The sequence below is a fragment of the Leptodactylus fuscus genome, chromosome 5 (genome assembly GCF_031893055.1).
Source record: "Leptodactylus fuscus isolate aLepFus1 chromosome 5, aLepFus1.hap2, whole genome shotgun sequence".
NCBI lineage: Eukaryota > Metazoa > Chordata > Amphibia > Anura > Leptodactylidae > Leptodactylus > Leptodactylus fuscus.
In genome coordinates, this window is record NC_134269.1 from 169,078,067 (window position 1) to 169,150,155 (window position 72,089).

Below are 72,089 nucleotides of genomic sequence, written 5' to 3' on the forward strand. Positions count from 1 at the left end.
CAGCAGAGGGCGCTCTTAGCTGATAAAAGAGCTGAACATGAGGACACTGTATTATTCAATATTGTTCAGGAGAATTTCTGCAAATTATCAAATTTCAATTTTAAATAATAAGTTAGTGAAATAGGCAACACTGCATCTATTTTATATAAAAAGGAAAGATATGTAACTATATATATATATATATATATATCTATGTATACCATGTATACCATAGTAAAGAGCTCTATGATAATTCTACAGTCAAACTGATCTGACCTGTTCATGCCACAGAAGATGAAACTGTCCTATGTATTTCAATTATTTTTGCAGTGAGTGAGAGTCCATTGTCTTGGTGAAAGAGGGAACTGCCATAAGGGAATATTGTTGCCATAGAGGGGTACATTGTTCTGCAATAGTGTTTAGGTGAGCTACTTGTGTTAAAGTTTCCCATACTGCTACACTGCCATTAGCAACTGGTCTTCTTATAGCGCATGGACACGTTGACCAGTCTTTGGCTAGGCAGCCTCAAATGCAGCAAGCTGTGATGTATCATGTATATATACAGTATATATACAGTATATATATATATATATATATATATATATATATATATATATATCATTGGTCATGCTGTACCTGTTCCTGGTTGTTCTTCCTTAGACCACTTTTGGAAATTACTATTCAATGCACATGAGGATACATTCCACGAGATGTGCAATTTTTGGAGATGCCCCGATTCCCTATATAAGGCAGTTTGAAGCACTAGAGCCACCCTCGCCGCCCTGGACTGCTCATTGGTATATTGTGAAATTAATCTGAGTAAGACTTCCCATACCCAAAGCAATGACAAGTAAGTAGAAAAGAGTAAGTGTGTGGACACAACAATAGTAGGATATATGGAGAGGAATTGTACATTGTATTTTTACTCCTGACCTAGTAAGAGAAGCTCAAGGAGGATTAGTTTTGGTGCCATCAATTGTCTCCATTAATGGTGATCACAAGGGTGACCCTGTCATAATGTGATGGCAGAAGTGTTAGCAGTATGTAACAGTAACACAACTTTGACCTCGGCTTCTTACTTATTTATGTCAATATCCACTCCCGAATACAAGTACTGAAACACAGAAAAGTGCGATGCAGTTATAGGCCGTGTCTCATCCTCCTGACAGTCAATGAAGCAATGGCAGTAGAGTGAAAGGAAAGATCAAAGGCTAGGTCACATCAAAGTCTGACGCACTAATAAAGTCAATTATTTTAATGAAATGATTATGCAAACAATTAAAGCTGCCTAAAGAGAGGACAGCGCAGCCCATGGTAATTGCAGGCAAGGATTTGCTTGACACCAGTCATGTTTAATTACATTGGTACGTCTATATATTGCATGTAATTCATTACACAACATGTATGTTCTTTCATGTGTTCATGTTTAGACGTCATAAAATATCAGAAGGAACAAACCGAATGTCCCTCTGCTACATAAGCAGTGACACCCCGGAGCTTCAAGTTATGTTCTTGTACCTGAGTTCTGTACCTGATATCCATGCCTTTACTTGCCACCAAATCTATTGATCCAACACTATTTACTTATATTCTACATGCGACTTTGTATTAATTTTGGCATAGTGACACGGTGTGACGTTGTCCATTAATTGTTACGCTTATAAACCTGATTTATTGCGTTTATTTCAGATATGGTTTAAAAACAAAAATATTTTATTAGTTAACTATAGCGGGTGCAAAGGTAGAAATAAATATGGGCCCTGGAGCCTAAAAGGGCCCAAAGATCTCTCTACAATACAAGACAACACCAGTATTATAGATAGCACTTAGTAAGTGGGGGCCCCAATACAGATTTTACATTGGAGCCTAGGTGCTTCATGCTATATCTCTAGGTCGCTTCCCTTGTGCTCTACATGAATTTTCAAGATGCTGTTCGAATAGTTTCTTACGGATATTTTACGGATTTGATTATATTATTAGTACACATTTTTTACCTATCTTCATTCTTACAACAAAGTGTAAAAAAAACCTCACAATTATTTTATAAAGTGAATCCCTCAAGAAAGAAAATATGAGAATAATGTATATCAACTTGCAAGTGAAATTTATATACATATATATATATATATATATATATATATATATATATGTGTGTGCCTAGTATGCACAGGATTTACATTTTTTACACAAATATATATATATATATATATATATATATATATATATATATATATATATGCATTTGTGTATAATGTGTATGAAATCCTGTACATACCAGGCGTTAAGTTTAAAGAGTTTAATTGCAAGGTTAAAAGAAAAGTTAAAAAAGCTGATTTTGCTACTCGTAAGTTGTCGTTAGAGAGGTGCTAGGAGGCAGCCTGACTGTCTGCACCAAATAGTGATCAAAGCCCTGACAGGCATCTGGTTTGTCTCTTGTTTTCTGTACAGTCCCTTTCTCTGCTTCCTTTACAAAGCTACATAACAAAATTAAATAGTTAAAAGGTAATTTATTATTCAACTGTACGGATTCAGTAGGAATAATTGCTGACTTCTGAGAAGATCTTCGGATTTTCAATATCTTCAAATTTTATTTCATTTATTTAATGTTTTCAAATAAAGTGTATGAATAGATGGCATAAAAGCAAAATAAATGATGTAATTAAACAATAAAAAATACTCTATACTTTTCATATTTATTAATATTATTATATAACATATTTGCGAGAATATCTTAATTTTGTTTACTATATTTTGTACATTTTTTTAGGGACAAAATAGAAAAAAAAGTTACTATATATTCCTTCTTTCTGGTAAAAATTGGTATGATTATGTATTCAATGTTTTCTATAGATTATACTAAGTACCTGTGATATAATTAATTTAGTCTAATCTTGTTTTGCTACCTGCTATGAAATACATATTTTACATGCATTGCAGTTAGAGATGAGTGAGTACTATTCAATCGAATACCTCTCTTTGCATAGGTATTGGTGTACTTGGTCGAATACCACACAGTAAACATTCGATTCCCCTCCCATCTTCCCTGGTGCTTTTTTTCACACCAAAAACTATGCAGGGGAGGTATTAGATCGAATATACTCGCTCATCTCTAATTACAATAAATTATTATACTCTGGGTTCACTCAGACCATAAAAAGTGGAGGTCCAAGGGAGGTGAAAGAAAAAATTATACTCACCGTCCCTCACGTTTTTTGGACCTCTTTGTGGTGCCTTCACTCTCCTGTGATGTCATGCGTCTGGGGTCACCTCTGAGGATATACAGGTCACATGGGCATATGGAGCATCATGACGTCATGAAAATCAGTATGCCCATGTGACCACTGAGGCCCAATCACAGACCTTGTGGTGACTCTGGACACACGACTTTATCAAGGAGACTAAGAGAGAGTGCTGGATGCCACGAGGAGTCCCAAAAGAGGTGAAGTAGGGGAAGTTTTTTTGTTTAGTTTTTAAACTTCTATTGGGCCTCCACATATTATACTCTGGAGTGAGAAGAGACCCGAGAATATAATAATTTCGCTTCCGGTTCTATGCGACCCCAAGGCAAATCATTGACCCAAAATGAAAAGAATGGTGGCTCAGTGGTTAGCACTGCAGCTTTGCAGCACTGGAGTCCTAGGTTCAAATCCTGCCAAGGGCAACATCTGCAAGGAGTTTGTGTTCTCCCCGTGTTTATGTGGGTTTCCTCCGGTTTCCATAAGTAAGCAAAATAAATAATAAAATAAAAATCTTGGGTTCACCCATGAACCAGAAAGCAGCAGTATTGACTTTGTTTCAATTACTCATCGTTTGTTATTCAGAAACTGTTCATACTGTACAGTGGTCATATGGTGAAAGGTGTTATTTTGAAGTGGTCATATGCATTGGAAAATCATCTGATCACTACCTATGCTGGGCCCCCTTTGACCATCCGAAATATGCAGGTAACTTAGTAGCATGTTTTCATTTTATGTATATTAAGGGTGCATTCACACTGAGTAAACGCTAGCTTATTCTGAACGTAAAACACGTTCAGAATAAGTGGCGTCTAAAGCAGCTCCATTCATTTCTATGGGAGCGGGGATACGAGCGCTCCCCATAGAAATGAATGGGCTGCTTCTTTCACTCCGTGCAGTCCCATTGAAGTGAATGGGGAGTGCCGGCGTATACGGCAAGCTCTGCTCATGCTGAGCCGTACACGCCGGCACTCCCCATTCACTTCAATGGGACTGCACAGAGTGAAAGAAGCAGCCCATTCATTTCTATGGGGAGCGCTCGTATCCCCGCTCCCATAGAAATGAATGGAGCTGCTTTAGACGCCGCTTATTCTGAACGTGTTTTACGTTCAGAATAAGCTAGCGTTTACTCAGTGTGAATTCACCCTAAAAGGGGCTCATGACTTTGTTCTATACTGATGACTTATCCTGATAATAGCTGATCAGTATCACATCAGTGGGGGTCTGATACCTGGAACCTGCATAGATCAGTTGACCCAGAATGCCTCTGCCACCGATCTGATGACCTATACGCAGAAAAAAAATGGCCTCAGCTTGGAAAACTTAATGTGCTATTATTTATTGTATATAAAGCATGGACCTTTGCCCTACTGTTGTTGTTCGGAATACTAGATAAGGTACTTGAGCAAAGAACGCTCCTCTTTTATTTGAAAATTTACTTCTCAGGGTATTTGAACAACTGGACAAACCCTTTAAGACAATCTAGATGTTAGGTACTTGTAGAATAACATACAGGAGAGCAGTTCATACAGCTTTTGAAGTTACATTTCTTTTTTGATGAATATGGTCGAAATCTTTGCAAGAACGTGTATTGTCAAGTTTCATGTGACTCAAAAAGGGCTGAACCTGACATTACTAAATACTCAGTTTATGAGAAGTTATTGACTTAATGATACGCTAAGGAACGCACATAGCATTTCTTTGTACTTATATACATGTTAATGAGGCAAGTAAAAGAACATAAAGTGAAAATTATAAAGGTCCATGTAATTATAGGATATTGTCAATACTTGTCCATATGACCAACTTTCCTCAACTTCATAGTTATTTGCATTAGCAAGGATAACAGTATATTATTCTCTGTATACACTGTATTATGAATATGCTACAATATTGAAGAGGTTTCCAAAATGACTTCATATATGGTCAGAAATTTTTTAAAAAAAAAGAAAAAAAAAGCTTAATACATTTTAAAATAATTTAGATGATTTTTATTTATACACAATAACCTTTATTAATTTTTGGAGGATTTTTTTTTTTTTTCTAAATGTAGATTGTGAGCCCCACATAGAGCTCACAATGTACATTTTTCCCTATCAGTATGTCTTTGGAATATGGGATGGAAATCCATGCAAACACGGGGAGAACATACAAACTCCTTGCAGATGGTTTTCTGCCCTTGGTGGGATTTGAACACCAGGGCTCCAGCGCTGCAAGGCTGCAGTGCTAACCACTGAGCCACCGTGTGGCCCCTAATTTTTGGAGGATTTTTTTGTGCCAATTTTTTAATTAGGAAAATGTCCAAAAACAATACCACGTCCTACACAACATTGTACGTATCTATTAGTATATGTATCGGCTAACAGGGATGCAACTGTAGGGGGTAGAGAGGTAGCCATTGCTGCTGGACCCTGAAGCCTGTGGAACCCAAAGACCTATTTAGGCCGACGCCCCACATTGTGGAAACGCAACTTTATTTGTTGCATATTTTGTTGCGGTTTTTTGAGCCAAAGCCAAGAATGGCTACAAATGGACTTGGAAATATATAGAAAGTAGAGATGAGCGAGTACTGTTCGGGTCAGCCGATCCAAACAGCACGCTCGCATAGAAATGAATGGACGTAGCCGGCACGCGGGGGGTTAAGCGGCCGGCCGACGTCAAAGCGGAATTACCAGGTGCATCCATTTATTTTTATGGAGTGTGCTGTTCGGATCGGCTGATCCGAACAGTACTCGCTCATCTCTAATAGAAAGCTCTTAAGCTGAGTTCACACAGAGTTTTTTGGCAGCAGGTTTTGAAGCAGAATCCGCATCAAAATCTGCTGCCAAAACCGCTTGCTTTTTTTCCCCCGCTAGTTAGTAGTGGAAAAAAACAGGCAACATGACCCTTCTAGCCACGGACTCTGTGGCTGAATCAGCCGTGGCATCCGCAACACGAGGCTCCCTCCTGATTAGGCCCATTCACTTGGGCCTAATCCAGAGCGTAATGCCGTCACAGGATGCCAGTGCGCTGCACATTATGTGCTAGCCGCACATAATGTTCATATGCAGAATACAAATTCAAACGTGTGAACTTACCCTTATAACTCTCCCTTCTACTCAATCTATTCCTGGCTTTGGCTGAAAAAAACGCAACAAAATCTGCATTAAAAAAAAGCTCCATTTACGCAACGTGGGGCCTTAACCTTATAAAGTAAGAAGACACCAGAATTGCAGAAAGCACATGGCAAGTGCAGGAACTAGTACAAAATTTCCACTGGGGTGTAGTGGTTTCAACTTACTGGGTTTGTCCTATTGTTGAATCTAATTCTCACTGCAATTAATGGATGTACTTTGCCTTAGCGTTAATAAATAAATCTTCCTAGAGTCTTATAAAATATGGAAAATTGTATTATTTTCATTATGTGTTGCCTGCAAAAAGTTAGAGGTCATAGCAAGATTGCATAACAAGTGGTGCATGGAAATCCACATGGATTATAATACCAGTCGTACACCAAATATTTTGAAGAAATGCATAATGTAAGTGGTAAAAAAAGGGAAAAAAAAGAAATGTCTTGATTCTAAAAACCTGCGAAAACATTTCCCCAAATATAATTCCATTCTTTAGAAAATGTGGATAGAAAAGCATTCTTATAATCATGGAATCCTCATCATTGGAAACTGTATCCTTCTAGGTGAACTAGAATTTCGTAGACTACAGGCATAGTTCCATGACATTCATTAGAAGAAATTGAAACATGCAGTTAACTAATTTAATTCTACATTTTTCAACTTATCTTGGGTTTTCTTTGTTGCAGACAAAGGTCACCAAATTGATATTAAACCTGATTAAGATTCATTGGAAGGAAGGAACACGAGCAGCCTTTACAAGGCCAGCAGATCTCAAATTAAATTAAATCAAATATATTCCGCAGAATTCTCATACAGCACCATCAGAAACACTGTCTACATCTTAACCTGCCGTGTCACGTCTCTCGTGTAACACCTTTCGCCATCTTGATGTTGTCTTGGTTGGGGACATTTCATCATGCCTTGTCATCATGGATGCTGGAGCACAATTTTCAAAAATATCCTTTTCTTCGGTAGAATGCAGACGTCTTTCCATTATATAAAAAACGGTTTAGCTCAAGTCCTATTCCTCGTTAAATTGAGCATAGTTTAACTCCTTCGTGCCCCACAATTCAGATGTCTACATATGTCTCTCATTCCATTACACAGATAAGCAATGTTAACATAGCGACTAGATTCAATGTTGCCCTAACGTTCAGAAATTGACTCTTTTTCTTTGCCGTATCACAGGGGGGCACAGTCAAACGAAAACAAATTGAAAGTAGAGCTATACAAGAACAGTACTCTGCTACTTTGTCTCCTGACAGCTCCACTTTGCTTTTTCCATTATAGTGGGCTGGCCATGTAGCATTTAGGGGGAGACAGATGTAGCCAACAGGAAACAAAGTAGCAAAACATTTTCCTGGCACTGCTGCCACTTCATACTAGGAATCGATGGGGGTCATATGTACTAATACACTAATACAAGGACAGGCTTTCGAGCACCCTGGTTAACTGCTTTTGTGCAGTTGCTGCACTCCATGTTGTGATCCTATGCATTTGAGTCTAGCTAGACAGGATGACTTCTACCTGTATACTACTATATATGCCTGCAGCTACGTATGCAGTAGTATCAATTCACAAAGAGAATAAAGTACAGCTCATGCACCTTAAAAGACGTACTTAACCATGTCCTAGGTAAAAACAAGCAGACACATCTAGGTAGTGCATGTAAGAAATATGGCCTTTTTCAAAAATATCATGGGGGATTCATAATAGCAATAACCATTACACCATTATTTGTGATGAGCGAACACTAAAATGTTCGGGGTTCTAAATCCGATTCGAACAGCCGCTCACTGTTCGACTGTTCGAACGGGTTTCGAGCCCCATTATAGTCTATGGGGGGAAATGCTCATTTCAGGGGTACGCAACATTCGATCAAATTCTACTTACCAAGTCCATGAGTGAGGGTTGGGCTGGATTCTTCTCCCTGCGCAGCGTCTCCGCGTCCTCTTTTGGCATTGAATTCACTCTGCTAGGCATCGGGCCTAGGCAGAGCCGACTGCGCATGCCTGCACTACAAGCGGACATGCGCAATTGGCTCTGCCCAGGCCCGATACCTGGCAGATTGAATTCAGAGCCGGAAGACGCTGCGGTGAAGCTGCACGGAGAAGACTTCTAAAGGTAAGAGAAGAACCAGCGTTAATTGGCCGACTGTATAGCATTCTGCCAATCAACGCTGGTTCTGCATTGAATCTTAACTTCGAACAGTGAGTGGTACTCGATCGAGTACGAGTATTTCGAATACTGTAGTATTCAATCGAATACCTACTCGATCGAGTACTACTCGCTCATCTCTAACCATTATTCTGGCATAATATAGTTACAAATCGTTGATTTATGGCTGTTTAATACCATGTGTTACTAAAAAAGTTGTCAGTTTCATTTTTGCGCTGGCCTTGTAAAGCACCGTGTTCCGTGTTCATCAACTTTTACGCTACAAAAGGAGTGTAAATGATGGTAAAATCTTTGCTAACAAGAGGCTGATGTAGATTCGCATCTAGATGAGCAAATGCAGGGGGATGCTATCAGGAACATCACTATGTATAATATTCCAGCCTTGATGAATCCCCCCTGTGAGTTTCTAAAATTATTTTTGGGTCAATGTCATAATATTGATATCCAAGATGACAATGCAATGGTGAAGCCCAAGCTTAGTACTGCTGCACTTCAGTACTTAGACCATTGGCTATAGCCTGAAGGAATTCTGCTGATCTTATTACCACTGCGTCTCAGCCATAACATCATTAAAACCTATATTATTTGTCAAAAAAGACTGTATGGAAAGTTTAGGCACATCATCAGATTTACAGCATTTAAAGGGGTTGTCCCATTATGGACACTTATCTTCGATCGACAGGATCGGAGATAAGAGTCCGATCACTGGGGTCTCAATTGGCAGGTCCCCTAGTGATCAGGAGAACTGGGGACTGTAAGTTCCCCAAAGGCCTCCTTGTGTATGGAGCGACAGTGTGCTTCAGTGACAGGCTCTCCATTCACTTCTATATGGTGCTATGACTTACAGTCCTGGCAGCCCCTATAGAAGTGAGTGTACATGCAAAACTATCTCCTGTCCTGTGGAAAGAGCATAAGAGTCCATAACAGAACAAACCCATTAAGTTAATTTTTCAATAGTATTAAATTATATCTTGGATGCAAAATAGTGATTATCCTAATAATAATAATAATAATAATAATAATTAGAGAGAGAGAGAGAGAGAGAGAGAGAGAGTGTGTTTTTGTCTGAGAATTACGTCATTCCTTTGTTTCCTCATCAACCACTGCTATCAGGTTCATATATAGATACAGTGTTGGCCAAAAGTATTGCCACCCCTGCAATTCTGTCAGATAATACTCATTTTCTTCCAGAAAATGATTGCAAGCACAAACTCTTTGGTATTAATATCTTCATTTAATTTGTCTTCAATGGAAAACCACAAAAAGAATTGTCGAAAATCCAAATTGGATATAATTCGACAGCAAACATAAAAAAGGAGATGGACAAAAGTATTGGCACTGTTTGAAAAATCATGTGATGCTTCTCTAATTTGTGTAATTAACAGCACCTTTTACTTACCTGAGGCACCTAACAGGTGGTGGCAATAACTGAATCACACTTGCAGGAAGTTGAAATGGATTAAAGTTGACTCAACCTCTGTCCTGTGTCCTTGTGTGTACCACATTGAGCATGGAGAAAAGAAAGAAGACCAAAGAACTGTCTGAGGACTTGAGAAGCAAAATTGTGAGCAAGCATGAGCAATCTCAAGGCTACAAGTCCATCTCCAGAGACCTGAATGTTCCTGTGTCTACTGTGCGCAGTGTCATCAAGAAGTTTAAAGCCCATGGCACTGTGGCTAACCTCCCTAGATGTGGACAGAAAAGAAAAATTGACGAGAGATTTCAACACAAGATTGTGCGGATGGTGGATAAAGAACCTCGACTAACATCCAAACAAGTTCAAGCTGCCCTGCAGTCCGAGGGTACAACAGTGTCAACCCGTACTATCCGTCGGCGTCTGAATGAAAAGGGACTGTATGGTAGGATACCCAGGAAGACCCCACTTCTTACCCAGAGACATAAAAAAGCCAGACTGGAGTTTGCCAAAACTTACCTGAGAAAGCCAAAAATGTTTTGGAAGAATGTTCTCTGGTCAGATTAGACAAAAGTAGAGCTTTTTGGGAAAAGGCATCAACATAGAGTTTACAGGGAAAAAAGAGGCCTTCAAAGAAAAAAACACGGTCCCTACAGTCAAACATGGCAGAGGTTCCCTGATGTTTTGGGTTTGCTTTGCTGCCTCTGGCACTGGACTGCTTGACCATGTGCATGGCATTATGAAGTCTGAAGACTACCAACACATTTTTCAGCATAATGTAGGGCCCAGTGTGAGAAAACTGGGTCTCCCTCAGAGGTCATTGGTCTTCCAGCAGGACAATGACCCAAAACACACTTCAAAAAGCACTAGAAAATGGTTTGAGAGAAAGCACTGGAGACTTCTAAAGTGGCCAGCAATGAGTGCAGACCTGAATCCCATAGAACACCTGTGGAGAGATCTCTTGATGGCAGTTTGGAGAAGGCCCCCTTCACATCTCAGGGACCTGGAGCAGTTTGCCAAAGAGGAATGGTCTAAAATTCCAGCAGAGCATTGTAAGAAACTCACTGATGGTTACCGGAAGCGGTTGTTCACAGTTATTTTGTCTAAAGGTTGTGCTACCAAGTATTAGGCTGAGGGTACCAATACTTTTGTTCGGCCCATTTTTGGAGTTTTGCATAAAATGATCAATGATTTGACTTTTTTTTTCATTCTCTTTTGTGTTTTTTCATTGCAAGCAAAATAAATGAAGATATTAATACCAAAGAGTTTGTGCTTGCAATCATTTTATGGAAGAAACGGAGTATTATCTGACAGAATTGCAGGGGGGCCAATACTTTTGGCCAACACTGTATATATAAATGTATATATTGCCCCTGTGGAAACAGAATTACTTCATCCTGCACTTGATGGGGCCAGTTTATAAGTGAAAAACCACCTGGTAGGTTCCGTTAAATTGTGCAGTGTTAGACTGAAAAACCGCAGCGTCTTACAGTTACTGCAAAAATGGATGGAATTCTAGCAAACCCCATCCACATATTGCAGAAAAAATACACACAGCGGAAATGTTGAAATTTCCATAACTACTGTGGCTTTGGAAATCGCAGCATGTGAATTATACCTACAGAAATGCTGGCGGTTTCCCTATGGGCAACAAAGCAGAAAGTCTGCAGAGGAAACCTTGTGTGGACTTTCTGTGAAAGTGTTGTTGGATAAAACGCTATATGTTTCCACCTCAGTTTTTCCTGTAGTGATTTTCGCAACGGCCCACTAAAAAAGCGGTTACCTGGAAAACCCACAGCCCCCATAGACTATAATGGGGTCCCCGTGATTTCCGTTCAGTTTCCGCATGAAACATGCGGAGAGAAAAGTGATGCTTGCAAGACTTTTTCTCTCTGCATGTTTAGAGCAGAAACCGAGCAGATCCCACACGGAACCCATTATAGTCTATGGGGGCTGCAGGTTTTCCAGGTAACTGCTTTTTTTTTTATCCATATAGGTTTCCATTTGGGGGATCCCCAAGTGGACTCCCCGAACGGAAACCCAAACACAGATGTGAATAGGGCCTTAGTTTTGTGCCTGACAATAGTAAGATATCAAGTAGGCAGTCTCCAAAACCCAGCATCAATGAAATTTCACCTGCCAGTAGGCAGTCCTCAAGTATCAGGCACCAAAACTGATAGAATTGATAGTGGGAGAACAGGAAAATCTAGAAAAAAAAAAGAAAAAAAGAAAAATGTGATGTTCGGTTGCCGTTCTTCAAGGACGTGACAGATCCTCTTTAACATAGAGAAACATCTTCTATACTGTATCTTCTTGACAAGTTCTTTTTAAGAATGAGTTTTGATGTGTTTGGTTGTGTTCCTAAACCTGTATTTTTACATTTACATACCATCAATCCTTCAGATATGCAGGTATAACTAATATCCATGATGTAAGTTCTTTATTAAAGTTTCTTGGGTGTGGTGACAACAGCAGTCATAGATGAATAAAACTCCTTTTAGTCTGAAGATCCACGCTGTGAAAACGTACTATAGAAGAGTGGAGAAGGGACCTGGGAGAAGGATAAGAAGTCACGCGGACCCTATAAGAGCAGGTTCCAGGCACTGAAGTCGTCACAAGATACAGGCTGTCCTATACAGTTCAATAGTGCAGGAGATGTGGTACAGAAGGTATATGGGGGAGGGTTAGTATCGCAAGTTTTCCCCTTCATGTGGGGGTAGCTGTTACCTGGAGGCTCTAGTACCTATGTCGGAGGAGACTGTTATCTGGGTGGCACTATTACAGTAACAGTATCCCCCCCTACAGGTATTGGCTCCACACACGCAGGTAACATTCCTCCCCCACGTATATGTGATTAAATAATAATATTACTCATGTGAGGGCAATATTACAGTAATAGTGACCCCCACATGTAATGATCCTTTTACCTTTCACTCCTGTGCCAACCGCCTCCTCCGCTGCTCTATTTGTATACAGCGGCTATAATGGTGATATCAGGTCAACAGGACCAGTGCAGCCAATCTGTACATTATACAGCTGAGAGCAGTGAATAGCTGCAGCGAACTAGAACAGCGGAAGAAAAAAACCGACCTAGCGCAGGAACAGAGGGGAGGACTTATTAGTAATCTAAAGATGCACACAGGGGGCTATTATTAATTTCCAGGAGAGTTTTATAATATATATTTTACAATTGAGGTAGCGGCAGAATGGGGCTTTGTGGAGGTGAAGACAATGTAGGTCAGGTGTCTGGAAAAATGAGGTGGACTATTAGCAGCAGTGTGCAGAGCACCACTGAGAGGAGCGGCGGCCATCAGAATGGAAGAAGGAAGAGACGTCCTATAGGAAAATGCCTAGAAGGTAAGTATGATGGAGTGAATGGGAGGGGGAGTAGTAGTGATGATCTGTTACCGGAAACGGGGAAATAGATTATTAGAAGATAATTAGAAGATATATGGGTAACTATACGTGTTTGAACAATCATGTCATTTAGAAAGTAATTATCCTGGGCGTATATACAGTAAATGTATATATATATATATATATATATATATATATATATATATATATATATATATATATTAGAGATGAGCGAACAGTGTTCTATCGAACTCATGTTCGATCGGATATTAGGCTGTTCGGCATGTTCGAATCGAATCGAACACCGCGTGGTAAAGTGCGCCATTACTCGATTCCCCTCCCACCTTCCCTGGCGCCTTTTTTGCTCCAATAACAGCGCTGGGTAGGTGGGACAGGAACTACGACACCGGTGACGTTGAAAAAAGTAGGCAAAACCCATTGGCTGCCGAAAACATGTGACCTCTAATTTAAAAGAACAGCGACGCCCAGCTTCGCGTCATTCTGAGCTTGCAATTCACCGAGGACGGAGGTTTCCGTCCAGCTAGCTAGGGCTTAGATTCTGGGTAGGCAGGGACAGGCTAGGATAGGAAGGAGAAGACAACCAACAGCTCTTGTAAGAGCTAAATTCCAGGGAGAAGCTTGTCAGTGTAACGTGGCACTGACGGGCTCAATCGCCGCAACCCAGCTTTCCCAGGATCCTGAATGGAATACACTGTCAGTGTATTCCCGTATACCCGATATATACCCCGATACCCGTTCCAACGGTGTGCCCCCCCACCTTCACCCCAGAAATACCCTGCAAGTCCCCTAGCAATAGAATTGGGGCTATATACACCCACAATTTTTACTACTGGTATACAGTGCCATTGTCTGACTGGGAATTCAAAGAATATATTGGGAATACAAATACCCTCATTTCTTGCTACTGCCATATAGTGCCAGTTTCTGACTGGTAATTCAAAGAATATATTGGGGTTACGTGCACCCACAATTTTTACTACTGGTATACAGTGCCATTGTCTGACTGGGAATTCAAAGAATATATTGGGAATACAAATACCCTCATTTCTTGCTACTGCCATATAGTGCCAGTGTCTGACTGGGAATTCAAAGAATATATTGGGGTTACGTGCACCCACAATTTTTACTACTGGTATACAGTGCCATTGTCTGACTGGGAATTCAAAGAGTATATTGGGAATACAAATACCCTCATTTCTTGCTACTGCCATATAGTGCCAGTTTCTGACTGGGAATTCAAAGAATATATTGGGGTTACGTGCACCCACAATTTTTACTACTGGTATACAGTGCCATTGTCTGACTGGGAATTCAAAGAATATATTGGGGTTATAAATACCCTCATTTCTTGCTACTGCCATATAGTGCCAGTTTCTGACTGGTAATTCAAAGAATATATTGGGGTTACGTGCACCCACAATTTTTACTACTGGTATACAGTGCCATTGTCTGACTGGGAATTCAAAGAATATATTGGGGTTATAAATACCCTCATTTCTTGCTACTGCCATATAGTGCCAGTTTCTGACTGGTAATTCAAAGAATATATTGGGGTTACGTGCACCCACAATTTTTACTACTGGTATACAGTGCCATTGTCTGACTGGGAATTCAAAGAGTATATTGGGAATACAAATACCCTCATTTCTTGCTACTGCCATATAGTGCCAGTTTCTGACTGGGAATTCAAAGAATATATTGGGGTTACGTGCACCCACAATTTTTACTACTGGTATACAGTGCCATTGTCTGACTGGGAATTCAAAGAGTATATTGGGAATACAAATACCCTCATTTCTTGCTACTGCCATATAGTGCCAGTTTCTGACTGGGAATTCAAAGAATATATTGGGGTTACGTGCACCCACAATTTTTACTACTGGTATACAGTGCCATTGTCTGACTGGGAATTCAAAGAATATATTGGGGTTATAAATACCCTCATTTCTTGCTACTGCCATATAGTGCCAGTTTCTGACTGGGAATTCAAAGAATATATTGGGGTTACGTGCACCCACAACTTTTACTACTGGTATACAGTGCCATTGTCTGACTGGGAATTCAAAGAATATATTGGGGTTATAAATACCCTCATTTCTTGCTACTGCCATATAGTGCCAGTTTCTGACTGGGAATTCAAAGAATATATTGGGGTTACGTGCACCCACAATTTTTACTACTGGTATACAGTGCCATTGTCTGACTGGGAATTCAAAGAATATATTGGGGTTATAAATACCCTCATTTCTTGCTACTGCCATATAGTGCCAGTTTCTGACTGGTAATTCAAAGAATATATTGGGGTTACGTGCACCCACAATTTTTACTACTGGTATACAGTGCCATTGTCTGACTGGGAATTCAAAGAATATATTGGGGTTATAAATACCCTCATTTCTTGCTACTGCCATATAGTGCCAGTTTCTGACTGATAATTCAAAGAATATATTGGGGTTACGTGCACCCACAATTTTTACTACTGGTATACAGTGCCATTGTCTGACTGGGAATTCAAAGAATATATTGGGGTTATAAATACCCTCATTTCTTGCTACTGCCATATAGTGCCAGTTTCTGACTGGTAATTCAAAGAATATATTGGGGTTACGTGCACCCACAATTTTTACTACTGGTATACAGTGCCATTGTCTGACTGGGAATTCAAAGAATATATTGGGAATACAAATACCCTCATTTCTTGCTACTGCCATATAGTGCCAGTGTCTGACTGGGAATTCAAAGAATATATTGGGGTTACGTGCACCCACAATTTTTACTACTGGTATACAGTGCCATTGTCTGACTGGGAATTCAAAGAGTATATTGGGAATACAAATACCCTCATTTCTTGCTACTGCCATATAGTGCCAGTTTCTGACTGGGAATTCAAAGAATATATTGGGGTTACGTGCACCCACAATTTTTACTACTGGTATACAGTGCCATTGTCTGACTGGGAATTCAAAGAATATATTGGGGTTATAAATACCCTCATTTCTTGCTACTGCCATATAGTGCCAGTTTCTGACTGGTAATTCAAAGAATATATTGGGGTTACGTGCACCCACAATTTTTACTACTGGTATACAGTGCCATTGTCTGACTGGGAATTCAAAGAGTATATTGGGAATACAAATACCCTCATTTCTTGCTACTGCCATATAGTGCCAGTTTCTGACTGGGAATTCAAAGAATATATTGGGGTTACGTGCACCCACAATTTTTACTACTGGTATACAGTGCCATTGTCTGACTGGGAATTCAAAGAGTATATTGGGAATACAAATACCCTCATTTCTTGCTACTGCCATATAGTGCCAGTTTCTGACTGGGAATTCAAAGAATATATTGGGGTTACGTGCACCCACAATTTTTACTACTGGTATACAGTGCCAATTTCTAACTAGGAATTCAAAATGCGCAAGGCTCCCGGAAAGGGACGTGGACGAGGCCGTGGGCGAGGTCGGGGGAATGGTTCTGGGGAGCAAGGTAGCAGTGAAGCCACAGGGCGTCCCGTGCCTACTCCTGTGGGGCAGCAAGCATTGCGCCACTCCACAGTGCCAGGGTTGCTTGCCACATTAACTAAACTGCAGGGTACAAACCTTAGTAGGCCCGAGAACCAGGAACAGGTCTTGCAATGGCTGTCAGAGAACGCTTACAGCACATTGTCCAGCAGCCAGTCAGACTCTGCCTCCTCTCCTCCTATTACCCAACAGTCTTGTCTTCCTTCCTCCCAAAATTCCGAAGCTTTACAGAACAATAACCCAAACTGTCCCTGCTCCCCAGAGCTGTTCTCCGCTCCTTTCATTGTCCCTCAACCTGCCTCTCCACGTCACGATTCCACGAACCTAACAGAGGAGCATCTGTATCCAGATGCTCAAACACTAGAGTCTCCTCCATCTCCGTTCGATTTGGTGGTGGATGACCAGCAACCCACCCTCATCGATGATGATGTGACGCAGTTGCCGTCAGGGCATCCAGTTGACCGGCGCATTGTGCGGGAGGAGGAGATGAGACAGGAGTTGGAAGAGGAAGTGGTGGATGATGAGGACACTGACCCGACCTGGACAGGGGGGATGTCAAGCGGGGAAAGTAGTGTGGATGTTGAGGCAGGTGCAGCACCAAAAAGGGTAGCTAGAGGCAGAGGCAGAGGTCAGCAGCTTAGGCGAAGCCAGGCCACACCCGGAATCTCCCAAGATGTTCCAGTTCGTACCCAGCCCCGAAAAACTCCCACCTCGAGGGCACGTTTCTCGAAGGTGTGGAGTTTTTTCAAGGAATGCGCCGAGGACAGATATAGTGTTGTCTGCACAATTTGCCTCTCGAAATTGATTAGGGGCTCTGAGAAGAGCAACCTGTCCACCACTTCAATGCGCCGTCATTTGGAATCCAAGCACTGGAATCAGTGGCAGGCAGCAACGGCAGGACAAAGGCCGACTGCCGTTCACGCCACTGCCACTGCCTCTGCCTCTGCCTCTGCCACTGCCACTGCTGACTGTGCTGGCGATGCACTCCAGAGGACGAGCCAGGACACCACTTCATCTGCCTCCGCCACTTTGTTGACTTCTACCTCATCCTCCCCTGGTCCTGTCTTATCTCCTTCTCCTGCACCATCAAAGGCACCATCAGGCGTTTCTTTACAACAACCCACCATCTCTCAGACATTGGAGCGGCGGCAGAAATACACTGCTAACCACCCACACGCGCAAGCCTTGAACGCCAACATCGCTAAACTGCTGGCCCAGGAGATGTTGGCGTTCCGGCTTGTTGAAACTCCCGCCTTCCTGGACCTGATGGCAACTGCGGCACCTCGCTATGCCGTCCCTAGCCGTCACTACTTCTCCCGGTGTGCCGTCCCCGCCTTGCACCAGCACGTGTCACTCAACATCAGGCGGGCCCTTAGTTCCGCGCTTTGCACAAAGGTCCACTTGACCACCGACGCGTGGACAAGTGCATGCGGACAGGGACGCTACATTTCACTGACGGCACACTGGGTGAATGTAGTTGAGGCTGGGACTGCTTCCCAAACTGGCCCGGTGTACCTCGTCTCCCCGCCTAACATTCCTGGCAGGGACACGAGAAGAACACCCCCCTCCTCCTCCTCCTCTACCGCCTCCTCCTCCGCCACCGCCTCCTCCTCCGCCACCGCCTCCTCCTCCGCTGTTAGATTGACCCCAGCTACGAGTTGGAAACGTTGCAGCACTGGCGTTGGTAGACGTCAGCAGGCTGTGCTGAAGCTGATCAGCTTGGGGGACAGACAGCACACTGCCTCCGAGGTGAGGGATGCCCTCCTCGATGAGACGGCAATATGGTTTGAGCCGCTGCACCTGGGCCCAGGCATGGTCGTTTGTGATAACGGCCGGAACCTGGTAGCAGCTCTGGAGCTTGCCGGACTCCAACATGTTCCATGCCTGGCCCACGTCTTCAACCTAGTGGTGCAACGTTTCCTAAAGAGCTACCCCAATGTTCCAGAGCTACTGGTGAAAGTGCGGCGCATGTGCGCCCACTTTCGCAAGTCGACAGTAGCCGCTGCTAGCTTAAAATCTCTCCAGCAACGCCTGCATGTGCCACAACACCGGCTTTTGTGCGACGTCCCCACACGCTGGAACTCAACGTTTCAGATGTTGAATAGAGTGGTTGAGCAGCAGAGACCTTTGATGGAATACCAGCTACAAAACCCTAGGGTGCCACAAAGTCAGCTGCCTCAGTTTCACATCCATGAGTGGCCATGGATGAGAGACCTTTGTGACATCCTACGGGTCTTTGAGGAGTCCACAAGGAGGGTGAGCTCTGAGGATGCGATGGTGAGCCTTACAATCCCGCTCTTGTGTGTTCTGAGAGAATCCCTGATTGACATCAGGGATAACTCAGATCACACAGAGGAGTTAGGGATAGCATCCGATCCGTCACAGCTGGAGAGTAGGTCCACACATCTGTCCGCTTCACTGCGTTTAATGGAGGAGGAGGAGGAGGAGGAGGAGGAAGAAGAGTTGTCCGATGATGTGATGGTGATACAGGAGGCTTCCGGGCAACTTCGAATCGTCCCATTGTTGCAGCGCGGATGGGTAGACATGGAGGATGAGGAGGAAATGGAGATTGAACTTTCCGGTGGGGCCAGAGGAGTCATGCCAACTAACACTGTGGCAGACATGGCTGAGTTCATGTTGGGGTGCTTTACAACCGACAAGCGTATTGTCAAAATCATGGAGGACAACCAGTACTGGATCTTTGCTATCCTTGACCCCCGGTATAAAAACAACATCTCGTCTTTTATTCCGGTAGAGGGGAGGGCCAATCGCATCAATGCTTGCCACAGGCAATTGGTGCAGAATATGATGGAGATGTTTCCAGCATGTGACAGTGGCGGCAGGGAGGGCAGTTCCTCCAGTAGGCAACCAAGTTCTCACCGGTCCACACAAACGAGGGGCACACTGTCTAAGGTCTGGGACACCTTGATGGCACCCCCTCGCCAAAGTGCCGCCACGGAGGGTCCTAGTGTCACCAGGCGTGAGAAGTATAGGCGCATGTTGCGGGAATACCTTTCCGACCACAGCCCTGTCCTCTCCGACCCCTCTGCGCCCTACACGTATTGGGTGTCGAAGTTGGACCTGTGGCTTGAACTTGCCCTATATGCCTTGGAGGTGCTGTCCTGTCCTGCCGCCAGCGTCCTATCTGAGAGGGTGTTCAGTGCAGCCGGTGGCATCATCACTGACAAGCGCACCCGTCTGTCAGCTGAGAGTGCCGACCGGCTCACTTTGATAAAAATGAACCACCACTGGGTAGAGCCGTCATTTTTGTGCCCACCTGTGTAAAGCACCCCAACATGAAACTCCATGTCTGTACTCAACCTCTCCAATTCCTCCGCATCCTCATACTCATCCACCATAAGCGTTGCACAATTCTGCTAATACTAGGCTCCCTCCACCCTGATTTCCCCCAACTCTGCTGGTTAGAGGCTCCCTCCACCCTGATTTCCACCAACTCTGCTGGTTAGAGGCTCCCTCCACCATGAATTTGCCCAAACTGGGCTGTTTAGAGGCTCCCTCCACCATGAATTGGTCCAAACTGGGGTGGTTAGAGGCTCCCTCCACCATGAATTGGTCCAAACTGGGGTGGTTAGAGGCTCCCTCCACCATTAATTGGTCCAAACTGGGCTGGTTAGAGGCTCCCTCCACAATTAATTGGTCCAAACTGGGCTAATTAGAGGCTCCCTCCACCATGAATTGGTCCAAACTGGGTTTTTTAGAGGCTCCCTCCACCATTAATTGGTCCAAACTGGGCTGGTTAGAGGCTCCCTCCACAATTAATTGGTCCAAACTGGGCTAATTAGAGGCTCCCTCCACCATGAATTGGTCCAAACTGGGTTTTTTAGAGGCTCCCTCCACCATGAATTTGCCCAAACTGGGCTGTTTAGAGGCTCCCTCCACCATGAATTGGTCCAAACTGGGCTGGTTAGAGGCTCCCTCCACCATGAATTTCCCAAAACTTGGCTGTTTAGAGGCTCCCTCCACCATGAATTTGCCCAAACTGGGCTGTTTAGAGGCTCCCTCCACCATTAATTGGTCCAAACTGGGCTGGTTAGAGGCTCCCTCCACCATGAATTTGCCCAAACTGGGGTGGTTAGAGGCTCCCTCCACCATTAATTGGTCCAAACTGGGCTGGTTAGAGGCTCCCTCCACCATGAATTTCCCAAAACTTGGCTGTTTAGAGGCTCCCTCCACCATTAATTGGTCCAAACTGGGCTGGTTAGAGGCTCCCTCCACCATGAATTTGCCCAAACTGGGCTGTTTAGAGGCTCCCTCCACCATTAATTGGTCCAAACTGGGCTGGTTAGAGGCTCCCTCCACCATGAATTTGCCCAAACTGGGCTGTTTAGAGGCTCCCTCCACCATGAATTGGTCCAAACTGGGGTGGTTAGAGGCTCCCTCCACCATGAATTGGTCCAAACTGGGGTGGTTAGAGGCTCCCTCCACCATTAATTGGTCCAAACTGGGCTGGTTAGAGGCTCCCTCCACAATTAATTGGTCCAAACTGGGCTAATTAGAGGCTCCCTCCACCATGAATTGGTCCAAACTGGGTTTTTTAGAGGCTCCCTCCACCATTAATTGGTCCAAACTGGGCTGGTTAGAGGCTCCCTCCACAATTAATTGGTCCAAACTGGGCTAATTAGAGGCTCCCTCCACCATGAATTGGTCCAAACTGGGTTTTTTAGAGGCTCCCTCCACCATGAATTTGCCCAAACTGGGCTGTTTAGAGGCTCCCTCCACCATGAATTGGTCCAAACTGGGCTGGTTAGAGGCTCCCTCCACCATGAATTTCCCAAAACTTGGCTGTTTAGAGGCTCCCTCCACCATTAATTGGTCCAAACTGGGCTGGTTAGAGGCTCCCTCCACCATTAATTGGTCCAAACTGGGCTGGTTAGAGGCTCCCTCCACCATTAATTGGTCCAAACTGGGCTGGTTAGAGGCTCCCTCCACCATGAATTTCCCAAAACTTGGCTGTTTAGAGGCTCCCTCCACCATTAATTGGTCCAAACTGGGCTGGTTAGAGGCTCCCTCCACCATGAATTTGCCCAAACTGGGCTGTTTAGAGGCTCCCTCCACCATGAATTTGCCCAAACTGGGCTGTTTAGAGGCTCCCTCCACCATGAATTGGTCCAAACTGGGCTGGTTAGAGGCTCCCTCCACCATGAATTTCCCAAAACTTGGCTGTTTAGAGGCTCCCTCCACCATTAATTGGTCCAAACTGGGCTGGTTAGAGGCTCCCTCCACCATGAATTTGCCCAAACTGGGGTGGTTAGAGGCTCCCTCCACCATTAATTGGTCCAAACTGGGCTGGTTAGAGGCTCCCTCCACAATTAATTGGTCCAAACTGGGCTAATTAGAGGCTCCCTCCACCATGAATTGGTCCAAACTGGGTTTTTTAGAGGCTCCCTCCACCATGAATTTCCCAAAACTTGGCTGTTTAGAGGCTCCCTCCACCATGAATTGGTCCAAACTGGGCTGGTTAGAGGCTCCCTCCACCATGAATTTCCCAAAACTTGGCTGTTTAGAGGCTCCCTCCACCATTAATTGGTCCAAACTGGGCTGGTTAGAGGCTCCCTCCACCATGAATTTGCCCAAACTGGGCTGTTTAGAGGCTCCCTCCACCATGAATTGGTCCAAACTGGGCTGGTTAGAGGCTCCCTCCACCATGAATTTCCCAAAACTTGGCTGTTTAGAGGCTCCCTCCACCATTAATTGGTCCAAACTGGGCTGGTTAGAGGCTCCCTCCACCATGAATTGGTCCAAACTGGGGTGGTTAGAGGCTCCCTCCACCATTAATTGGTCCAAACTGGGCTGGTTAGAGGCTCCCTCCACAATTAATTGGTCCAAACTGGGCTAATTAGAGGCTCCCTCCACCATGAATTGGTCCAAACTGGGTTTTTTAGAGGCTCCCTCCACCATGAATTTGCCCAAACTGGGCTGTTTAGAGGCTCCCTCCACCATGAATTGGTCCAAACTGGGCTGGTTAGAGGCTCCCTCCACCATGAATTTCCCAAAACTTGGCTGTTTAGAGGCTCCCTCCACCATTAATTGGTCCAAACTGGGCTGGTTAGAGGCTCCCTCCACCATTAATTGGTCCAAACTGGGCTGGTTAGAGGCTCCCTCCACCATGAATTTGCCCAAACTGGGCTGGTTAGAGGCTCCCTCCACCATGAATTTCCCAAAACTTGGCTGTTTAGAGGCTCCCTCCACCATTAATTGGTCCAAACTGGGCTGGTTAGAGGCTCCCTCCACCATGAATTTGCCCAAACTGGGGTGGTTAGAGGCTCCCTCCACCATTAATTGGTCCAAACTGGGCTGGTTAGAGGCTCCCTCCACAATTAATTGGTCCAAACTGGGCTAATTAGAGGCTCCCTCCACCATGAATTGGTCCAAACTGGGTTTTTTAGAGGCTCCCTCCACCATGAATTTGCCCAAACTGGGCTGTTTAGAGGCTCCCTCCACCATGAATTGGTCCAAACTGGGCTGGTTAGAGGCTCCCTCCACCATGAATTTCCCAAAACTTGGCTGTTTAGAGGCTCCCTCCACCATTAATTGGTCCAAACTGGGCTGGTTAGAGGCTCCCTCCACCATTAATTGGTCCAAACTGGGCTGGTTAGAGGCTCCCTCCACCATTAATTGGTCCAAACTGGGCTGGTTAGAGGCTCCCTCCACCATTAATTGGTCCAAACTGGGCTGTTTAGAGGCTCCCTCCACCATTAATTGGTCCAAACTGGGCTGGTTAGAGGCTCCCTCCACCATGAATTTGCCCAAACTGGGCTGTTTAGAGGCTCCCTCCACCATGAATTGGTCCAAACTGGGCTGGTTAGAGGCTCCCTCCACCATGAATTTCCCAAAACTTGGCTGTTTAGAGGCTCCCTCCACCATTAATTGGTCCAAACTGGGCTGGTTAGAGGCTCCCTCCACCATGAATTGGTCCAAACTGGGGTTTTTAGAGGCTCCCTCCACCATGAATTGGTCCAAACTGGGGTTTTTAGAGTCTCCCTCCACCATGAATTGGTCCAAACTGGGGTTTTTAGAGTCTCCCTCCACCATGAATTGGTCCAAACTGGGGTTTTTAGAGGCTCCCTCCACCATGAATTTGCCCAAACTCTGCTGGTTAGAGGCTCAATCCACCCTGATTTTCAAAACAAATGTTGGTGCCAACCTCAACTTACTACAAGGGCCAAATTCACTGCTGGTGACAAGCTCTCCTCACTGCAAGTGCCAAATACACATGTTTCAAGGTGTTTTCCTACTGTCAGAGAGGTGGTATTGAGTGTGTAAAGTGTGTAGTTGTTAGGCTGTGATGTTGGGGTAATAGAGGGTCTTTGGTGTGTTAGATGCCCCCAGACATGCTTCCCCTGCTGTCCCAGTGTCATTCCAGAGGTGTTGGCATCATTTCCTGGGGTGTCATAGTGGACTTGGTGACCCTCCAGACACGGATTTGGGTTTCCCCCTTAACGAGTATCTGTTCCCCATAGACTATAATGGGGTTCGAAACCCGTTCGAACACACGAACATTGAGCGGCTGTTCGAATCGAATTTCGAACCTCGAACATTTTAGTGTTCGCTCATCTCTAATATATATATATATATATATTCAATTACAGTTATCATATATACAAATCTACTTATATCTACACTATTAAAGGGGGTTTCTACCAGCTTATCTATTTTCCTAACTCTCAAGTCCATCCTTCCATTCCGCCATTTGGAGTCGTCGCACTGATATGTGGATATGCTATAAATATATTTAGCGGGAAAATGTCTTTGATCGTCCTATTACACCATTATACAAAACTCCAAAAGAAGTTAAATATAGACTAAATAAACAGTAAGCCTTGCATATCCAGTGACCTATTTTATTAGGATATCCGTCTACCTTAAGAGAGATCCGTTAAATAACTATTTCCCCATTAGCTGCAATGATTTTAAGTTCGTAAAGCTATATTATCCAATGCCCTCTTCCAGCATAATCTGACTGGTCTCTTTTAACTGCAATGTTTGACAGGACATAGGTCTTAAATGTTTTCTCTCCCCCAAGTGAAAGCTTAAAAGTGAAACAGAGTGCCTTTAGAGGCTGCGGAGTGCAGAGGAAAAGTCTCTTTTCTAGTGATTGCTATAAAGCAGGCCAAAGATATGTCAAGTCCAATTACCATCAATAAGGAACATCTGTATTTGGGCACCCAAGTTACTTAATGCAAACATTTCATAATTATATAGTATAGCACACATACTGCATTATGAGATGTGGTATTCCAAAGTGAATGATATTCACATTTTTCAGATCAGTCAGCAGTCTTGCTCTGTACTTGGCTCAGCTTGCTGTCTCGCCATCACAACCTTTCTTTATAATATTGAATTAAGTACAATCCACATTTTTTCTCTTATCTGTGAAATCTTGTGGTTGTGGCTCAATTTTTTAATGAAAGATTCAAGTGCACACATCAAGATTTTTCCTTCGTCTTCCAGTCTGATTTCTATTTTTTCAGTCGGCTCCCTTTAAAGCAAGCATTTGTCAGAGAGAGCGATGGCCTAAAAAAGTTATCTTTGGATTCCTGGTAATAATATCAAACGATAGAACCCTATGGAAATGATTAAAGACAATTCTGTTGAGATAATTTGCAGTATTGGGTATTAACCTTGCAATCCAGCAATTCCTTCAATCCAGAATTGGGAAAACCTGGTCGCTAAAAGGTTATATCCATGATTATTTTATACATAATTGCAACATTTTAATATCTTTTCTTAAGTTTTGGTTTTGCCATGATTATAGCAAAGTAACAAAAATATAAAAAACCCCAAAACATGCACATCAAGGAAAATGATTCTTGAGAAAGATAGTACAAATTTAATATTCCAAAAAATACACTTTTTTTTTTGACTGGTTTAGGAAACTCATTCTGATCCGATTGATATTTGTCTCTGACTTTGGCTTGTTCCTAGCCTTCACTCCATGACAAATCGCTTGACCTTTTCTAACCTTAGTCCTATACATGAGTATACTATTGCCTGTCCCTTTGCTGCTACACGTTGGTCTCCCCACTGGTCACTGGTCAGCCATCACCTATACTGGGACCACTCTGCTGTGGGAGAGCTTCTTGGTTGTTACCTCTCAAAGACAAAACTCAGGTATGGGGATTAAAGGGGTTGTCCCATCACAAGGATCCTATCTATACTGCTTGTTAATGTGGATGTAAGACTTTTTCTAAATACACTGCTTCAGCAAAACTGCTTTGTTTGTCCACTATCTTACTTTATTCAATTCATTGTTGACACAGCCCTTGACTTATCTGCTCAAAAGTCAAGTGATGTATCTGCCTGCTCTCAGGGGGGAGGGAGGAGGGGCTAAGTGCACAGGAGCCAGCCTGTGCTTCTAGCTATTCCTGTGTCTGAGCCACATGACCTAGCTTCCTGCTATCAGATAGAGGAGAGGAGCTGCTTTCATTTCTGAACTGGTCTTCTGTTCTCCCAGTTATCAGGCTAGCTAATTCAATTGTGTTCATTATGGCAGAGACAGGCAGTCTCTGTATGTAACTCAGAATTGAGTTGCTCCTGCCTGTACTTCATAGTCCAATGTTGTGCATATAGTGTTTAAGGACCTTTGATGACATCACAGGCCCTTCAGCCGCCCCATAGAGTCACGCTATGCGGTGGGCGGAGCTACACGGTAATTTATGGACAGAGCTAAATGGCAGGTTGCATGTGAAACCCCACCCACCAAATGATGCAAGAAACCAGGAAGATTTTACAGCAGTGAAGACTGGTGAGTATGCGACAGGGGACTACCCCTTTAAAGAGCAACGTTAGGTAGGTTATTTAGATGAACACCTTGGGTGTGTTCCCACCCTGTTCTATGAGAGTTATGGAAACACCATAGCATACAGCTTAAATAGCGTCATCTGCATTTATTGAATTTCTTGGACTCCAAAGTCCTTGGACTTTGTATAAGGGGTCTGACTATTGACTTGGCCTGGTTAGCTGGCCTCTAGTCTTCACCAAACAGCTGTAAATCTTATTACATCTTGTCTTAAACTCCTTCCACTTTCTTATTCCTTTCCTGTTCCTTTTGTAGCCTTCAAGTCATCTGGCTTCTTCTTTCTGCAGGTTCTGAAGATGTATTCTGTGGTTACTAGAGATGGATGGTCCAAAAGCTACAGGTTAGAAAAATAAAGCCTTTCAATAACAATTGTCCTGAAGTTAAAAAAATAATAGTAATAAAAAAAACTCAGGATTTTATATCAAATACAGTATTTTAGCAGAAATAGCCCTTATGAAAAGAAAAAGACTGGAAAGGAATTGTAACAAAGAACTCATGTTTTTTATGTAATAATTTACCACTAGATCTAATGCTCTACTGGAAGACAGATATTGTACTGACAGACACTGCAAATAGAATTAAGAAAGGTTTGGATCACCTCCATAAACATGTTGACCTGACATTAATAAGAACATTATAATGTGATGATTCAGGAAATGTTGTAACAGTAGGATTCTTTCCTTCTTAGGATAAAGTTTGTATGAAAAAAGAAATAATGGAACACAGATCTATGGGCAGAGCATCATACACACAGGCTTGGTTGGAAGCAATAGTTCAGCTTAGTGTATTCTAGAAAATAATAAAGTTGAAAAAAATTCAGTGGATAAATTTATGTGTCATAATATCATATAGACAGTAACTTTGGGGTATTTATGTGAGACTATATGGCTAAATGACAGTCTAACTTATGTCAGGGTCTGGGGTTGCTAGGTGGGGTGGCATAGACACACAAGTCCAGTTTCTTTAGTCCAAAACAAAGGTAGAGTTTATTTTCACTCAAAAAGGTAGTGCAGCAACAAAAGGAAACAATACAAAAATAAATCCCTGCCCGGCTAGGCTCTAACTAAACATAGAATAGGTTACCTCACCTAGAATAACAGAAATCAAAAGCCAGTAGAATCATTCAGGACACAGCTCCAAAAATATGACCTCTCTGTCAGCTCTCCAGCCAAACTCTGCTCAAATTCTTGCTGCTGGAGCTGACCTTTTAAACCTCACTGATGAGGAAAATTCACAGCAGCTGACATGCTGCAGAAACATCCACAATGTGTGGACTGGAGGGGGTGGAATGACAGGTCCCACTACCAACCTACCTGCCATTCCTAAAAATCCAGCCCAATAGAGACAACTTGAAATAACGCCCAGCAGACAAAAGTTATCTGCTGAGAACCAGTCTTTCTGGAGTTTTTTCATCTCACCCACCTTAGTAGTCTGTGTGAGATGTACACCCCCTCCATTATCTGACCAGCCATCAGCTTACACTTATTAAAAGTATACATTAGAAATATTTACCCAGCATGCTTTATACTTTACTTAGAAGGTTTGCTTGTAACAAGGATAAACTGATAGTCGATTTTAAGGATAGGTCATCCATGTTAAATCGGTAGTGATCAGATTTTTAGAACTCCATCTGATCTTTAGTTTGCACAAGTCATTCAATTTGAATAGACAAAGCCGCAACGCGATACACAACCAATATAAAAAGTATGATAGGTGGTGCATATTGGAGACAACAAAGAGGGTGCACAATTCGCATCTGCAACACTTTTCTATTGCCAGGTATGCCAAGAGTACAAGGAAGGTCAACAGTTTAAAAAAATTTTAATAACCCCTTTGTATGTGTCTTAAGAATATAGTATTAAATAGAGTACTAGGTGCTGAGCCCAACTCCCAAGTCTGGGGACAAGATATTTATTTATAAAAAATACATATTTTTATGTACATTGCCTATAAACAATAAATGGGGGGGATCAGCTTTATTACAATAGCTAGAAAGAGTAATAAAACAAAAGACTTTGGGGACAAATTATTATCTCATTTGCACTAGCGTTTCGGCGCATGTTTTCCTATTTTGCAACTTTTTGGACCTAATGTGTCTTTTCAAAGATCACTTGTATTATGGATATTATTGAACATTATTCTGCCACTACTCTGTTTTCCTGCTCTTAGATCTGGATATATATAAAATAAATACATACATGATGTTAACTTATATTATATATGCTTTACTCTACACTTGTGTTCTGTAGGACCATAGATCCATCCATCTACCATAGATCCATCCAGCCACTTTAATATTCTGGTTTGTTTGTAGTTCTGATTAATTGCCTACCCATCAGAAATTAGTCCTGGCCATGTTCTCTGAGCACATCTGAATGTTTCCTTTCTATCCCATATTTAAGTGGTTTATGTTTATATATTTCACAATCTTTCTTTTCATGCTTGTGTGACCACAATTGTTTGGCTTTCGTATAAAATGTAACGTATTTGACCCTCTGTATTTATAGAGATTGGATGTGGTATGAGGTTTGGACTAAAGAATTTTTTTTAAGAAGACAAACAGAAAAAGAAAACTTAAAGTTTAACTTTTGTTATAAACTCACTTGAATGAGATAAATAAAATAAAGTAGTAATTGCCCTCAGCGACTAAATCTTAAAGGACGTGTGTGGATGATTGCGTCCATCCATTTTACAGCTTTATACCAAAATAGATATTAACAAATCTATAAAGCTTAATAACCAGGTTACTAATGGTTATAGTGTGTGCTTATCTTAAATTATTTCTTCTTACTGCCTGAAGATAAGATAGGGTACATGTATGTAAGTATATAATTCAAATGATTGCTTCATAAAAATATACAACTATGAAAATGTGATAACTTACGCCAGAACTGCGCACAATATTATATATGTCATTTGTAATAATGTTGAGAATGATTCAAATGATTTACTTAGTTATGTACTTAAAGTGTAAGTCCCTTTTTTGTGTCAAACATTTTTGCATTATACTTAGTTAACCTATCTAACTTCCTTTAATGAAAAAAAACAGGCAGTTTCCAAGTTCCCACTAGCAATGCTCTAAGCATTTCCAGGGAGAGTCTGTCTCATACACCTGTACTCGGTGCAGTATGTATTGATGTTCCCTTCAAATGGCTGTATCTTCAGTTTTGTACCATCTAGAATAAAGATTCTTGTATCACATGAAGACTGAGATTCTCAACTTTCATATGCTGCTCACAGCTTTTTTTTTTCAATATAAAACAGATATTTCTAGTTAAAACATAATCAGGAAAGTGATTTTTATATGCAGCCTGAACTGCTGCATGCTACATGTAAAGCTCAAATGCCTGACTGTGTTTCAACAAGTGATATTGCTGGTTGTATAGTCTGTACTGTGATCTGGGCAGCATATGAAAGCTATCATGTTATACCAGAACCACTTTTCTAAGTGGGAACAAACTGGACATATAGCCATTTGAAGTGACCAGTCTCCATCTGGTAAATTCTATACTTTTACTTACTACCAGTACAAAAGTGTAGGGACAGCTCAGCTAAAGGGTTGCTATGGAAATTTTTACAGTCTGCTTTCTATTAAAAGAAGGGTAGATAGGTTAACTAAGTATATCACAAAAATGTTCATCAACACCCCAGAATAGCAAAAATAAAAATAAAAATCAGCAGTTACACTTTAAGTCCAGGTCCCCACATAACGTCAACGCCACAATTTTGCCACAGCATTTTACTGTACCTACAAAGTGGATGGGATTCTGGCTAATCATTGGAGCAAAGAGTTCTCCTCTTTCTGGAAAAAGCGTTGTGGGAAAAACCGTGATGCGCTTCCACTGCATTTTTTTCGGTAGCACTTTTTGGTGGCGTTTTTTTACATGGTGCCTTAACCTTAAAGTGTTTTCTTAGATAAAAATATTGATTATCTCTCCAAAAGATAGGTCATCAATATCATATGTGTGGGGATGTAACACCAGGTACCCCCACCATGTTACACAGAGACTGGAGCAGGAAGCAAACAGCTCTGTTCTCTGTTTGCCTCACCTGAGTCATTGCAGCTTTGGCCCAACTTAGGCCTCATTCACATCTGTGTTGGCAATCTATTCAGGGGAGTGCGCATGGAGATTCCCCTGAACGGACTACCGAACGCATTGGCAAGCGGTGTGCAGTGAAAGCATACGGACCCCATAGAGTATAATGGGGTCCGTGTGCTTTCTGTACAGTCTCCACACGGAACATGCGGACAGAAAAGTAGTTCACAATTTATTTTCCTGTCCGCATGACTCATGCGGGCAGTGTGCGGAAAGGACACAGACCCCATTATATTCTATGGGGTCCATGTGCTTTCACTGTACACCGCTTGCCAATGCGCTTAATAGTCTGTTCGGGGGGTCTCCATGCGGACTCCCCTGAACGGATTACCAATGTAGATGTGAACGAGGCCTCAAATGAATGGGAACTGCTTTGCAGTGCCTGCTCATCACTCCTTTCTCTGCGTATCCGCTGCTAAAAACAGCTGATCAATAGGGATGATGGATGTGATCTGATATTGATGACCTATCCTTACGTCACCAATATTTTTAGCCAGGAAAATCACTTCAAAGAATTATTCAAAGGAATAGTATAGTAAACAAATATATATGTATAAATGTAAAAATATACAAATATAATAATATGATATATGAATTATATGATAATAAAGTCATAACATACACATAAAAAAGAAAGCATTAACTTAAGAATATGATTTTAGTTACCAATTTTAAAAAAACCAAAGTAATCAAATTTTAAAAATATGATAAATTATTAAGTTGTCCGCTGCTTAAAAATGTAAGCGTTGAAGTTTCATATTATATTATGAAATTGAATTTAGCAAACTCATTTGGTCTTCAAACTTCTACAGTCCCCAAATCCCTGGTGAAAGGCAAGAGTTCTCTGGAACATTGTAGGGTACTTCTAAGTGCACCGGGTACATTGTCTTAATTTGTTTACCAAGAAGATGGAATGCTTTTAGCTGTGCTAGTAATTTTCGGATTTATGTAAGCAGTGAGCTCTATGAGAAACATGCATTACGTGTAATCGGCCAGCTCGAGACGCAAGCTATGAAAATCTTAAGAGCCAAATATTTTGCTCTGAAACAAGTTAATTAGATTGGATTCCTCGTATCCTAGAAATTGGCTGCAATCAATTTCTTTAGCGGTACTGTATAATATTAAATATTAGTCATTTTTCACCTCAGATTACTTAAACATCTTGCATGTTGGAAAAATGATGCAAAAACAACTCCTGAACGATCTAAATCATATTCTATGAAGCTAAACCAAAGTTTGGAATTCATCAAATTTATTGGCAAAATAACATGCTGTACTAAATATTGCATGATTTTTTTATTTTGTTTGTTTGCATCACAGATATGGTGCCTGGTATCAATTTATTGTCCGTTTTGGAATGGAATTCTGTACTGGATTATTATGATTTTATTTATGATATTTATTATTTATATGGAGGTGCCCTTTTAGACCCCAAGTAGCAAAACACAACGCAGTGGAAATAACGATCTTCACTGTATTTTTGCTGTGTTTTTCTCTTCTCTTTTCCTTCCGTTATTCAATCTATAGGAAAAAAGTTTACAATTCCACAGTTAAAATTAAAATATATTAAAATATATACAGATTTTCCACATCACTTGTTTTCCACAGTATGTGGATGAGATGACCCAAAATCTCATTCACTTTGCTGTTGCTGTAAGATGCAGAGTTTTTTCTGTTGTGTTTCCAGAAACTGGGGCCTTAATGCGCTTTAATTCTAATAGTATTACAGGTGCCTACAGTAAACACAAAAATAGTTAAAGGGGTTTTTCTGTCTCACTGTTTCAGCAGTATGCCTGTTGTCCCTTCTTCTCACTTACTTGTATTCCCCCCCTCCCCCTCCTGAATGGATACACAATACTTATGCAGATCAGATAATATACAGATGCTTGTAGAGAATGTACTCAGTGTTATCTGTGTGTTTACATACAAAGATAGACTCAGCTTTATCAGCAAACTGCAATGAGCTGAACTGTTTGTCCTGATGGCAGAGCAGTGAGTGTGTGATGTCACTTGTCCTATCTCACAGGTCCATGGTTATGGTAATGCTGTGTAAACAACAAGAGCAATAAGTTCACATAGCAGGCAAACTAAGCAGCATTTCTAAAGCTATATGTTTAGGAAAAGTCTTCAATTTACATAAGTTACCGGTATAGATAGGATCCTTGAGATGAGACTACCCTTTTGCATTGTCCCCAGTGTGCGTATATACATAAGTGATGAGGGAAAAGCAGATTGTGAGCCCAATTGGGTACAGGAACTGAGTAATGATAGTCTATGTACAGTGCAACAGAAAATGTTGATATATTGCCATAAAAAAGCCACAGACTGGCCAGTTGTAATAAAAATTTCTTTAACTGTCATTTATGTAAGTAAGACTTCAGTGCAGGCGTATGGACATCCAGGGCATGCGCCTCACCATAAATTGTCCAAATCAACCACCAGCACAGGAGCTATTATTAACCGCCAATGTTGATAATGCAGGTGTCCCTGGTATTATCCATCTCACTGCCGTTCCATACTGTCTCTTACATATTTACTGTCCCTGCCCTCAATACTTCTATCGCCATCCACATCTCAATAGAACAGAGGTCCACAGTATCACTTTGTACTCCCAGGGACCTAAATAAAATTTATACATAAAACTTAAGTATAACCATCTAAGACTATATATGGAAATCTTAGAAAAGTAACCCCACATACCTTATTGAGAGATTGGAGTTTGTCAGCCTTACTTAGGTATCTACAGAATGGAAATGTAAATACAGTAGCTATCTAAGCAAACAGTTATCTCCATTGTAGATTATGGGACTTACAGAAGCAGTTTCACAACTTCCATAAATTAGTATGCAGAATGGCAAACATGCAAGACCTCTGTGTTTCCACTTCATCTTACATTTATAGGGCATCCGGAGGTTATCTTATTAATGTATCAGTTGGGAGTGACTGATATCCTGTGCTACGGCTAGTGCATGGGCCCAGTAGGTGGTCTATAAAACAGAGATTCCGAGAAAATGCCAATCTAGGTCTGCAATTGGTACAATACAGTAAGAGTTTTGCCCTTATTACTCCTTTATATTGAAAAAATATACTCCTAAAATAACTCATGCAGATCCACAGTCCCCTATAGCAATTCCCACCCAACTCAAGAAAGTTAGCCTCATGGTTGGCTTCTACTCAAAAAGCATCACCACGCCATATGTGGTCCACTTGACTGCAGGTTGTATTTTTTATATTATATATTAATTATCGTAAAATCTATCCAAAACATGTATAATAATTCCAATTAATGGAATCCTTCAGCAATAGGTTAATAAAAAGGGCAAGGTCAGGGCAAAAGAATACATCACAAATCAAAGTACAAGTAGCTCATAAGTCTTCATTTCATATAGCAGAAGATAAGTTGTTCTTCATAACATCATATTTCAAATTCATCTTATGATAAATGTATATATATGCCGATATATAGTAATAGTGAATAATAAATATTTAATTCAATTCAATAAAGGACATAGCTCTTGAAGAAGCTAATATGCAATACGCGCATTGAGGTGCTGTCATATATTGTCCAGGCAAGGCTTGGTTCATATATGCTCTCGTTTCTCCGTTCGTGGGGTTCCACTTGGGGACCCCCCTATCGGAAACCTAATCTGCATAAAAAAGTGGTTACCTTAGTAAACTTGAAGACCCCCATAGACTACAATGGTCCACGTGGTTTGCATTCAGTTTTGACCCAGAAAGGGGAGAAAAATGAGAGAGTTTTCTATCCATGTAAAAGGTAGTTTGACCACAGCCACCACAATCAATAGTCTTGTATATAACGATGCAAGAATCCGCCCTCCGGACCGGGCAATAGAACAGTATTCACAATGAGAAAAAAGATCCAGCACCGAAAGTCACTGAATTAAAACATGGCTTTTATTCTGAATTTTTTTTAAAAAATCATGGCGTAAACACCAAAGTGCATAGAGAATATATATATAAAAATTGTATATTTCATACCAGTCCACGAAGACAAAAAGACATTAGACGAGACCTACATGACACATGGCTGCCGCTGACGCGTTTCGAGGTAGTGTAACCTCTTATATAATGAAGAAAAAAATACGTATCCACAACCCGGCTTCTAAAATTTAACTTTTAATCCATGGTTTTTTTTAAAAAAATATAAAGTTGCAGAAGGTAAGGAAAAACATACAAAGTGAAAAAATAGAAAGCTGATAAAAATACGCAACTAACGTGTTTCGGGATGAATAATCCCTTAGTCTTAGCATAAGTCCATCCTGTGCTCTTAAGAGTAACCGACAGAATGCATCTTAAGTATTTTAAAGAACACCTGATACAGATAATTAATTTGGTTAACCATCTCTGTCTCTCTGTTGCTTTATAAATAAAGCTTTGTAAACAGACATTGTGTCATGAACTGCAACCGTTTGTTTGTCGAACAGCAAAAAACCATATACATGACAACTTTCATTGATGAAAAACATTGCGGGTTAATATATATCATGGTTTAGTAATGCAATCATTACTTTATAAGCCTAGTGTATGACATAGAGAGATGCCGATAAAGAACTATAGGGATCCACTTAAAATATATTGACAAACCATCAATACTATATTTATATCCTAGCACAACCCATATGATATAAAGGTATAGCTCCATACAGAGATGTGTAATATACCACATACCTAGTCACTCCGTACGCTCCTGGACTTCATCCACGGTTGCACGTGTAATATACACGTGTAATATACACGTGCAACCGTGGATGAAGTCCAGGAGCGTACGGAGTGACTAGGTATGTGGTATATTACACATCTCTGTATGGAGCTATACCTTTATATCATATGGGTTGTGCTAGGATATAAATATAGTGTTGATGGTTTGTCAATATATTTTAAGTGGATCCCTATAGTTCTTTATCGGCATCTCTCTATGTCATACACTAGGCTTATAAAGTAATGATTGCATTACTAAACCATGATATATATTAACCCGCAATGTTTTTCATCAATGAAAGTTGTCATGTATATGGTTTTTTGCTGTTCGACAAACAAACGGTTGCAGTTCATGACACAATGTCTGTTTACAAAGCTTTATTTATAAAGCAACAGAGAGACAGAGATGGTTAACCAAATTAATTATCTGTATCAGGTGTTCTTTAAAATACTTAAAATGCATTCTGTCGGTTACTCTTAAGAACACAGGATGGACTTATGCTAAGACTAAGGGATTATTCATCCCGAAACACGTTAGTTGCGTATTTTTTATCAGCTTTCTATTTTTTCACTTTGTATGTTTTTCCTTACCTTCTGCACTTTATATTTTTTTTTAAAAAAAACATGGATTAAAAGTTAAATTTTAGAAGCCGGGTTGTGGATATGTATTTTTTTCTTCATTATATATTATCCAGCTCCGTTGAGTCCCGGAGCACGAATCGCACACCCCGAAGTCTTCTCAGGTGTATATGGTGAGTGGCAACTGATTTTTCCATTTTTTGAAGTGTAACCTCTTAGTCATAGTTATGACTAAGAGGTTACACTACCTCGAAATGCGTCAGCGGCAGCCATGTGTCATGTAGGTCTCGTCTAATGTCTTTTTGTCTTCGTGGACTGGTATGAAATATACAATTTTTATATATATATTCTCTATGCACTTTGGTGTTTACGCCATGATTTTTTTAAAAAAATTCAGAATAAAAGCCATGTTTTAATTCAGTGACTTTCGGTGCTGGATCTTTTTTCTCATTGTGAATAGTTTTCTATCCATACTTTTCTTGCTGAGAAGGGAACGGAATACCTGTACGGACTACAAGCACTGATGTGAACAGAGCCTAATTCTCATGTCAAAACCTCTGTACTTGTATGTGGTGTATAATCTAAACTGGTCTGAGATCTAGTTGCAGGGGTGACCCTACCCCTTTCGCCACCCGAAGTGATCTACAGAAAGCCGCCCCCCGGGAGGAGGGGGCGTGACCGAGCGGAGGGGGTGGGGCTTAGCGCCGTTCGCAGGCAGAGAGCAGGCACGGAGAGGACCTGCTCTCTGCCTGAGCGTGAGGGGAGGCTGCTGGAGCAGCGCTGCTTCAGTGGCCTCCCCATACCACCGCTCGGTGCTAAGCCAGTCCAGGACAGCTTGTCCTGGACTGGCTTAGGGAAGCAAAAATGCCGCCCTCCCTGGGACCCTGGCATAGCGCCACCTAAAGCGGTTGCTTCAGGTCGCCTCATGGGAGGTGCGGCGCTGTCTAGTTGACACTATTATTGTGATTGACAATTAGAGGGATCGGCTGGTGATTAAGTGCTGCTTTATTGAATGAGCTATTTACTATAGACTAGTACTATATCGCCGTATTGATAAATGTATCCTAAGCGGATTGTTTGGACGTGGATTTGAAATAGGATGTGATGATGAACTATATGAAGTGATTCATTATGACGTATTTGTACTTTGGTTGTGATGTATTTTTTATATGAGTTTGAACTTTTTTTTTTACCTATTCCATGAATTCCATTTATTGTACTTGTATTGGATGTCGGTGTAGCTAGAATTTTGGATTCATTTTTGATAGTATGACTGCTAAATTGTAATAACTCTATGACTAACGACTCGTCATCCTTCCCTGTAGTAGGTTTGTTTAACCACAGATGTCTGCGAATACTTTTGGGAAACTTTGACATTGGGCAGTGGCTTTTTCCACATGGAGAAGGTGGATGAACAGAGCTGGTAGTAAATCTGAAATATACTGCATTGTAGTTTATTGTAATTCCAACTAAACAATAAAATGACATGCAACAATTGTGGGAATTAATAATACCAAATATCAATTCTTTATACAAGCATTGTAGTTCATCACTTACTCCATTTTGAATATAACCATATCATCCTTGATGTTAATATACTGTATCAGTGCAATAACCACATTATATAGTGAAATGGGCTATTCTACTTTATTTACTTATGTTTTCCTATTCCTGTATATAGCGGTAGAAAGTGTACAGGACATCAGCTGTAATTTGGAAATAGGATAAATTTCAGGAAGCCAGCAGGAAATATTCTGACACACATTCTGGCATCCATGCAGAGGTGCCAAGAAAAGTGAAGAAGGAACAAAGTCAGTATAAGTGGAAATAAGCCAAAATAGAAATCTTCCCAGCAGGTGAAGCAAAAGAATGACAGGAGAGGGAAAAGGAGCACAGCTCAAAGTGATAAATGAAATTTTGTATCCGTTTCCCTGCATAGAGATCAACTGAAATGTCCATTTGATCCTAAGATAATGCAAATGAATACCACCTTAAAAATGCTGTGGAAAACGTATAAAGCAGCCTGTGAGGGTGAGAGGGGAAACCTCTTGTCTTTATACTTCATACTCTGTGCCCCAACTGTCAGCACCATATTTGAGAGTCTGGGGGGTAATTCGGGGGGTCATATTGTGCCAATAGCACTATTAGGGTGGTGATAAATTCCCTTTAAAGGTTTTATTATATACTTTATAATACTATTTTAAAGTTCTAGTCTGTTAATTTTAGATTATTATATATTATTATATTTTTTCAAATATATAGAGATGGGAGAATCAGATCGTACCAAACCAGGTTCAACCCAAATATTCCAAATTATTTTATAAATCCAAACAAATGGCACTGATTCACAAAGGGAAAGCCCTATTTCAATCAGGTGACCCTATCTGCTCTATCCGCATGGTTGGATTATATGCTAGGCTCTGGTCACATACTCCCTTTAACTGAATGTCATATTGTATATGCTTGACAGTGGCTTACTATCTACCATATATGGGGGGCTCCCAACTTTTCTCTGACAGCAGATGTCAGGTTAGACCTCATTCACATCTGCATCAGTAATCCGTTCCGGGGAGTCCGCATAGGGACCCTCTCGAACGGACTGCCGAATACATATGCAAGCGGTGTGCAGTGAAAGCACACAGATCCTCATAGACTATAATGGGGTCCATGTGCTTGCCGCAAGATCTCTGCAGGGAACATGTGGAGAGGAATGTACTTCACAATCTACTTTCCAGTCCCCATGATTCGTGCGGGCAGCGTGCAGCAAGCACACGGACCCCATTATAGTTTATGAAGTCCATGTGCTTTCACTGCACACTGCTTTCAAATGCATTCAGTAGTCTGTTCGAGGGTCCCCATGAATAAAGCCCTATGTGTCCCCGAAAAAAGACGCAAAAATAGACTCCACTCCACACCACTCCACTGACTCCAGCACAGTTGGAATTTTTTGTTAGCCCCCACCATTCCCAAGAAACAATAATGGGTTGTTTTCATGCCTGGTTTGCTATTTAAGCTCTGTAATATCAAAAGGGTGATATCAGTCAGGTGGGTATGATTCAGAGCTTTAATCTGAGGCAGCCAGTGTCAATGCTAAGAATCACACCCCTTTCTCTGCTCCTGCCAGACACTGTTTTCCTAACAGTACAGAGCCTAAACAGCATATCAGGCACCAAAACTAACAGCATTGATTGATTGGGAATGATGGGTGCTAGAGGAAAATTCTAACAGTGCTGGCATCAGTGAGCACCAGCTGTTAATTGATGCAAAGACTCGGACTTGATGGAGGTGGTGAAAGGTCCTTTTTAAAAGGGATATCTGACTCCTATTTTTATTATTTGTTATATTTGTCGCTGGTAGTAGGGCCATCAATATAACAATCCTCTGTATGTTTATGGGCCCAGTAACAGCATTATTAAAAATATTGGTTGTACAACCTTTTAACAGCTCAGGACGGGCAAACAAAGGAACAAGGAAGGTGAGGAACAGGGTTGAGCCGATCTTGAGATTTGAGGATCGATTTTAAAATCCGATTTCCGAGCTGTTTCCAGCCGATCGCGATCGTGAAATTTGCTCGATCGCTGATTGGAATCCGATCTTTTCTGATCCCGATCGCTCAACCCTAGTCAATGCTTCTCTATGGGAAAAATCATAGACGATCTTGAGATTTCAAAATCCGATTTACGATTATTTTCCAGCCGATCTCGATCGTGAAATTTGCTTGATTGCCGATCGGTATCCGTTCTTTTCCAATCCTGATCGCTCAACCCTAGTGAGTAAGGAAGGTGCAAAACAGGGGAACTTGATAGCCTTTGGAAAGAATTGATAAGTGATTATATAATCTTGTCTACATCCGGTGTGCACCAGAAAGCAAGTTATGGACTGGTAGTCAGACTTGGGATTTGATGACACGGGAGTCAATAATAAAATAATTCAAAAGTTATTGATGCAAGAAAATTGAGAATAAAGCGGAGATAAATTATTATGTATTTATTTCTCTTACTTGTTTGGCACCAAGTGTGATACGTTAAAGCCTGAGTAACCATATGGACACAATGACTTCTTAGGCTGACTGCACAGAGCATGGCGTCAGATTGATTTTCACATGCTTGGTAGTTGGAGATACTGAGTCACTTCTCACTGTTAGGATATTTTAATATCTAGAACATGTAGTATCTAGAATGGACAGTAGATGGAGACATATATATGGTCCATATTATTTGGGATATAAAAAATATTTTCTTTCAGTAATATTAATACAGAATTGCTGTAAAATACATATGTAAACTAAGTGAAATTTGCAAATGAAATCTAAACCATGACTAAACATTTTGCACGCATATTTCTTCAGTAAGAGAAACAGACAAAAAAGGCCAAATCCTAGAGAGTGCAGAGATAGCATGCAGGTGATAGGCCTACCCTGTCAGTCGCCTTGAAGTTCCATCAGTCAGCATGAGGGTGATGATGATTAATTATACAGACTGACTTCACTACAGCGCATACAGTGCGGAGAGGGATCCAGTTTCCTGATCAGCGGGAGCTGGCCATGCTCATGTCTTTAATAGGAAGAACAGGAACATAATAAAAAGCATATAGCTAATCTTCAGAGGAAATCAGTTGCCAGGAAGAAACTTAGAAGTCACATGGGGCATATAGAAAGTCTAAGTATTTATTGCTGCAAGTTATGGGATATAATTGTATCGCAATTTATGATTAATAAAGAGCATTTCTACCAAAATGAACAACAAAGTTCAATAAAAGGTGAAAAAAATTATATATCATAGTCAGAGCTCACAAAAAATGATCACAAATATGGACAGAGCTCCTCTAGAGACCCACAAATAGATGGCACCAAAGCCAATCAACACCCTACCTATGGAAAATACCATACTAAGGCACCAAATATACAGCCAAGCCAAAAATCTTTTTTTTTTTAAGTATGTTATAGTTTATGTCTTTTAAAAAAAAAATATATATATATATATATATATATATATATATATTTATATATATATATATGTGTAAATTTCCACCTGCTGTACGGTCACTGTAAGAACATACAAAACACAGTACATAAAGAGAACAAGAGAACATGACAGGTATAGCTTATTATACAGTTATCATGAAGGTTATGTGGATAAAAATAGAACAGATCAACTTCAATTCAGAGTTTAGGTCTTGAAAATAATTCAAAATTCCAGTTCATACTGACACCTAATAGTAAAAATATATACTGCATGAACCAGTGGCGGATCCAGGCTTTGCGGGGCCCTGGGCGATTGACTTTGGCGAGGCCCTACTTACCCGGGGGTCTGGGGGGCATGGAATACCCATACTTACCCGGCATGGGTCGGGGGTCCCCCCCAGGATTTTTTTTAAAAATTAGCCCTAAAAATGCATTTTGAGGCGTTTTTTAAAATTAGTTAGCTGTGTTTGACCAACTTATAAAACCGACCTTATTTATGTACTATTAGCTGCATCAGGAGCGCGTGCGCAAGGCCAGTGGCATAGAAGCGACGTCATCTCACTGCTGGCTTTGCATATGAAACCCCGCCCACCGACACTCACCTTCCCTTGCTCCCCCGCCGCTCTCTCCGCTCTCTTACTCATACACATAGTTGTAGGCGCGATGTGACGTCATCACATCGCGGCTACAAATGCCAGAGCGCAGCGTTAAAGCAGGAGCTGAGCTGTGACAGCTCCTGCTTTAAAGGCCTATGTATTCAGCTGAAATCGGGACATACCTCCCGCCGACTGGGATCGTTTTGTTAGGTCCGGGCCGCGCCCGGCCCTGGATCCACCCCTGGCATGAACGAAATGCACATACTTGAGTCACATCAAATAAAGTGGTCATATAGTATATACCGTACATGTCCAAAAAGTCTGAAATAACATAATAGATACTGAAGGACCATTAGATGGTGTTGCTTATGCAGAGATACAGGGCCTAGGGATCTATAATTTCATAGAATGCCATTCTTATCTACACGATAAAATCATACAGAAAATCACTATATATCATATACATTGCTACTATCTTGTTCTATAAAATGGGTGACATTTCTTTGTCCTTTCCTGTTAGTAAATGAGGCCCAATGTTTCTATTATACAGTATATAATATCCAGCTGTTATCTGTTTAATTCACGAACCCAGAAACACTGAAATGTACAGTTCAAGGTTTTTTAAAAAAAAAAATTGGTCAGATGTGAAGAATAGATCATCTCCAATCCCCAAATTAACAGTATGGGTGCTATCTGTTAATATAGTATAACACTGTAAATATTTAGGCTTTGTTCACACTAGTGTTATGACTCTTGTTTTTACACCGTCCAGTCATATTAATGTGACCACCTGATTCTTTTGACGTCAATGTTAAATAACTAATCGCAGAAGGCACGTGTCATCAGCCATCTGGGTGCACTCATCATTGTGGAAGGCACGATGGATCAAAACAAGTATGCATCTATCCTTGCGGACCATGTTCACTCCTACATGCGAATTGTTTTTCCTCAGGATGATGGCATCTACCAGCAGCATAATGCGATGTGCCATAAAGCTCGCAGTGTACGTGCGTAGTTCCAGGAATACCAGGATAAGTTTACCGTACTCCCTTGGCCAACAAATTCCCTAGACTTGAACCCAATCGAGAATCTGTGGGACCATCTCGATCGGATTGTTTGCACCATGGATGTTCAACCTACAGCAGCTGGCCATGGCACTGGAGTCTGCATGGCTCAACATCCCAGTAAACATCATCACAACATCCCCTCTCTTCCTGCATGTCTCGCAGCGGTCAGCTCTGCGAAAGGTGGTTATTTCGGATTTTGACAGGTGGTCACATTAATATGACTGGACTGTATAAAAGAATCATGGAATAGATGACAGAGTCAGGCTAGGGTCACATTTGCACTGGTCTTTCCATCTTTCGGGTCTGCTAGGGGACCCACAGACTCCATAGACTATAATGGGGTTCACCAGGTGTTTGTTGGATTTCTACCATTTTTATATTGAAATTGGTGGAGAGTAAAAGTCCTATGTGTAGGACTCCGGTGCACATGTGAACCCAGACTCATTTAGAAAAAGTATAATATAACATAGTGTAATATGCTCCACTTTTCTGTATATCAAAAGGAAACAGACATTTGATCACGAAAAGTATACAGAAAGTCGCTGAGATTTTAAAGAAATTTGAACAGTGAAATATTAAAAATGGAATTCCATTTTAAGAATAGGCCGTCCTAGGTAGTAACGCAATTGTTATTTCTACAAGTCCGGGTATGAGCTGGGCTCCTGCATTAGATTTTCAGACCACAGATAAAAACTGTTGTCTTAGCAATGTTATTTTCTTAATTAAATAGTAATATGAGAAAACAACCCAAAAAGAACTAGAAGAGAGAAAAAATGTAGATTGTCTTTAGAGATAAACTCGTGCAGCCAATGAGAAAGAAACTGTTACCACAATGTTATGTTGGAGAAAAATGGAAGGGTTTAATCCTTTGTATCTCTGGTTTTACAGAAGCTGAATTTAGCCCTGATCTTTGTAAACAGAAATGACATAACTCTGCGGAGATCAAACATATTCACATCCATTCTGTAGGTGATAATGACCAGCAGATGTGGGGGAAGGCGGCTGCGCTTACAAGCATATCTCTGTCTGTCTGACCAAAGTCGCGAATGTGGAAACACTTTACTGATATGCTATATGTTCCCATACAAAATATCACACTGCTAAAAATCATCTTCTCCTAAGAAATAGTAGTGTAGAAATGATCTGTAGAACTAGTATCATGTATATAGCACAAAGCTAAACACTTTCCCCATCCAAATAGGATCCGTTCAGTCAGTGTCATCTCCTGAATTCTCTGTAATGAGCAGTATATAGCTTCCATGGTTAGATTCCCCAAGAGACATGTTACCTGACTTCTATAGACTGACTCAGGAGATACCTTATAGAGCACCGAATTCATTAGATAGATAGATAGATAGATAGATAGATAGATAGATAGATAGATAGATAGATAGATAGATAGATTTCATTTTATCTTCTCTGGAAATGAGCTGAAAACAGTAAATTAGTAATTTGTATCTATCTGTCTATCTATCTATCTATCTATCTATCTATCTATCTATCTATCTATCTCTATCTGATAGATAAATAGATAGATAGATGATAGACAGACAGATAGATACAAATTACTAATTTACTGTTTTCAGCTCATTTCCAGAGAAGATAAAATGAAATCTACCTGCCAGGCGGCAGCCGTGGCTGATTCTTCCAGTATTTCTAGGCTCACTCCAATTGATTCTGCTTGTGAGCACTGTTTAGGGGTGGCTGAACTGTAGGTTTATGCACAACTACTTTCCTCTGGAGAATCCTACACTTTTAGGTTTATCAGACTCCAGAGGCCACAGCAGCTTCAAATACCCATTTGCTGCATTGTAATGATATTTTAGCAGCTGTTCTATTAATCCAATGAATTTGTTTGGCAGAAACCTTGCTCATGATGCCTTTATCTGCACAAACCTGTCTATGCTCTGAATTAGACACAACTCTCTTAACAGTATGTTGATCATTCTTGTTTTGTGAAATATTGTTAATAACGTTTTCATACCTTGTCCAAGGCGTTGCGCTATATGATGCTTTTTCTCATATTGCTTGAAACCTGTGGGTGGCTTAATAATTTGGAACATCCTTCTTGGGGTCCATTCACATAGAGAAAAATGGTGAGGAATTTGGTGTAGAATTTCAGCACTGAAAAAAAGCCTCCCATTGACTTCATTGCTAGCAGAAAAAGGAACCCATTGAAGTAAATGGGAGGCTTTTTTTTCAGCGCTGAAATACCACACCAAATTCCTCACCATTTTCCCCCATGTGAATGGACCCTTAAGTAGGTTTCCATTATTTGGGCTCACCTGGCCAACTAATTTACAAAGACCCCTGAGACACAATACCATCCATGAATTAAAAATTAAATTGGATTGCAGTGTGTGTATATTTCTCAGAAAATACCTATAAACTCACACACTTGGTTTGGCTAAGAATGCATATGTTTTCAAAGGGGAGAGTGAAGTAAGCTACTGCCAGACATCTCTGACAGCAGCTTATCTCCTGGTGGCCATTGGACTGGACATGAGAAAATTAATTGGTGCTGATTTATTATTGCTTTTATACCAAAATTCTGGTGTGTTTCTTTCTCTTTTGCACTTTTTTTTGTACAATCACACTCAACTTGTAACCTGGGTTTAAAAATGCAACAAAAATCATCCACCTACAATAAATTTACAAACAATTGACAATAAATTTACAAACAAGGGTGAGATGTGTTGATAAATTTGTTGCAAAAGAAGCACAGTAATAATAAAAACAAGCCTTAATAGCAGCATAAAAAGGCTTCTCAATGATAAAGCAGTTCCATTATAGTGTCAACATATTCTGCAGCATCTTACAGATATTATCATTCATATCTAAATTCTTAATAAGTGTGGAGTGTGGGAGGAAACCAATGCAAAAAAAAAACACAAAAAAACAAAAAACAGGGAGAGCTTAACTCTATGTAGAGATGTTTCTGATCATCTGTTGAGGGAGAATGTGGTCACTCCCTTCCATACACATGATAGCAGGTCAGTCCTGCCATAATCAATATGGTCAGGTCCTCTGAGCATTCCTGCCTGTGCCAAAATGTCAGCAATCCTTAATAATAAAATCACTTTGCATGTGTGAATATAAGAAACTTTAGGGGCCACACGGTGGCTCAGTGGTTAGCACTGCAGCCTTGCAGCACTGGAGTCCTGGTGTTCAAATCCCACCAAGGACATAAAACCATCTGCAAGGAGTTTGTATGTTCTCCCCGTGTTTGCATGGATTTCCATCCCATATTTCAAAAAAGACATACTGATAGGAAAAAATGTACATTGTGAGCTCTATGTGGGGCTCACAATCTACATTTAAAAAAAAAAAAAAAAGAAACTTTATAATATATCTTTTTTTTTTTTTCTTTTCCAGTAGAGTTGCTTTCTACATACAAGTGTATGAAGAGGGGAAGGGAAGGAGGAAGCTACTGGAAAAGTCACACAAATAATTGCTGCTGTTATACTGTAAAGGAAAGATAGTCCTTTAATACCGTTATAGGACACTATACTGCACAGAATGAGGCAATTCATCAATTAACAGCCTCCTCCTCCTCTTCCTCTCTCCATAGAATTCTGTGTGCATGGCAGCATATGGAGACAGAACTCTATGTAAACAAACAGTCTGATTGAAGCTAAGGAAGAAAAGAGCAGAATAATAAGTAGAAAAGGAAACAGATCTCTTTAATAAAAGATATTGCAAAATTTCTTATATTCACGTACACTATTCATTCATGAAAAGTTATCTCGTATAAGTTATATCAGTATTTAGCGGTAAGGATGTGATTATTTAACCAATGTGTCTATATCTGAACCATACGGTATACTCTACTACAACAGAACAGAATGTCTATTTTAGGGCACATCTTGTTTTCAGCATGGCTGTGTATACTGTGTGGTAAAACTTGGTTACTGAACCCTCTCATAAAAAGTAATACACTACAGAGCTGAAACAAATTATCTAATGTTCAAATATTATTGTAACATTGTTTAACCAAAGATGTGCCTAAAATACACCCTGGAAAATGACCCTTATCCCCAAAATAAAATTAGTGCCATTTAATGAATCCAATATTCATAGATTAATGACTAATATTTACAAATATGGTATAGCTTACATTTAAATACTCCTCTGTGTAGAGTCATTGTATTAAAAAATGGGCAATGAAATAGCGAAATCCAGAACATTTCACTGCAAAATTGAGGAAATTGCATTTTTTGTGCCCAAGCCAAATGTAGACTATATGAAATGAAAGGCTGCAGAGTATTAGAAAACAGTTTTGCATAAACAATGTTGCAAACCGCAGAGGAAAGTTGGCTATGCCCTGGTAATCTGTTACTTCTGGTATTTAACCAGCGCCATATGACTTGATTCGACTGAATAGCCCTGATTAAAAGAGTTTTTCAACCTGCTAATTTCCCCCCTTAAAACATGTTTAGAAAAAGCTTTGCATTTGTAAATGCCATGTTTATTTAACTAAGCCTGCCATCAGGGAAAAAATATTTAATATCCATGAAGTCAAGCATAGGAAAGTTGATGTTTTCACTATGATAACATGCCAGCTAGAAACTTCTAATCTGCTCTTCTCTACTTAGGGGGTTTCTCCTGGATGAAGCCCTTTACGAAAGAAACAATTTCAGTTATTTTGCCACCACTTAGGAAATAAATATGTTAGAAATGTGGACCATTACAATATACTGGACATGTGTTTTTGTCAACTGTACTATATATATTGTAGGGAAGTTAGCTGGGTAGAAGCAGTGGTGCGAATCCAAACAGTCAAGACAGGGACACAAAATGTGCAGCAAACTGGTTTATTTAGGAAAAAAAAAACCAGGGAAATAAACTTTGACTTCTGAGCAAAACAATAATACAGCCTTAAATTTCGGCAAAAATAAAAACCTGCTTATCTGAACCACTAACTAAACAGAACTGATAACCTAACTATACGTGTGGCTTACTATCAGCCACAAGAACAAAACAAGCGCAATATTGTCTCACTGGACTCAGGGTTACAGGACAGAGCATTACAACTCCTTTCACCCCATGGAACATCACTGCAATGCCAGTGCTGTAGCCGATTTCTGGCCCAGTAATGAGCCAAGGATTTACACCTGGGCTGAGGCCTACTCCAGATCCGTCCTGGACCACACATATGTCAGAAACCTGGGGCTAATATATCTGGACTCCAGCACTCTGCCTGTCACCTTCTCACAATATGCATTGGATAGTGAACTACAGGGGTTAACTGATAAAAATGATGGAATCTGTACATTTAGGAGGTCCCTTGCTCATGACCACCCCCTGCTAGTTAAGTAGACTTTTGCAGACCTAGCCTGTTCATTTATTTCTTGGACAGCCATTCATCTGACCATATGGCATACAATACTACATTTCCTATTGTGGCTAGTTTAAGTTCCTTTGGTAATGATAGTAGATTGCAAGAGGTTTCTCTAGCCAGACTACCATACAACAGCTGTTCACTTTATGGCTTCACTATAAAAAGGTTGACTTGATATGTCAACCCCTTTGAATTATTGAGAGACCTGTTTTACGTGTCATATTTTGTTAGATTTCAGTAATAACTTTCATTGTACAATAGTGATACATGCTTCTTAGGTTTCTGTAAAAATCAAAATTTCTCTTCCATAACTCTATTTCTGCATGCAACAAAAATCTGCATCATATCCATGAGAAATAGATCGACTTTAATCCTCTTGGATTGTTGTGCAGATTTTCCACATTAAATCTGCATGTGATTCTGATGCATGTACCCTACGAGGACAGAGAGACAGCCCTGTGCTGCATGCTAAGCTAATTCCACAAAATAAGGCAATGGATACCTTCCATATTAAAATATACTGCTATAGTTTCATACACTCATTTTATGAATATAAGGATTGGAATACATTCCAGATAAACAGCATATGAAATACCAGAAAAGTGCCAAATCATATATAGATAGTGCCATCTTTTTACTGAATTCATAGCATATAGGGACTTGCCCTCAACAAGTTACCAGGTCCAGATGGCTTAACATATGAATTGTATAAGACCTTTAAGGACATGATGGCTCTCCTCTTGTATTCAATAATGGTCTTTCCTCAGGTATTCTGCCAAGGTCAATGAAAAGTTCTGCTCTGATGATCCTGTCAAAGTGTATCGATCGATATTGAGAACTAGCACTTCCATTGGGGAACTCAAAGAAAGAAACATTTTGGCAAAAGTGCTGTTTAATGGACTGGTGAAATTTACAGCCCTGTTACTTTGGTGGCTCAGCACTGCTCTGGAACAGGCGAGGAGTTGGCGAGTTTGTTCCCCTGTTTACCATTTAGCACACTATTATACATATTCATTATATTCCTTAGGACAGTAACTTGTAGTCCATAGGTAGCAGTCAGAATGAAAGTGGTGGTTGCCTATGATGTAATTGTATTTGTGTCCTTGCAATAGGGAGGAAGAGTGGGTGATGTCTGAGGTTGCTTGATACTCAGAGGTATCTGGGTCCAAGATCAAACAGGATAAGTGTGTGAAGTTCTAGCTGGGAGATCCAGGTTACAGTTCACCTGCTTTCTTTGTTGATCTATTTTAGTGTTTATTTTGCTACAACATCTCAGAACTTGGGTTTACAGTTTTTGGTTTTTTTTTGTAGATTGTGAGCCCCACATTGAGCTCACAATGTACTTTTTTTTCCCCCTATCAGTATGTCTTTTTTGGAATATGGGATGGAAATCCATGCAAACACGGGGAGACCACACAAACTCCTTGCAGATACTTTTTTTGCCCTTTTTTTTTTGCCAGGATTTGAACACCAGGACTCCAGCGCTGCAAGGCTGCAGTGCTAACCACTGAGCCACCGTGTGGCCCCTTGGGTTTACACTTTGTTCTTACATCTGTTATGGGGGAATAAACTGAACCTAGTCAATAGGGAGGTTACTTACTACTCAATCAGACCAAGGGGGTTGTATATGGTCAACCCTGTAGTGTTTCTAGTGAATACCTTTATTAACCCTTAAGGACTATTATGGTTTCTATCATAATGACACGTCTATGGTAGTTGTTTATGATAGACACCATTATACTACTTAAGGGTTAAGACTAATATTGCAAACCTCTGGCAAGAGAGGGTTCCTCTGTGGTTATTATATAGCAGATGGTCTCAGCCTTTCTTCCAGGACTGGGAGACAGGAGGCAAGTATAGGATTTTTACACACTGCACAAGCATCTTCCAGCCTATGCCTCCCCAGTTTTGAAGATGATTTGCCAGTGGGGTTTAGGGATGTGGGACATTAGGACTCAAGGAGTCAAGGAAACTCCAACTCATTTATTAATTCCATTGAGATTTCCCGAGTCAGAATCTGGGCATTTTTTGATACTTTTAAATTCCATCAGGATTACCTTGAAGTTTTGGGACGTAGTCTGGTGCTGTTTCCATGTGAAACCTTAAGTGCAGAAGCGCTAAGGAAAGAAGTTGATAATGCGCTAGAAAGCATGGAGCACTATCTGCTTCATTGTGCCTTTCTTACAAGGGTTTACAACATGATGAGCGCTAACATCAGTTGACCCACGTTTGTTGACTCGTTTATGTGAAGAGGGTCTATGGAATATTCATAAACCTAAGTGATCAGGACAAGTGCATTTCATTTTTAGATAGTGTCGTGGTTAGATATTACAAGTAGAAAGCACTGTGCTTAGTATAAGACGTAGCAGAAAATCCTCCTGAATGAGGTGGTTAGGAACATACTGTAATTGGTGTCCTGATGAAGGTGCAATCTTTGGAGTATGACTGGGCTGAGGATGGGTATGGGGAAGTTCTCTCTTTTTTGGTGTGCCATAGCCTGTTGGCTCCTTTAAGTCCACCTTGACATCATCGTTGGCGTCTCTCTTTGGACACTCCATTGCAGTTTGCGTCAAAAATCACAGGATGAAAATGTCCTGTAAGTACAACTTTTTCATCTGACAGTATCATTTTTAAATAATTGACACCTGATGGTTCCCATTATAGTTAATAGGGTCCGATGTACCAGAACAAGGAAAGCCCAACGCTAGTGTGAACCTAGCATAACCTGGTGGTGGGCTGATGCTAGCTCCATAGCTTTTTGTTTCATTTTGAGTAGTATAAATTAATATAGATCTTACAGGCACCAAACTTAGGACTTCACATGTGGAGGTGAATTTTAGTAGCTGAATAACACCAGGTTCACACCCATGTTCGGGTTTCCATTCTTCGGGGACTTGAAATTCAGAAAACTAATCAACTTAAAAATCAGTTACCTGCAGAAACTCATGGACCCCATAGACTATAATGGGGTCTGCCAAGTTTCTACCTGAAAATGTGGAGAGAAAAGTCCCCAAGTGGAGACTAGGCGCAGGTGTATCTTTTGTATATTAGATGTCAAAATCTACAAGTGTCCTTAACTAGTCACGAGGCACAAAGAGCAGATTCATCTTGTCAGTCATCGTACAAAGAGGCATGACTGACATGTACCTTACTGTCTGATGTCAGCCCCATACCCCACATAACAGCTGGCCTCATAGCATAGTGCAATGACTGCATGACTAGATGAAGCAGCTTCTTGCCCCTTGTGACTCATTAAGGCACATTTGATTATGCCAATTTGAGGTTCTGAAGGTTTATAACTTGACTTTCCAGATTTTCCAAGTCTTAGTGAGGAACACCATAGGAAAAGCGTTACTTGATGCTACACGTACTGTGACCAATTTAAAATTCTAACCATCTCAAACTTACTTGGACATCTGGAAAAGTTATTTTAGGCTGCTTCATTTACCAGTTGATAAGGAGAAGAGTTGTCGGACTCTACTGTTATCTATTATGTTAAATTGAGGCCCTGCTTCCCTGATATAAGGATGTGTGACTCAGGTACAGGAAAAGTCCGGCATCATTTCAGTTCTCAACCTCATATGTTGATGTCTGGAAACTGTCAATTATCATCTTCTCATTCTGTCATATTTTAAGGTTATATATCAAATAATGATACAGTTTTCATCTATAGCAGGGGTAGGGAACCTACGGCTCTCCAGTTGTTGCAAAACTACAACTCCCAGCATGCATACTTGCTCTGCTGTTCTTGGAACTCCCATGGAAGTGAATGGAGCATGTTGGGAGTTGTAGTTTTACTGCAGCTGGAGAGCCAAAGGTTCCCTATCCCTGATCTATAGCATCGAGTCTACTAGCAATTCACTGCCTGGCCACATTTTGTGTTACTGAACATAGTGTACATGGACAATAGGATGCAAATGGACAACTTTACCCAGACACTGCCTTATATAGGCTCATAATTCTCTGTGACGTTGTACATAAGTATGACAACAACATGTCTCCAAACATAAAAATATCAAGAGACATCCTTTCCATAACTGAGGCAGATTGTTCAGTTTGTATTTTGGTTGAAACAGATCAGAATTGGTGAATACTACTTTGTAGCCGCCATAGCATAGGTAATATACTCAGCGGTGCTGACACAATGATTAGACCACTTAACATACGCAGAAAGTTATCCTCCAATACTAAACATATGTAGTGGTCACACGAGAGCCCTAAAAAGCAATGTAAACATGAGGGTCACTTCTCATCGTTTACCCGGTCACTAAATTGTTTTAGGCTACTGTGGGTTCTCGCCTCTAGTTCTGCTTAGCACTGACAGTCCGCAGGATATAGGAATAGACTATTTTGTATGCATGACTCCTTGCAGTGCATTTGATATTGGAAAATACTGTCTAAAGGTTTGTAAGATTGACATTACGTCATTTCTTCCAGTAAATGTTCCATTTCCACTATTTCATAGTTACACAGTTTACAAATTGAAAAAAGACTTAAGTTCAACTCCCTCCTTAACCCCGAGTGATCTAGAGGAAGAGTAAAATCTCCATGGAATGGCAAGACTCTTTTTTTTTTTTTTCTAAAAAGTGGAATTTTTCTTTCCTGAACCTACTTTCAACCAGGCAGATCCCTGGACCTGAATTCTAATGTACTTCTCAGAAAGATGTTACCCCTATATAGTTTATCCCATATACATTCTTAGGAATCCCAAGACAATATTCTTATTTCTATTTTTTAGAACATTTTTGTCCAATATGAAGGCAGTAAGTAGAAAAATTTACTTTTCCTTAAAGGGGTTGTCCCATCACAAGGATCCTATCTATACTGCTAGTTTATGTAGATTTAAGACTTTTCCTAAATGCATTGCTTTATCAAAACTACTTTGGCTGCTGTCTTAATTTATTCACTTCATTGTTTACACCCCGTTTCTATGGCCCTTGGGATTATCTGCTTATTTGTCAAGGGGAGGGAGGGGCTGGGAGCAGCTCTGAGCTGTTTGAGAAGCTCTGCTACTTAAATGACACAGATAGGGGAGGTGAGCTCAGGGATTTCTGAGCCCTTATCAGTCAGTTTAATTGAATTTGGCTGATAAGGGCTGAGATAGGGAGTCCGTTACCTCTGTATGTAATGCAAACTGACTCAAATCCAGTTCTACTACATCAGTTTCACACTGTGGTAATTCATTTACAACCAATCCCGTGCAAGTGAAACCCCGCCCACCTATGTGCCGAGATAAGCAGGAAGTGAAGAGAGCACAACAGCCTGCAGGTTAGTGAACAAGCGTCATGGGAATACTCCTTTAAGACAGTATATGCAATAAAGGAATCCCAGTGAAACTAATATGGCACCAGTAATGTCAAAGGATAAAGATTTGTATTATTTTCAGAGCCTGCTACCAACCATTGTAACCCTACAGTATTTCTCCTTACTGTAGATGAATGACAGATATCTCATCGTATAATTTTGTATGTTCTAGTTTATATTATAACTCGCAGGAAACATATATTTTATATCTCTGGAATAGTGGAAAGCACAGTAGCACCAGACTCCAGAGCAATGGCTGTCTCTGATGTAAATCCTGCTTCACCATCTGGCAGTCAGACGGTCAGAATGGTTTGGCAGATGCCAGAAGAATGCTGCTGCTGCTTAAATATGTAATACCAAGTGTAAAATTTTAAGAAGACAGAATAATTGTCTGGAGCTGTTTTCATGTCTTGGAACAGCGCTCTCAGTTCCCGTGGAGGCAAAGCTTAATAATACGTGGAGACGAGTTTGTGCAAACAGTTTGGGAAAGTTTTATCATGAAACAACGCTGTTCATAAGTAAGGACTGTAACATAAAAGTAAGACTGGACTGACATGCACAGTACCAGGGCCATGGCTATTAGAAGAAGAGAGGGGCACAATGACCACTCTCCTGTATTCTCTTTACTGTGACTTCACTGTTTACTGTCTCTGTCCTGTGACATAACTTTGTGCGTTGGCTATCACTAATTTTATTAGCAGTTCCCTGTGACATCACTGGATTAATCATTTCTGTATTGTGACATCACTCTGTGCATATATTATGATGATGTGTTTATTATCTCTATTCTGTGACATTACTGTGAACCTCAATGGTAAGTGATATTGTTAGGTTTATTGCGCTGAAATATGTTGCATCCACAAGGCAAAAATGAGACATTCTTATGGCTAAGGACCCACAAAGCGAAACGCAGCAAACAAAAAAACACTGTGAAAAAACCCAGTGGAGTTGCATTTTTCATTGCGTTTTCGCAGTGTTTTTCCCTGCGGACTTTTTGCCCTTATTATACCTATAGATAAAACGCCAGCATTTCGGCAGGGATAATTGACATCCTGTCATTTTCAATAACACGTTTCTGTTGCAGATTTTTTTTTGCAATGTGTGGAGGGGATTTCCCAGAATCCCATTTACCTTGCAGGTTCGAAATAACACAGGGTTTTCACAACTTGGGGCTTCAGTTGTCACCACCATGTCTCCAAAACTACAAAAGTAAGATACATAAAAAATGTATATTGCATATCACTATAATATATTCTGTAATGCTGTGGTAGTAGTTAAATATATTGGAGAAGGTGGTAGAATCCCTTTAAGATGGTTAAACACAGACAGATATGGACATTTAGCCACATTCTATAGTGAGTTTACGCCTGGTTTGCCTTCTGCAAGGCTGACATTTCCCATAATTTTTTGGTGGCTTTGTCTGCGCAGAACTTAATCTGTTATTTTGCATTCTAACAAATTTAGTCGTTACACTAGGTACTATATAGTAATAATAATAATAATAATAATAATAATAATAATAGTCTGCATTAATATAGCATCAACATATCTCAGCACATAATAATGCAGAGAGTATATGTACAGTATCTGTCAATAAGTATTTGGACAGCCATGCACACGAAGATATCTGCGGTCGTGATATACGTCACTCCTTCCACTATTAAATAGGAAACAGCATTGGCATTAGTCACATGCAAGATGCCACGAAGTGCAGAGTTGTCCGATTTCGCGAAAGGGGTAATTGTGGGGTACCACAGAAATGGTCAAAGGGATATAGCAAGCGAACTGAATTACCCAAAATCAACAGTGGCCTATGTGATTAGGTGGAGGTGGAAGGTGAATAGCGATTGTCGGAATGTGCCCAGAGTCAGCAGACTGCCGAAACTGGGAGATAGGGACCGACGAGTGCTGGTCAGAGAAACCGCACCCAACTGATGGCTCACATAAACCAGGAGTTTCACCAGGCATCCGGGAGTATTGTGCCGATCAATACCATCCGTAAGGAAGCATCTGCTGGGTTCTACCAGCTATTGTATAGGAATAAATGTTGTTTTTGTATTCTACCACAGGTGTCCAAATACTTATTGGTAGACAGTGTATAGACAATGTAATACATTACGGAGTCACAAGTAATAAGTAAGCGAATGAGGGGCCTTGCTTGCAAGTGCTTATAATTTAGGACCATCTCAGACCATCTATGACCACAGTAGTGACTGGAGCCATCCAGAGCTGATATTTTCTGGCACTTGTTGTGAATCTAGAGGGCATCAGGAGTTGGAGGCACCCATTAAGCATTGGAACACAAGCCATTTGCCACCACTTTTTACAGCCACATTAATCTGATTGTCCTTGTTGTGTATTCCAAATAAGTGCAGCACAAGAAAAATCCTAGTGAAAGGAATGGAAGACTTGGAGTATAGAGGAGGTTATTCCCAGATGATTGGAAGTCTGTGCAGAGTGAATACAGTAGTAAGAACAGATGAGCGAAAAGAGGTGAGGCCTTAGAGCATTGTGGAGAGATCTGTGGATGAGTTAGAGAATAGACAACCAATGTAGTGTCTGGTTTATATTATACGCTATACAGTCCAGCAGGAGATTTGTATATAAACTGCAACAAAATGAATAGTTACAGTTACATTGGTAAACACAAACATAAACTATTTTGTTTCCATATTTAGTGTGTACATGTTTTGTCATATGTGTGGATTTCCACAAGGTGGCAGGTGTGGCCTTTCCTCTTCCTATTTTTGTCACTTCCTGTTTATATAAACACATGGATTTGAGAGAGCGGTTCCATCTTATATTAGGCTGGGATTTAGGTGAAAAACACTGCTGCTTGATGTGTTCATTTCTTAATATACTGTATATTGATTTATATCAGTTGCTAAACAAATATTCTACCTTACAATGAACAAATATTTGTGCAAGAGATATCTTACCTAGGATATATCACTGAAAAATAACATGCAATGTAAATTAACTCAGGTTTTTAAAAAATTTGGTAACCTTAAACCTAAGATTTTGAAACTATTTATATTGTTAGTATATTACACAAAAACTGAATGGTCCAGAAGAGAACTAGATAAAAACGTATGTGCTTCCAATAATGTGTATTATGTCACTTCAATGTCAACTAACATATTCTGCTTTTTTAAAGTGTTATATAGCATGTTAAGATAAAGTTGTAGCATGAGTATCTTCTTCAAGAAGAGGAGGGTAAGATGAAATAATATACATCAAAGAGAATCCTATCTTAAAACAGTGTTTGGTATTGTGTTATATACAGCTTTGCATTGATTTTTCTATGAATATAGATACTGTAATCTAAATAATATGATAGATAGATAGATAGATAGATAGATAGAGTGATAGATAAATAGATAGATGATAGATATAGATAGAGTGATAGATAAATAGATATAGATAGATAGAGTGATAGATAGATAGATAGATAGATAGATAGATGATAGATAGAGTGATAGATAGATAGATAGATAGATAGATAGATAGATAAAGTGATAGATAGAGTGATAGATAGATAGATAGATAGATAGATAGATAGATAGATAGATAGATAGATAGATAGATAGACAGAGTTACAGATAGAGTTATAGATAGATAGATAGATAGATAGATAGATAGATAGATAGATAGATAGATGATAGATGTGGTAGCTAGGTAGATAGACAGGTAAGTAGATAGATAACTATGAGGTTGATAAATAAATGGAGACACACAAACACACACACATAGATAGATAGATAGATAGATAGATAGATAGATAGATAGATAGATAGATAGATATGATAGCTAGGTAGGCAGACATACATACGTGTGTGTATGTATATATATATATATATATATATATATATATATATATATATATATATATACACACGTATGTGTGTCTGCCTACCTAGCTATCATATCTATTTATCCATCTATCTATATTTTTATGTCTTCATTGAATGTATATACAAATATATATATATATATATATATATATATATATATATATATATATGGACAATTTCCTCCAAAAGAATTCTACAATTTCACATCAATGATATGGATATTAAGAATATATGAAAATGCTTTAAATGAGCTTAAAATGTTTTGAAAATAACTTATTTCTAATACAATGTTTGTTATTTCATAGAGTTCTTGTTTCAATAGCTCAGAATTATCATGTAACTATGGTTCATTGCTACTGAATATTAAGTTCAAACATTCAAAAATATACCATACCAAGCACATAAACTCATAGCTTACTATATAGATGTATTTATAGAAAAGAACATATTTTCAGAGAGAGTCTACCTAGTTCATTCTAATACTGTAAACTCAATCTTATATAATTCATTCATTGGAGAATGGCAAGCCAGTGCTCTATTGTTAATATATAAGTAGCCATAAATATGTAAGATTGCATGTTATAATGTTATGAAATCTATTCCTCCAGTTATTTCTATTGAATATTTTACTGTCTGTACAGTCACTTGAATTATTCCATCATCTTGTAACAAATTGCAAGCAGGTGCTTTTCATGTTCATGCTTAATGTAGTCTAAACAGACCTCTAGTACAAGACATGTCAAAGATAAATAGAAAAATACATCAAAAATGTTATCATTTCAATAACTGCCTTCTTCTATTTACAAGATTTACTTACATAAATCTAAACTTCAAATATGTTTCAATACAAAGTATTGAGGTTTATTTTTAGCAGTTGAAGGTTTTGTGCAGATTCTTTGACAATAGAAATGAAGAATATATATATATATATATATGTGTGTGTGTGTGTGTGTGTGTGTGCATGTGTAAGGTAATTGCTATAAATTACTGAGGTTGAACATGGACATATTAAATATAATTTAATATAATATATTGTCATGCACATTAACTATAATATATATATATATATATATATATATATATATATATTTACTGTATATAAACCATTTTTACTTTTGTTCTAATATTGTCTTGCATTTCCATTTTCTATAGATGACCCTGTTATAGAATATCTAATACAAAGAACAATTCAAGGAACATACGCTTCTACGTCTAGCAAATACCTAAGTATACACTGCAAATATTGTTTTAATTTTTTTTAATTCAATAATAGTCTTCTTGTGAAATGTTTGCCTGGTATTGTCTACCATTATTCCAGTAAGTAATATGGAAGTATGCAAACATCTTATTACTACTTTGACTGTAATTATTATAGTAAAATGAGTCCACAATAAAAGAAAAATGAAGTATACGAGACACGAAGTCTGGGACATGTTTAATAATTTTTATTTTAGCTGCATTATAGACATAGAGACGGGAAAGAAAATTAGTTTCATTTGGTTTGTAAGCGGATTCAGAAATTTCTGGTTTCATTGCAAATAATTCTACTTTTCAGTCCTACTCATGGAGATCTTTGCTGCCATTTGCATGTTTTTTTCTCATAGGTTTTATAGGTTACTTGTAGGGTGATTTGTTTCTCTTTCTATGCGGCACTGACACTGTGGTTACGATATTTTCTTTTACAGATTTTTTTTTCTCTTTGTTCATGTCATGTAAGGCTTTCAGCACTCTCTTAAAGGAGTACTCCGACCTCATACATTTATAGTATGGATATGCCATACACATCTTATAGGTGGGAATCTCATCTCTTGGACCCCCGCTTACATTACGCAGCCAGTTCTGACCTTTATGATATAGCTGTTTTTTTTTGGTTACTTATCCCCACATTCCGAAATCCATAAGAATTTGTATTTTTCTTGTAGGATGGCTTTTTTGTAAGACCAGTTATAGCATTAAATAACATCATTATAGAGCACATAAAATGTAGTGAAAAAATGTATAAACTCTTGGCGAGAAAATTAAATACAACAATTCTGCCGTTGCTTTTTATGGTGTTCATATGGTCTTGTATAAATGACATGTAAACTGTATTCTGTGGATGAAACAATACAAATTTTTAGTTTTTAAAATTTTTAAATACTTGCACAATATTGTACAAGTAATAACATATATATATATATATATATATATATATATATATATACTTTAAAATATCTTGTTTTTTATGTCACTATATTCTGAGATCTATAGCTTTTTTTTATCAACAGAGCTTTCTGACGTTTTTTTTTTAATTCTAGTTTTCATTGGCACCATTCAACTTTCTGTATGCTTCTTATACTATTTTTGGAGGCAGAATGAATAAAGATAATAGTAATGTTGGCACTGTTGTATATTTCATTACAACATTTACTTTGTAGATACTTAAAATATATTTTATTTTGCCCCACTGGGGAACTTTCTCACATGTATAGTACACTGCATTAGTTTTGTATTGCAGTGTATTGTGTCTAGCAGTGTACCTGACACACATTAGGCCCTGTCTCTGGTATTGATAGGGTGCTGGGTGTTATATATGATATTGATGAGCTATGTTGAGGATATTTGAAAAATTGCATTCATGTTGTGCCCCACATGGATACAAAGGTCTAGTCATGGGCCTCAACGGTCCCGGGTATCATTCAGGGGGCTAGAAGTGTATAGCGACTCGTGCCTGAGCCCGGGAATGTGAATAAGACTGTTTGTTGTGTCTACCATGTGCCTCCACTTAATATACTCTGGGGTCTAAAGTGTTCCCAGAGTATAATAATATTTTGTTTTTGATGAACCCCAAATATTTCAGTTCAGTTCTTTTGGAAAATTCATAACACGTGTTTTGTTTTGTTTTTTATTAGTTTAGGGAACATTATTCTGTGTGGAGGTGCTACTGTAGGACATTATGCTATGTGGAAGGCCACTATGGGACATTACACTTTGCAAAGGGGCTACTATTAAGCTTTATACAGTGTAGAAGCCTGCTGTAAGATATTATGCTATGCTAGGTGTGGGGCCACTATGGGACATTATACTATGTGAAAGGCCTACTATGGGACATTATACTATATAAAAGGCCCACTATGGGACATTATACTATATAAAAGGCCCAGTATGGGACATTATACTGTGTGAAAAGGTTGCTATAGGACATTATCATGTTTGGGGACCAATATGGGCCATTTTACTGCATGGAAGGCCACTATGAGACATTATTCTACCTTCGGTATGAATTGGTAGTGAGGACCTGTTCTTTCTGAACAGCGTGGGGGCCATGGTGCCCTTAATCTCCCACTGGACATGATGTAAAGCACATGACCGAAAGCAGGCACTCACTGGCCATAGTGATCATATGCCATACATGAATAGTGATTGACTGCAGCAGTCACATGCAGAGCTGGCAGAACCCTGTGAAGCAGATTTGCTTACTCTGTAGATGAATAATAGTTATTTCCATATTTTAATACATTCCCTGCTTTCCTAAATATTTTTGAAATCTCGGACAGCCCTTTTATGTGGTCTCGGAGCATTGCTGCCATTGCGTCCACATTTTTCTGTCCGCCCCACTAACAAATATTTCCCACCAATGTTGTCTGAAGTCATATGGAAAATATGCGCATATTTCTAAGTATATGTCCTTCTTGTAAAACATAAACATATAATAAGCAATACAAGTTTGGCAAAACCCTCCGATGCAAATCAGTAACACCTGCTTGGTACGTTTTCTCACAAAAGGTTTTGTGATGGTTCCTTGTTTATGAACAGGAACTGATTAATATCACGACGGTGAGAAAATCTCCCACACCGGGAACTGTTAGCCTCAAGTACTTTATTGTTTTTCCCTTGTTATTGTTTAATGAGGTTATTAGAAACAGCAAAATCTAATAGAAATTTCCCAGAGCTCCGATTCGCTTCTAACTTATCTTCATTTCATTTTTTAAGTATCTTTAATTTTCAAGCCGGTTAACTACAACTCCCCTTAGGCAAAATAACTTTGCAGTTGAAGATTCACATTTTTTTCTCCTTTCTTTCTTATTGCTATTATTGTTTTAGGTAATTAACATCCACTTTGTAGTGGCAGTTCCGACGCCATGCTGTCTGCACAAGCTTTTGGCATGGCGTACCTAGGAGGAAAATGAGCATAGGTGGCACGCCTTATTTGACTTCCAAGGAGAGATGTAATAGCTCATTCTCAGTACGGCTGTTCTCATTTCCTACACTGATATTAAAATAATGAGACCAAACAGAAAGATAATTAGAGTAAAGGAATGATGCATTTAAAGAGACAGGACAGCAGAGAGACAGGGAAGACCAAATGGCGTCCAAAATGGAATCCTTTCTTTCACTTTTTTATAGAAATGTGGAAATTATTACAAATCCTCAATAACTACTAACTTCTCCTGCAAATTCATTTGTTAGATATTCTAATATAAATCATATTTGCGGTGGGAAATTTACATTTTCTACCTCATTCCTGTACTATACTGCTATACTAATACTCCATAGTGCAGCGAGAACCCCGCATCTGCTCGGCATACATTCTAAGGCTAGAGCTCCAGGATTCCATTCCCCATTCCACTTTAAAAATGCAGCGAGAAAAGTCCTGCAAGCATGATAGTCCCCCCAAAGGAAACCCGGACCCCCCCCCAAAGGAAACCTGAACGCAGGTGTGAACCTATACCCATAGATAGCAGACACTGTGGAAAATAATATCAGCTTGCTGTGAAGATGAAAGAGACATTGTTATGAACTCTATATGATGATATGATATTGCAAACACAACATAGTACAGTACTATACCCATAATAAGCTGCTCATTAAATACATGTAATAAAGGATCGCCTACCTAATACGTGATGTGAGGTGAATAAGTTATAGCATGGGAAGAATATGCAAATATGTTTCCCAAGATGTAAATAGGGAAACAGTGCCTCTGTATGCTGGCCTTATTGGCCCTTGAACATCATGCCCGACTATCCCAGAAGCCTTTGCTGCATGGTGCTTTACATTTGGGGGTTATATACAGTACACAAAATATACAGGCAGATATAAAACTAATAGTGACCGACTGGCACAGTGGGGTAGAGGACCCTGCCCGCAAGGGCTTATAATCTATGAGGGAAGGGGGGTACAGACAGAAGGAGAGGGGGAGACAGTTCAGATGGCGGTGTGGTGATAGTGTTATTGGAGGTTGTAGGCCTTCCTAAATAGGTGAGTCTTCAGGGCCTTCTTGAAGCCTGTGATTGTGGGGGTCAGTCTTATGTGTCGTGGTAAGGAGTTTCAGAGTATGGGGGATGCACAGGAGAAATCTTGGAGACGGTTGTGTGAGGAGCGGATTAGAGCAGCGCGGAGTAGGAGGACATTGGAGGATCTGAGGTTACGTGTGGGCAAGTAGCGGGAGATTAGGTTGGAGATACATTGAGGGAACAGGTTGTGGATAGCTTTGTATGTTAATGTTAGTAGCTTGAACTCAATTCGCTGGGCTATGAGTAGCCAGTGGAGAGACTGGCAGAGGGGAGCAGCTGATGAAGATCGGGGGGAGAGGTGAATTAAGTGAGCAGCGCAGTTTAAGGTGGATTGGATGGGGGCGAGGGTGTTAGCTGGAAGTCCATGGAGAAGGGTGTTGCAGTAATCTAGGCAGGAGATTATGAGGGCTTGGACGAGCGTCTTAGTCATTTCAGGGGTGAGGAAGGAGCGGATTCGGTGGATATTCTTGAGTTGGAGGTGGCAGGAAGTGTTGAGGGTTTGAACGTGTGACTTGAAGGATAGGTTGGGGACCAGTGTTACTCCAAGGCATCGGGCCTGTGGGACAAGGGTAAGTGTGATTCCGTTGACTTTGATAGATGGGTCAGGTGGAGGGGCCATACGGGGTGGGATGAAGATGATGAACTCCGTTTTCTCCATATTGAGTTTGAGAAAGCGGGAGGAGAGGAAGGAGGCTACAGCCATTAAACAATCTGGAATTCTGGCCAGCAGAGAGGTAATGTCTGGTCCAGAGATGTATATTTGGGTGTCATCAGCATAGCAATGGTACTGGAAACCATGAGATTCTATGAGTTGGCCCAAGCCAAGGGTGTAGATGGAGAACAGGAGGGGTCCTAGGACGGAGCCCTGGGGGACACCTACAGAGAGAGGGTGTGGTGAGGAGGTGGTGTGTGAGTGGGAGACCCGTGAATGTGCAGTTGGTGAGGTATGAGGAGATCCAGGAATGGGCCAGGTCTGAGATACCAAGGGATGAGAGAATTTCTAACAGGAGGGAGTGGTCGACTGTGTCAAAGGCAGAGGAGAGGTCAAGGAGGAGTAGGACAGAGTAGTGGCGCTTGGCCTTGGCGGTTAGCAGGTCATTAGTGAATTTTGTTAGGGCAGTTTCTGTGGAGTGACAGGGTCTGAAGCCTGACTGTAGTCTGTCAAAGAGTAGGTTGGACGAAAGATAGGAGGAGAGTTCTGAGTGGACGTGCTGCTCAAGCAGTTTTGAGGCGTACGGGAGCAGTGAGATGGGACGATAGTTGACTGGAGAGGATGGGTTGAGGGACGGTTTCTTAAGTATAGGTGTGACTGTGGCATGTTTGAAGGCGGAGGGGAAGGATCCATTGGCTAGGAATAGATTGAAGAGATGGGTTAGAGCTGGAGTAATGACTTCAGTGAGTTTGGGGATGAGATGTGACTGGATCGGGTCAAGTGCACAGGAGGTGAGGTGGGATTTAGAGATTAAGGAAGAGAGTTTTTTGTCAGTGATGGTGAAGAAACAGGTCAGGGATGAGGAACAGCAAGTAGTTGGGTAGAGGGGTTGTCGGGGGAGTAGGGTGAGACTGTCTCTGATGGTGTCAATTTTAGTTTTGAAGTAAAAGGCAAAGTCGTCAGCTGAGATAAGTGATGGAGGAGGCACAGGAGCACGGAGGAGGGAGTTGAAGATGGTGAATAGCTGTTTGGGATTGGGAGAGAGTGCAGATATGAATGTGGTGAAGTAGATCTGCTTTGCAGCGGTGAGTGCGTCCTTAAATGCGAGAACTGCCTCTTTGTAACTGAGGAAGTCCTCCTGGGAGTGGCTTTTCTTCCAGATGCACTCTGCAACCCATGCGGCACGTCTCAGTTTTTTTTAGTTAGGTCAGTGTGCCAGGGTTGCCTATTGATAGGTCGGGCTCTAGTGGTTGTAAAGGGGGCCTTAGAGTCAAGGGCTGAGGTGATGGTGGTATTATAGAAGGCAGCAGCTGCATCTGTGTCCTGGAGTGAGGATATGTCAGTGAGTGGTAGGAGTGAGTCTGAGAGCATGCGGACATCCAGATGGTTGAGGTTCCTGCGGGGGCGTGTTGGTTTAGAGGTTGGGGGGTCTAATGGAGAGGAAACGGTGGAGAATGTCAGCAGGTTGTGGTCAGAGAGCGTGGATGGAGAGTTAGAGAGGCTGCATATGGAGCAGAGGCGGGTGAATATGAGGTCTAGTGTGCCCCCCTTTATGTGGGTGGCAGAGGAGGACCATTGGGAAAGACCAAAGGAGGTGGTGAGGTACAAGAGACTGGAGGCGGAAGGGTGGTCTGTGTTAATTGGGATGTTGAAATTGCCCATGATGATGGTGGGGGTGTCTGTGGATAGGAAGTGAGTGAGCCAGGTGGTGAAATGGTCGATGAACGCTGCAGTGGGTCCAGGCGGTCGGTATATGATGTCCAGTTGGAGGGTGAGTAGATATGAACCGAATGCACTTCAAAGGAGGGGGGGGTGAGGGCAGGTGGCTGCTGGATTGGGGTGAATGATCAGTTGTCTGACAGGAGGACGCCTACACCTCCACCAGGTTTGCTGTTGGGGCGGGGAGTGTGTGAGAAGTGCAGAAACCACATTTCAGAGGGCAGCAGGGGAGGCGGTGTCTGAGGGTGTCATCCATGTTTCTGTGATGCCGAGAAATGTAAATTCATTTGAAATATAAAGGTCGTGGATGTACGCAAGTTTATTGCATGCGGAGTGAGCGTTCCATAGTGCACCAGAGAGGGCAGGGGGAGGGGCAGGAGTGAGTGAGATAGGTTTAAGATTTGAGGGGTTCCGTCTTCTGATACCAGGCGTGGGGAATGAGTTGAACGTAGGGGTTTGCTGGGGTGGTCCCGGATTAGGAGATATGTCACCAGAGGTAAGGAGTAGCAGGGAGAGGGACAGCAAGTGTGGGTAGGAGAGGATGGGAGGGGTTGTGTGTGTCTGGGGCGAAAAACCTGCAGGTGTGTAAGTAGCTGTGCAGGGAAAGTCAGGTGGTGGGGTAGGATGGATGGGGAGATGAGAATTCCTTACTGGGATGGCTGGTTTGAGGTGGAAAAGTGGTTTTTACAAGTATAGGAACCACAACAGTAATTATAGTGAGAAGCATTTCTGCTGATTGGTAGGTATGTTTGAAGTAGTTGATTTGAGTTACCTTCTGTTTCCCTTCTGTTCCAATTCTGGCCTAATTCTAATTTGCACACTTAGATCACACACTTCGATTGCACACTAGATTGCAATGACCAGTCATTGTGATGTGGTGCTGGACTTTTCTGAGGCTGAGGGTCCATGCTGCAAAAACGTAGTTTTTTTTTTTTTTGTTGTTGCAGATTTTGCTGCAGTTTTTTTGAGCCAAAGCCAGAAGTGGATTAAGCAGGAGGTTGAAGCATAAGAGCTTCCTATAGATTTCCCATTCCTTCTGTAACCATGGATGGGTTTGTCTCAAAAAATGCAGAAAAATCTGCCACAGAAAAAGATGGGTTTCCACAATGTGGGACCTTAGCTTTAAGCTTCTGACTAGAGATTGGGGAAACTTACAAGATTTGTTTAGACTTATATTTGTTTGGTTTGTTCATCCAGTTCATTTGGCATGCCTCCCTTGGGCCTCCACTTTTTATGGGGTCTGAAGAGATAATAGTGATCTACAGATGACAAATTTCAAAAGTATCGGGTTTGGTCCATGTGTTTTAAATGAACTGGATGAACAAACCAAACAAATATAAGTCTAAACAAAACTTGGAATCCGCTTCAATCTAAACCGGTTTGCTCATCTCTACCACTGATAATAAGGTAGGAATGACTGCTTCGCGTGATCAAGCAAATTGTATGAATGATTGGGGATCTTTAGGGATGTAACATTGCCGGTTCGTCTTTAGTTTCTCTGTCATAATCTTCTATGTGGGGAGGAAGACCAGGCGATCTGCACACACTGGTATGTAGTACATGGACCAGTATTTGTTATGCAAACTTTTATTGAGGCTTACCCATTCTTTTATCAAGTGCAATTAACAGCTCACTGGCACCCTGGCCCGACGTGAGCTTTTAATTGCTTATTAAAATATACACTGCCACTGCACCCTACAGACGTTTGCAGCATCTTTTTTTTTTTTGTATATATATAGTTTGTGAGCCCCATTTAGGGATCACAATGTACGTTTATTTTCATATTGGTATGTTTTTGTAGAATGGGAGGAAATGCATACAAACACAGGGATAACATACAAACTCCTTGTAGATGTTACCCCTGGCGGGATTAAAACCCAGGACCACAGCACTGCAAGGCTGCAGTGCCAACCACTGGGCCACCATGTTGCAATATCTCTAACCACAGCTGCGTTCCAGATGACACAGTTGAATAATTGCCTTCATCCATTTATTTGGAGTAGCAAGAAGCATCTGATATTGTTGAACAGAATGGGTGCACTGCTTCTGATTTGATCTGAAGAATTTTTCCAAAATAACTCATCTCTATAATATGGTGGTAAACAGAGGCACCATATTCCTAAATGGAATCCACAACTCCACATGTCTCAAAATTAGTTCTATTTATGTTGCTCTGTTTAGGTTGTGGCTAAAATAGGATTGTGTGGAAATCACAAATGCAGTTCAAGTTTAAGGCTAAGGCCCCATATAGTACAGTAAAGACCGTAGCGGAAACGCATTGCTTTTTTCCCCCACAGCGTTTTTGAAAATGGCAATTTTTTTTCTGCAATGTGTGGATGGTATTAGCCAACATCCCATCCATTTTGCAGGTACTGTAAAACGCAGCAATTTTTTTTTTTTTTTTACTGTGGCGTATCTACCACAGCAAAATGCTGCGTTTTCACAACATGAGCCCCAGTCTTAAGGGTTTCTCTGGGACAACTAAATGGATTTCCTAGACTTACAAAGATCTGTGGGGTTCCAACACCCGTAACTTCTGAAAATCAGCTGGTTGAAGTGGCAGTGGTGCTCCCTGAACACTGCTTCTACTTTTCAGGCCATGTGCCATCACATTCATTGGTCACATAGCCTCATTGCAGCTCAGTCTCATTTAAGTGAATGGGCTGAGCTGCTATACCAAGCACAGACACTGCATAAATGTATGATGCTGTGTTTGATAAATGCTCACCAGAATGTTGCATCCTATTCAGTGGCGTAACTAGGAATGGCGGGGCCCCGTGGCGAACTTTTGACATGGGGCCCCCCTGACACCGAAGATCTCGACCGAGTCCCTCCTACGCATTCCTGCGCGCTCTATTATGTTCCATAGTGGCCCCTGCACACAGTATTATACCCAATAGTGGCCCCTGCACACAGTATTATGTCCCATAGTGGCCCCTGCACACAGTATTATACCCAATAGTGGCCCCTGCACACAGTATTATACCCAATAGTGGCCCCTGCACACAGTATTATACCCAATAGTGGCCCCTGCACACAGTATTATACCCAATAGTGGCCCCTGCACACAGTATTATACCCAATAGTGGCCCCTGCACACAGTATTATGTCCCATAGTGGCCCCTACAGGACCAAATACTGTCACGTCACCTGCTGACCGCTATACCAGGACAAATTGTGGATAAAAAATCTGGCCCTGTGCATTACAATTTAGTAACTCCATGTGCCTCATATTAATAGCAGTTAACCCCATCATCTCCCTCACATTAACCCCTGTAAGCCTCACCATAAGAGTTACTGATATGTGAGAGACATGGAGGTAATAATAAAGTTCATTGTTATTACCCCCATATGTCTCACATATCAGTAACTCTTATGGTGAGGCAAACAGGGGTTAATGTGAGGGAGATGATGGGGTTAACTGCTATTAATATGAGGCACATGGAGTTACTAAAACACAAGTAATCCCCCCAAATGCCTGATATTAATAAGTATAGTAACCCCAGTACGTACCTGTGTAGCTTTAGTTTCACTTTCCTTCTTCCTTTCTTCCTCCAGTGCAGACGGCAGGAGCTCGGCAGGGATAAGCCCCGCCTCCTCCTCTCATTGGTGGGCAGAGGACAGCAGAGAAAGGGAGGGGGGAGAGAGGGGGAGCGTCCTGAAGCCCTGACAGGAGCCAGAGCTGTGTAAGAGGGTGAAACAGCCCCTGTGTAGTGAATGTGCAATGTGTAATTGAGTTGGTATTTTCATAACCTGACATTTTGTTGTTTGACCACAAGAGGTCGCTGTTGCGAGATAACAAGTAAAAGGAAAAAGGCTGCATGCCCCTGGAAGATTGATGTGGAGACCCTGATCGTTGGAGGAAGGTTCTAGGAGCCATTTTGAGTCAGAGTGTGCTAGACTCTAGAGGAGAAGAGAGAGCTGTGGAGACATCACTGTGCAGAGAGAGTCCTTGGAGGGAGAAGCCACAGCAAGAATAGCTGAGGATTTGAGACTTTCAGAGTCTGTCCAGACACCATCCTAAGGAGAAGATTACTGTCAGAGACTTGGCTGAGAAGTGAGACTGTCAGTGAGACCGCATGCTGTCCGAGGAGCTCCTCTTCACCCTGATGCTAACAGAGACTAAAAGGTACCCAACAGAAGTAAGCGTGCACGCACCACACTGCAAGTTTTGCACCATATTGCTGGGACTGAGTAAAAAGCCTGTAGTTAGTTAGTTAGGTATAATCATCACCCCAGGCTGCAATACTGGTGAACTATCTACCTGTCTGGTAAAAGGACTAAGTCACAGAGGATTTCTACAGAGTTATATCTCCCAGAGAGGGACTTTTAAGGAAGTCTGGGAGCAACATTTAGTTTAACTTTACACTGTTTGGCTTGCAAGCTAACTAACCATTATACTTGCTTAGTTGTACTTGGTTTGGGGGGAATTTAGTAGTATTGTGATAAGATTGTAAACCCTGGTGTTACACCGCCGGATGCCTGTGTCACACACACTGAATTGTTCCTGTGTAATAGGGTAATAACAGGTAACAGGCAGCTGCATAGGCGCAGCTTGCAGGTAGGTAAAAGCTTGGAGTATATTGAAGGCCACACTAGTGGGCACCGTGCTGTATAACACCAGGGTCCCAGCCTCTAGGCTGTGTAAATGTAATACCTGGGAGTGTTCTTTTGGACAAAAGAGGTTATCTAAACTAAGTAAAACCCTATCTTGGTTAAATTGAATTGGACTCACTTCCTTTGTTCGTGACTTCGCTGTATCCTGGGGAGCCCACCTCGGTACACGGCTTACAACTTGGCGTAGTCGGCAGGATACAGCGACCCTCATGGACGGGAATGTGGCGGGAGAGAATCCCCTGGCACCAGCTGTGGTGGTCCAGGGTGCCCCTGCACAGCAAGCCCCAGCGCTGGTAATGCCGGCCCAAGTGGGGTACTTATCGGCCGGGGCACTAATGCAGCATCTGCCAAAGTTTGACGGTAATAATATGACGTTGCAGGACTGGACTGAAAGGGTACGAAGTATAGTTAGACTGAGCAACCTGATACCGGAACTGCGTGCAGAGATAGCATTAGGGGCCCTAGAAGGTGACGCTAGACGGACAGTGATGGTACGGCCCGAATCGGAAAGAGACACTTTAGAAAAAATATTTGCTCTGCTAGAGGGAGCTCAGGGAGGGCGTGCCAAGGTAGCGCAGTTGCGGAGCAACTTCTTCAATCGGTCACAGAGGGAGGGTGAGACTTTAACGCAATACTCTAACGCCTTACAAGAGATGCTGAATGAAGTGCAGCGACGGGACTCAGAGGCTATGGGAGCCTTCAAAGAAGTGGACCGGCTGCTACGAGATCAATTCATCCTAGGGTTATCCAATAAGTTGTTACAGGATAAACTGCAAGAGATGATCCGGGCAGATGCCAACCTGACATTCTATAATGTTTACCTGGCTGCTGTAGAGAGGGAAGAAGCGCCCGTGGCTGTGAATGTGAAGGCTGTGAGTAGCACCCAAGTGACAGGGACCCGAGGAGGTCCTGAAGACCCAGGGTCCTTAAAGGATGTAGTCCAGGCTCTACGGGCAGAAATGAGAGAACTCCGACTGGAGGTGTCCCAGATGCGAGCAGGTCAATCTATGGTTCCAGAAATGACCGCATCGTCCTACTCTCCCCCGCTGAGAGTACACCGTGGCCGAGGACCCACCAACCGAGGCTCATCAGCTGGGCAGGTATCAAGGGGACCCCTCTGCTGGAGTTGCAGACAGTATGGCCATATCGCCAGAGAGTGTAAGGGGGAGGTGGAACCCGAGCCGGCTTTAAACTCCCGACCGCCGCAGTAACGGGGCGTCCTGTGGCGGTTCACCAACAATCAAGCCCCGTACATGATGAATGCGACCTATATGCTAGCAGCCCCGTTATGGAAGCTGAGCTGGAGGGCCAGAAGGTACGCTGCTTAGTTGATACTGGATCGGAGTGCACCCTGATGCCCCTGGAGTTCTTCGAGAGACACTTCGGACATATGATGGAGCCAGAGGATGGAAGTGTCATCCGGTTGATAGCTGCCAACAATGGTGCGATGGACGTACAAGGGATCGTCTGGATGCGGGTCCGGCTGTTTGGGCAAGACATTGGCAAAAAGGGGATCGTGCTGATAGACCATCCGTCCAGGAGAGGACTCGATGTGACGCTGGGCATGAACGTGCTGAGAGACCTAGATCATCACCTTTATGCAAAGGAAGGACCTAAATACTGGCAGCGGGCCACCACACACCGGCCGACTCAGAAGGTCCTACAGCAGATGGTGAGGAGCTGTAGTTTGCAGAAGAGCACCATGGCAGGGCGCTCCATTGGATACGTGAAGGTGCCGCTGAGTGCCCCAATGAAGATTCCACCGCGACAGGAAAATATTGTGATGCTTCCGGTGGGGGCTGGACGACCATTAAATGGACTAGAGGTCTTGATAGAGCCTGCCCTGCAGGGAGAAACGCAGACCCGCCCTCTGGTAGCCCGAGCACTTGCCACTGTGAAGGATGGGTGTGTGCCTATACGCTGTCTCAACGTACTGGACAGTGAGTTGTTCGTGCCTGGGAATACCCTGCTGGCTGAAGTTCACGTGCCCGGGGGTGACATCCTTCGCCGGAAGAGCTTCACGTTGCAGCCTGATGGGAGGTCGTCTTGGACCTATGCTGTGAAGGTCCAGCAAAGGCAGCCTCCAACGACAGAGTGGAATGGCCAAGTGATCATGTCTCTGATGGGAGTAGATCGCCGGTCTCTGACCCCGGGACAACAGAAGCTTCTGGAGGACACTCTGTGGGAATTCCAGGAGGCGTTTTCAAGACACGATGAAGACTTCGGGTGTGCTACCGCCATTGAACACGAAATCCCCACTGGCGATGCTGCGCCTATTCGGGAGCGGTATAGGCAGATTCCCCCCAAGATGTATCAGGAGGTGAGAGAAATGGTGGCTAGCATGCTGGAGAATCAAGTGATCCAGGAGAGTAAGAGCCCATGGGCTGCTCCGGTGGTCTTGGTGCGGAAGAAAGACGGAAGTCTCCGTTTCTGCGTAGATTACCGGAAACTAAATGCTAAGACCGTCCGTGATGCATACCCCCTTCCACGGATTGAAGAGTCACTATCCTGCCGACTACGCCAAGTTGTAAGCCGTGTACCGAGGTGGGCTCCCCAGGATACAGCGAAGTCACGAACAAAGGAAGTGAGTCCAATTCAATTTAACCAAGATAGGGTTTTACTTAGTTTAGATAACCTCTTTTGTCCAAAAGAACACTCCCAGGTAT